The 51,190-nt window shown below is 36.1% G+C and overlaps 3 protein-coding genes across 5 annotated transcripts; 1 reads left to right on the top strand and 2 right to left on the bottom strand.

The window, feature by feature from the left end:
* Positions 1–310: 310 nt before the first annotated feature.
* On the top strand, positions 311–22,805 carry itgb4 (integrin, beta 4). 2 transcript variants are annotated; one of them, XM_059504052.1, is made up of 42 exons: positions 311–747; positions 2,617–2,701; positions 3,929–4,011; positions 4,488–4,586; positions 4,684–4,888; positions 5,542–5,638; positions 5,720–5,891; positions 6,016–6,279; positions 6,440–6,529; positions 6,627–6,749; positions 7,052–7,219; positions 7,306–7,382; positions 7,479–7,681; positions 7,850–7,953; positions 8,242–8,337; positions 8,454–8,583; positions 8,681–8,806; positions 8,985–9,091; positions 9,636–9,669; positions 9,767–9,961; positions 10,299–10,402; positions 10,525–10,583; positions 10,705–10,728; positions 11,118–11,266; positions 11,386–11,565; positions 11,745–11,893; positions 12,084–12,291; positions 12,376–12,696; positions 12,868–13,028; positions 13,909–14,089; positions 14,262–14,399; positions 14,483–14,665; positions 14,782–14,916; positions 16,978–17,136; positions 18,283–18,444; positions 18,702–18,815; positions 19,315–19,464; positions 19,568–19,756; positions 19,866–20,021; positions 20,181–20,342; positions 20,638–20,745; positions 21,746–22,805. In XM_059504052.1, the coding sequence occupies exons 2-42, from the start codon at positions 2,623–2,625 to the stop codon at positions 21,883–21,885; spliced, it is 5,784 nt and encodes a 1,927-aa protein (XP_059360035.1). In that variant the 5' UTR covers positions 311–747; positions 2,617–2,622; the 3' UTR covers positions 21,886–22,805. The 2 variants fall into 2 exon arrangements, with proteins under 2 accessions (XP_059360035.1, XP_059360036.1); XM_059504053.1 differs by lacking the exon at positions 18,702–18,815 and having other exon boundaries at positions 312–747.
* Positions 22,806–24,302: 1,497 nt separating this feature from the next.
* Positions 24,303–36,289, bottom strand: zgc:194990 (uncharacterized protein LOC568410 homolog). The gene is made up of 10 exons (XM_059504051.1): positions 36,125–36,289; positions 32,308–32,402; positions 31,298–31,396; positions 31,068–31,169; positions 29,710–29,874; positions 27,633–27,770; positions 27,472–27,523; positions 27,189–27,215; positions 27,021–27,047; positions 24,303–25,084 (listed from the first exon to the last, which is right to left on the bottom strand). The coding sequence occupies exons 2-10, from the start codon at positions 32,368–32,370 to the stop codon at positions 24,525–24,527; spliced, it is 1,233 nt and encodes a 410-aa protein (XP_059360034.1). The 5' UTR covers positions 32,371–32,402; positions 36,125–36,289; the 3' UTR covers positions 24,303–24,524.
* An 891-nt stretch (positions 36,290–37,180) lies between these two features.
* Positions 37,181–50,069, bottom strand: LOC132097988 (occludin-like). 2 transcript variants are annotated; one of them, XM_059504049.1, is made up of 8 exons: positions 49,711–50,069; positions 45,973–46,746; positions 44,813–44,974; positions 41,480–41,631; positions 39,963–40,181; positions 38,348–38,519; positions 38,221–38,262; positions 37,181–38,113 (listed from the first exon to the last, which is right to left on the bottom strand). In XM_059504049.1, exons 2-8 carry the CDS (start codon positions 46,720–46,722, stop codon positions 38,015–38,017), a joined length of 1,596 nt encoding a protein of 531 aa, XP_059360032.1. In that variant the 5' UTR covers positions 46,723–46,746; positions 49,711–50,069; the 3' UTR covers positions 37,181–38,014. The 2 variants fall into 2 exon arrangements, with proteins under 2 accessions (XP_059360032.1, XP_059360033.1); XM_059504050.1 differs by having other exon boundaries at positions 45,973–46,743.
* Between the last annotated feature and the right edge of the window lie 1,121 nt (positions 50,070–51,190).

The raw sequence follows: 51,190 nt of genomic DNA, 5'->3' as shown, positions 1-51,190 counted from the left end.
GTTCGTTTGAGTGTATGAAGTCTGTCGGATTGTTTTTCACGCATATCTCTGAGTTTAGTTGGTCACTTTCAAAACTATCCACATTGTATTAACGTGTGACGAGGCACGTGTTCGTGTGTGTACCTGCATATGCATGTGCAGAAATGAGTGTGGCAATGATTCTTTGTACCCTGCAGGCAATATTATCTGCCTGCCACTCCCTGTGCGAGAGCAGTCAGGGCAGGGTTTCTTCACTCTTTCCCTCTCTTTCTTTCTCTCGCTCTCTTTTCCTCTCCCCCTCGGGGGGGAGCTCTGACCTGTCATTCTCAAGTCCACACAGGTGAGGGTGCTGCTAAAGGAATGCGCAGAGAACGAATGAGCAAAGGACATTGGGAAAGGTGGAGCAACCTTGTTACCTCGCAAAGTCAGAGAAAGAAAGGAAGGGTGTTGCCTGCAACCCACCTGAACAGCTTGAGCAAGAGAGGAGGGACCAGACACACATTCACTCTTAAACACAAGTCGGATCTGGGGGGAATATTCAGTCGATTTTGCACAGCACCGAGAAGGGTAGGAAGGGAACTTTTTACTGCAAGCACAAGAAGTTTCCCTGTTGTTTGGATTTGTGAAGACGCAGGTGGAAAACAAGGTTCTTTCCCCTCTTCTGTTAAACATTGGACACAAGGGAGAGAATTAAGGATTTTCTTTTAGAGAACTTTGCTGTTTCTGGTTGGACTCCGGGATTTGGATTGGGTAACAACAAACTAAGAGGTTTGTGAGATCAACAATCTTTTTGTAAAGCCTCACAGTCATGCATGTGTTTTGTAAGGCTCTTTTTTATCTCTGTACTTCCCTCTCCATCTTTACTTGCTTGTCACGTTTTGTTTGTTGTGTTTTTCAGCTAATGTTTGTGGCTGGAGAAATGAATAGAACTCTTTGAATTAGTTTGTTTTAGGTCTTACAATTTTGCCCACTACTGTTCAGCTGTTTCTGGTTTTCATCTTCTCAAATGTTTCCAGTAAATCTTTATGAATATATGAGAGTGTTTGGCCTTTGGTTGTTTCCCCTTTTGCAAAAGACAGTCTGAAGCTTTAAAGCACCATTAATTTTCAGTTATTGAATGTTGTTTAATGCTGTTATGCATTTGTGTACATCAATTCATATTCGTGTCTGGATCATTTTGTATATATTGTGACTATCAGGTTTGTTGATTGTATTTTAATGTCATTATTATTCTCAGATGGATTTACACTTAGTCAAATTTTTATTTAGTTTTTCCGAGAAAATGAGATCTAAAAACGTTGTTCCTTAAAGTAAAAAAAAAAAAATGCAAATAGGTGCAATGTGAAGGAATGAAAACTTTTAAGTCTTATTAATATGCTTCATTTGCCACAAGAAAATGTCAAGTACACCAAATTTCTAATATGCTATATTTGTATTGGGTACTTCTGGGTTCTGTTGTTTTTCTCTGTGTATGACTAAACATGATTTATATGCTCAGGTTAGCACAGGCCAGATCAGGTTCACAATAGTATGCTAAGGTCTGTTCAGGTCTCAGGCACTGTGATATTTATATGAGATTTAGTTTTCTTGCATCCTGGAGTGAAATTCCAGTGATGTTGGTCAAAATATGAACTTGAGCTGTTATATGTGAATGTAAAGTTGATGGATGTGCCAAAATTTAGAACATCCAGTTTTGAGTGGGGAAGTATTGTTTTGTAGTAGTTTTTGTAATTTGCAAGGCTTTCAATTTAAAATGAAAATTTAGTACAGTTATTTAAAATGACTGAATAAAATGCAGGGCTTCGAAATTCGATTAAAAATGCTTAAAAAAGAAGAAGTGAGAAGTGACAGTGTCTGATGCATACAGTATGTGCATTGACACATGCAGGAATGTGTCTTGTTTCTAATCATCAAATATTTATATGGAATTAAAGTCAGAAAGTAATGTAATTAATTACAAAAAAAATAATTGGAAAGTTATGTAAAATTATGCAGAATACAATCTAAAATAATTTTTTGCATTTCAATTAGAAGAAAAAAAATACCAAAGTGTAATGCATTAATATATATAAAAAGTTGTTTTTTACCGTGTTCATCTGTAGAGGACATGAGAGGAATTCCTGAGGAATCATTGGTCTGTTTCTCTTCTTCACTGTCAGAGTTCAGATTTATGGGGGGTGAAATGGGCTTAACTTTCATTTGATGTTTTCAGGGCGAAAGGGAGAGAGTGAAAAGCGAGAGAAAGTGATATTGGACAGGTGGATCAGATTTCTGCATCTGTTTTTGAGATTTAAGCACTGATATAACAACTGAGGTGCATGCCATTCTGTTGTAGATTAGATATGGACAGAAGTCTCTAAAAGTCTCTAAAAGTGTAAAGGACACATACAGATAAATGGTGCAGACAATTTCGAGTAAATGTCCACTGCAGTCTGTCTGGTCATTTTGAGGTTTTTGCTGAATGTTTTATGGTGTTTACCAAGACATATCTTGCATTCCTTGAATTACTCAGTTTAGTTATGATCAGTTATGGTGTGTATCTCCGTATGTGTGCATGTGAATCTGTGTGACATCTGTTCACCATGTTTAACTTTATGGAAAATGTGTGATCTTGCTATTTTTGTATTTATATTTCAGACAGAAATGGGAGGATGGGCACTGCGTCTCGCTGTGGGGATCTACGTTCTCTTGCTCGCTGTAACAGCCAGCCATGCTAATGAGGGTGGGAACATCAACTCTTAAGCTCCCTTAACCTCAAATCTCAATTACAAACACTTTTATTTAAGAAGCAATGCCAAGCCAGTTAAAAACATCAGATTACTTTCTGCTAACTATAATTGGTAATGACAACCAAAATATGTGATGTCATTTGGGTTGATATTATTATCTAATACAGTGCAGTACATTTTTATATATATATATATATATATATATATATACAGTGTAGTCCAAATGCTTTGCATGTTATGATATGTGAATATATATATATATATATATATATATATATATATATATATATATATACATATATACACTATACACACACATATATATATATATATATATATATATATACACAATAGAAATACAGTTCAGAAATTATTCAGACCCCCTTTCACTTTTTCAATTTTGTTATATTGCGGTCTGATACTACAACTGTTTAAAGTAATTTTTTTATCTACACTCTGTACCTCATAAAGACGAAAACAGAATTTTAGAAATGTCTGTAAATTTATTAAAAAGAAAAAACTGAAAGAGCATATTTACATAAGTATTTACATAAGACTGTATGCAACAACATTTGAAATTTATCTCAGGTTCCTCCCATTTCTCTTGATCATTGCTGAGATGTTTGTATGATCATATGTGGAGAAAGGAGACACATCTACAGAAGGACAAACATCGCAAGAATGGCAGAAAATCCCCCAATCCAAGTGTGCAAAGCTTGTTGCGTCATACCCAAAAAGATTGAGGCTGTAATTGCTTTTTCTTTTTAATAAATTTACAGACATTTTTTTTTACATTTTCACTTTGTCATTATGAGGTACAGAGTGTAGATTAATGATGGAAAAAAATATTTAAACAATTGTAGTATTAGGGGTCTGAATGCACTATATTATAAACACACAAAATATATAAATGCACTGAATAATAAAACATCAGGCCAAGTGTTTCACTTTTCAAGCAAAAGAAGTTTATTAGGTTGTTTAAATGATAATAGATCATAAATAATAGATTTATTGTTAAAAATAATGATGGAAAAACTATTTGGTTGCTTCTATTTGAACTTTTTAAAGAATAGAACAGCTGGTTTGAAAGTCATTGCAAAAATGTTAAAAAGTCTCCGGTATTATTTGTTTGATGTTTAAATGTTTTGTTTAATGCAATGAAATTCAAAGGTTTCCCAAATGTATAATGCTAAGAAGACTATGGTTTTTGTGTTGCATAGTGAACCATTGTACTGCTGCCAGGGCAAAAACCTGCTCAGAATGTATCCGGATTGGCACAGGATGTGCTTACTGCCCAGATGAGGTGAAACTCCCTGATCCTTATGCTGAAGAATGAATTGATGTTGTATATGTGTTTAACATGTTTTCTTCATAACTAGTCTATATGACGTATCGATCCAGAGATCAGGTCTGTATAAGAGTATTAACTCATTTATGAATGAATGATGCATTTATATATCTCTTTATTGTGTATTGTACACCCAAAGTGCTTTAACATCATGGGGTGTAGATTTACCACCAGTGTAGATTTACAAATCTAAACCATTACAATCTGATTAGAAATGTCCAACATTTATTTAAACTACTTTAATTTCATTATTCAATTATGACACAGCGGTCTTATTAAACAATGATTTGAGCAGTTCTTCTCTTCTTTTTGTCTTTACTGTCACTTTTGAGCAATTTAATGTTTCACTGCTAAATAAAAGTATTAATGTAGCTCTCTGTATGATCACAGCTGTGTCATTGCTTTTATTTTCATCTGTTATTTCTCTTCAGCTCTACGAGTATGAGCGTTGTGACCTGAAGGAAAACTTAGAGGCCCGTAAATGTAGTAGTCGGATGGTAACAATTGAGAGCAGTAGCACAACTCAACAGGTTTGTTTTATCAGAATCTGCCCCTCAATTTAGTTACATGTCCATGTCGTGGAGTAATGTGTGTTTATGTATTCATGTGTCTTTATGTGTTTTTCAGTATGTGAAAATCGATAAATCCCTGAGTTACTCTCAGGTGGCCCCTCAGCTAATGAGGGTGACGCTTCTCCCCGGGGAGGTGAAGGAGGTGGATATGGAAGTGTTTGAGCCAGTCAGTGGCCCTCTGGACCTCTACATCCTCATGGACTTCTCCAACTCTATGTCTGATGATCTGGACAACCTGAAGAGGATGGGAGACCAACTGGGTGAGTGAGCAAGGGGGCTGGTGTAACATAGTGGTTAGATCTGGGCTGGTTACCCTTGTAATTCAGGCTGGGTGTCATATGATGATTTGCAGTGTAAAATTTTGCAATAAACTACAGTAATAAACATGGTGTTAGAGTTGGTACTTTTAAACTAAAAGTTTAAACTGGAATTCTGATTCAACAGTTTGTTATATAGCCAATATAAAATGATAATTGTATATATTATAACCAAAAGGCTAAACTTTTTTTTTTTTTACTATATCACCCTGCCTAGTTCAAACATTTTAAGGGGTGATGCAACCATCATAACTGATAAGTGTCTGCTAAATGAATAATGAAAAAATGAAGACCTTAATGATTATGTATTGCTACGCTGCAACAGAGTGCTGAGTTCTAGTTATTTTTACATTGGCTGTTGTGTCACTTCTCAGTGTTTTTCATCTTGAGCCATAAGTGCTGCATTATTTACGTAGATGGTGGGTCAAGTTAACTATAACTTTTAAATACTCTCTCTGAATCTATTGTGCATTGTCTTGCTGTTTTTGAATGAAATTTTTTAAATTAAAGCTAGGGTTGGGTGCCACACTCAGTACAAAATTGTTTGTTTTGTAACATTTTAATATTCATTCATTGTTTGGTTTCACCTCATGCAGCTCAGCTTGTTGCCAGACTCTCTAATGATTACACCATCGGATTTGGCAAATTTGTAGACAAAGTCACTGAGCCTCAGACAGACATGAGGCCATCCAAGTAAGAATAATACAGTGTTACAGCACCACGCAGTATGACTTTGTCTGCACACGCTCCTTATATATATGTTTCCTCTTACAGATTAGCAATGCCGTGGGCCAACAGTGACCCTCCGTTTTCATTCCGTAACGTCATCAGTCTCACCAGCAACATAAGCACCTTTAGAGACAAGCTCCAGGAAGAACGCATATCTGGCAACCTGGATGCCCCCGAGGGGGGTTTTGATGCCATCTTACAGACTGCTGTCTGCCAGGTCTTGATCTATTTTTAAGAAGTTAATTCGGTAGACAGAAGTGAAAAATGCTTGCCATTTTCAATACTGTAAACGGTAACTTAATTCTTACTGCTACAGTATAACTTGTTTCCCATTTTCACAGGAATATATTGGCTGGAGGAAAGACAGCACCCACTTGCTGGTCTTCTCCACTGAATCGGCATTCCATTATGAGGCAGATGGTGCCAATGTGCTTGCGGGCATCTTGGATCGTAATGATGAGCAATGCCATCTGACTTCAGATGGAAAATACACACATGATACTCGTCAAGACTACCCATCTATACCTACCCTAGTGCGACTTCTGGTGAAACATAACATCATTCCAATCTTCGCAGTTACTAACCACTCCTACGATTACTATCAGGTTTGTATGCTTTTAAATAGTATTTTAATTGTCTCATGACATTTGTGCATTTTACGTCCATTTAAACGTTCTCAGAGATTCTCCCAATATGAATAAACATTATATTGAAGAGTGGATATAAACTTCCTTGTGACACAATTATGGTTTCCTTTGTTTATAGAAACTTTCTGAATACTTCCCTATTGCTGAGTTGGGACAGTTGCAAGAAGATTCCATGAACATCTTGAACATTTTAGACAAAGCTTTTCAGGTAATTTTTTTTATTTTCATACCAAATACCTTGCTGAGATGATTATCATTTTTTTTTCAAAATGGACTCTTTTTTTTTACCATCATTTTTTGAACAGAATATTCGCTCCAAGATCAGTATACGTGCAGAAGACAGACCAAAAGCGGTGGAAGCCAAGATACTCTCTCAGTCTGGCACAATTTCTGAGTTGGACTATTTCAAAATCAGTCCAGGTGAAACTGTGAGTGCCTTTGACTTCTTTTTAACAGAAAACTTCAAATGTATTCTCTCACGCACTTTTTCTCGTTTTTTCCAGAAGGAAGGAATATAATGAAGGAAAAACTAAATAATCGAATATTAATTAAAAAGTAAAATGGTAATATAGGTTGGGCCAGTAATTCTGATTTTTTTCTTGCCCTGACATTTTCTCTGTACCTCAAGCTAATTCATTGATTTATGTATTTTATTTATTAAGCTGCAGTGCTTCTTAGTTTTTACAAACATATTTTTAAATAAGCTAATTCAAGTTTTCTCTCTTTAAAGGGTAAATTTAAAGTCCGTCTGGAGGCTCTTAATCGGGTGGGCGAGCAGCATGTGTGTGATGCCAACCAGGCTGACCGGGCAGGAATCTTAAGAGTCAAACCAACCACATTTAGCTCTGCCTTGAGAATCAATGCTGAAGTGCTCTGTCATACATGTGACTGCGAAAAAGTGAGGCCTGCAACCTCTTCATAACCCATCTCCTGTTATCCGTGTTCATTTAAAATCTTACACTTCTGTTTCTACTTTAACATCAGACCCCAGTTAAAAATGCACTGCGCTGTAACAGCCGTGGAGATCTTGTCTGTGGGAAATGCCAGTGTTATGATGGATGGTAGTATTCATTTTGATGTCTTTTGACATCTTTGGTTTGTGCCGATTATATTGCAGTCCATAACCCCGCTTCTTTTCTCTGCACTGCCTCTCATAGGGTAGGGCCTTTCTGTAACTGTTCATCAGGGGCCTTCACAGACTCTTCCATGTGCATCGAACCTGGGAAGACCGAGTCTTGCTCGGGCAGAGGAGACTGCATGTGTGGGACCTGTGTGTGCTATAACCCAAACCAGTTTGAAGGGCCCTTCTGCCAGTTTGACAAATCTCAGTGCCAGAGATTTGGTGGATTTCTCTGTAATGGTTAGTGAAAAGATTTTTTTTTCATTTTAATATATCACAAATTTAGTGTGAAAGATGAAAAAAAGCTAAGCAGTGCAGTAATGTTGTATTAGTTGCAGACATGCTTTGATGTGCCTTCATAGTTACGTTTCCAGAATTATGACCTTTTATCTTTGTTTGCAACAACAGAACGTGGAAGCTGCAGTATGGGCAGATGTGTTTGTGCACCGGGATGGACTGGGGATGCCTGTGAATGTTCCATCAGCAACGATTCATGTCTTGACAGCAAAGGGGTACTGTTCAAAGAAATATAAAGTCACTATGCATGCACACTATTGTTCACCAATATAGGCTCAGTTTGGCATTACAGGAATAAATTGCATTTAAAAAATACATTGAAATAGAAAACAGTTATTTTAAATTGTAGTAATATTCCACAATATTACAGTTTTACTATTTTTTTTTTCAGTTTTTATTAAATAAATGCAGCCTTGGAGAGAATAAGAGAATTCTTTAAAAAAAATTAAAACATAGGTAAAACCCAGTTCTCTGTATAATAAAAGTGTTCTTCTCTTTTGTAGGGCATCTGTAATGGTCGTGGTGAGTGTAAATGCGGTCGTTGTGAGTGTGAACACTCAGGACTTCCACTGAGCCACACTTGTGAAGCAAACTTTCAGGTACGACTGTGATGTGTGTGTGTGTGTGTGTGTGTGTGTTTTTGTGTCCATCAGTCTGTATTCCTTGTTAATTAGTTGTGTACTTGTACCAACTCCAACCATATTTCATAATGCAGCAACAACTGGGCATGTGTGAAGCCAAAAGGAGCTGCGTTCAGTGCCAGGCCTGGAACACCGGCGAGAAAAAAGGAAAGAATTGTGATACATGTTCCTTTAAAATCATCATGGTGGAAGAGCTCCAAGAAGGTATGGCATTAGTTTTATATTAAAAGACATCGCTATACTCGTGGATTTGTTTATGGATATATGAAACCATGAAGAATTGATTTACTTGTGTCAACAGATAAAAATGTAATAGAGACGTGCAGTTTTCGTGATGAAGATGACGACTGCACATACTACTACACTGTGAATTATCCATTAAACATCACAGACAAAGAACACCACGTCCTGGTAAAGAAAAAGAAAGGTGAGATGTACACAAATATTAAATTATTTATACAGCCTTTGGCTGGACCTATAAGTTCATTTAAAATAATTTGTCATATGCATCTGTATTATTTCATACGAAATATAGCTCTTGAACAAGAGTGTGGTGAGTAATGCACGTCAGGGTTAAACTAACCGATTGTTTTTCTGTTGATCAGACTGTCCACCTGCAGGTTTCCTGTGGTTGATTCCTCTCATTATGTTTCTGATGCTATTGCTTGGTTTGCTTTTGCTCTGCTGCTGGAAATACTGCGCCTGTTGCCAGGTAGATATACACTTTTATTCAACTTTACTTTACTTTAATTTACTTTAACTTTTACAGCATGTCAAAAAGTCCTGAAAAGTGTTGTCAAATTTAGTATACTATAGCTAAAAAAAAAGAAATGAAAAGAGAAGAAAAAAAAATGAGAGAGGGAAAAAACACCCAAAGACAATTTAATACACAAACACCTTCCCATAACCAAGCACAACATCAGGATTTTTCAGTGTCAAGTTATTTTCTGTTGTCAGTGATGCTGAAAATACTGCACAAAGAACACATCTGAACATGTTTAATGTGTATTATACAGCTAAGTGGAACAGAACTGTCAAGATTTGATTGGTGGTGATGATATATGATTTAAAAAAGTAGTATGTCTTGTTGCTTGTCTTATGTATATACACATCAAATATGTTCTAAATTCTGTTGTGTTGGACAGCGTTTTTTTCAAGTTACTTGCTACTTAAAACTTGTTGTGTGCGACTGGTTAAGATGTGGTTTAGTAATCTTAAATCTCAGCTGATTAATGTTTGCGCTCCGTCTCCAACAGGCATGTCTTGCTCTTCTCCCATGCTGTGGCAGAGGTAATTATCTTTCACTCTGTTACACTTTAGTTACATTATACAGAGATCAGAAGAAACAGATTTACTGTTTCGTTTTCAATGTGTTTGTGATTGGCAGGTCGTATGGTGGGATTCAAAGAAGATCACTACATGCTACGCCAGTCTTTGTTGACCTCTGATCATTTGGACACCCCGATGGTGCGCACCGGCCCGCCCAAAAGCACAGACATTGTGCGCTGGAAAGTGACAGACAATGTTCATCGAGGACCCAACCACCCACAGAACCAAATCAAACCCAACCCCAAAGAGACCAGTGAGTCTAGACTGAGATTAAACTAGTTTTCTAGTCATCTAGTGTGAACAGGGTTCAGTATTAAAGTACAAAATTCTTGTCATTCCAAACCTGTGACCTTTTTTCTATTGTTCAACAATAAAAAAAAAAGTTTTAAAAATAAATTCTGTACAAGTCAATGGGGGGTCCAAAACATCCACAGATGAAAACGTCATGCAGGTTTGGAATGACACAAGGAAAGTAAATGATGGCAGAATTAAAATTTTTAATTTGAATTATCCCTTCAAAAAAATTTTAATCACACAGGCACACAAGCTTGTATTCATATTCTTTTATTTCTCTGTATCTTTCTTTATAGTCCAGTACCCTGTCTCTCTTCGTCTGAACCGGCAATATTCAGAAACTCTATCCAACCCTGAGGCTCGAGACACAGACATGCTCAAGCGAGAAGTAGAGGACAACGTAAGTGCTTATAAATGTGTGATTTCCCCACCCTATCCCATCCAATAAAAAACAAGAAACAACTTTTCCCACATGAACCATCATGCCTGACTGCTAATTTCTCTTTATTTTATCATAAACAGCTCAATGACGTGTTCCTGCAGATCCCTGGCTCGCAGAGAGTGCAAAAGACTCGATTCAGGTGAGAAGTAGCTCTTAATGACTCATTAAAATTGGCTGGGCCGTGCCTTAAAGGGAATTTTTTTCTAAAGTATTGGATGAGTCTCAGATTCTGACATTTCTTTTATTTTCTTCTCCTTCAGGACACAAAGAAATTCTGGAAAGAGGTACATTAGCTACAACTGAGCCAGCATTAATCAAATGCTATGTCACTTAAGTCTGAGTTTATTAATTAGGATAAATCTCATTAAACGTTTTATCACTAAAATTATTTCTGAAGGATCATGTGACATTGAAGACTGGAACAATGGATGCTGAAAATTCAGCTTCACCATCACCAGAATAAATTACATTTTAAAATATATATTAAAAAACTGTTATTTTAAATTGTAATAGTATTTAGCAATATAGCTGTTTTACTGTGTTTTATCAAATAAATGCAGCATTGGGGTGAAATATGAACTGGATATTTCTTTGTTAGATTACTGATTTGTACAGGGACTGCAAAACTGAAAACTTGAAGAGAAACAATAATAATTCTTATTTGCATCCACAGACAGAACAACACGATTGTAGACACGGTTTTATCTGCTCCTCGTGCCAGTTACCCAGATATTGTGAAACTGACAGATAAACAGGTTCAGGCTGGAAACTTCCGGGAACTGAAGGTGGTTCCAGGCTACTACACTGTAGCCACAGACAGAGGTACAGACACCCTGCAAAACCCACGGTCTAAACTTAGGTTGCAGTCTTGTGCCTGTTGTAACATTTTGGGTTTATGTGAATTGAATGTTTATGCATCCATGTCCTTGTCTGTCTTGTAGAAGCGGCAGGGGCTGTGGAGTTTCAGGAGGGTTTGGAGTCAGTGGATGTCCGGGTTCCCCTCTTTATCAAAGATGAGGATGATGAAAAGAAAGAGCTGCTTGTTCAAGCTGTTGATGTTCCAGTAGGAATTGCGAAGATCGGCAAAGATCATGTCAACATCACCGTGATTAAGGAACATGGTAAGATCGAATTAATCTTGTTTACAGACAATGTTTTTTCTTACCCCACTAGCATATTTTTTTCAGCCAAATCAATAAGGATTATTCTTAAAATCAAGCATTTTCTGATATCATTTTTTTTTAAATGGGTTGCCACAAAAAGTGGCAAAATCTAAAAAAAAATATATATTCTCGTATAGCTAGGAGCATCTTCACCTTCATGCAGCCGTCATACACCTACAGTCGTCAGGATGGTATGGCCAACATCCCGATCAGTCGTGAGATCATAGAGGACGGACGGACTCAGGTCACATACTGCACCCGTGACCTCACCGCCAAAGACAAGAAGGTAAAATACACTTTCCAACTTGGGTCTTGATGTTTCGATTTTCTCTAAAAATGAGACTGTGCATGATAAGTGATATGCTTATGCATGTCATGCGTATTAATTAATATGAATATGCAGGGAAAAGACACCCTGAAGTCATTCTTATTTGTTGTTGTTTGAATGTGTGCTTATTTTTCTCTTGTGTTCGTAGGACTATATCTCAGTTGATGGAGACCTGAGTTATGCACCAGGCGAAACTCAGAAGATGGTTCCAGTGAAACTCTTGGAGCTTGGGGAGGGAGATGGACTGCTGGAGGACAAACAGGTCAAACAGTTTGTGATGGATCTGAGTAACCCACGGCAAGGTGCTAAACTGGGCCGCTACCCACGCACCACCATCACTATCGCAGATAAACCAGGTATATACCAGGCTCACAGATTTAAAAGTCTAATTTGTTGTTATTCCTTAACCTAAATTTGATTTGTTTCATATGTCTTCATAGAACCCAGTGTCGTGATGTTTAAGAAGAGTGCTCAGACTTACAATACATCTGACTCGCTTTACTCCATCCCTGTGGTACGCACTCGAAACCAGGAGGGTCCGACCACTGTGCACTGGCGCACAAACAAAGCCTCACGCTTTAACCTCTCCAGTCCCCTCAAATTTGCTCCTGGTGAGACGGAAAAGAACATTGTCATTGATCCTCGTTCATATCTATCTCCCATCATACCCGAGACCTTCCACCTGGAACTGTTTGACCCCAGCAACAATGCAATCATTGGAGAGAAGAAAACCTCAGTGGTGAACATCATCGATGGTAGAGGTGAGAAAACAGGGGGTTTAGAGTCAGGTTTGGGGTTCATGTTTGCAACCACCAATAAATGCAAAAATGTTTATTGTATTTTACTTTATTATATGTTTTTATCGTAAAAACAGAACCCTCCATTAATCTTCAGATGTTGAGTATTACTTAATATTTGCATTGTCATTTCAGGGGATGGGGAAATTAATATGCAGACAGTGGAACAAGTTAATGCACTAGGCGCATCCCCTGGAGGACGCCTCTACGCCCCAACCAACATCAAAGCTGTTCCTACCGGCCCTAAAAACATCCGTCTGAACTGGAACCCCAGTGTAAATGCCAATGGTTACAAGGTAGGTCACGTAAAATGATATCTAAAATAATACAAAAACTAATGCAATTTTGTAATGTTATTTAGTGTGTATAGTCTGTTATTACCTCTGAAAAGTTTAGTAAAAAAAAAAAACTAAAACAAAAACTACTCTTAACCTTCTTCACTATATATATATACATATCTGTTAACGCTGTGTAAATATTGAAACTTTTACAGATTTTCACATCTCTACCTAATCAGTAACAGGATTAGTGCTCAGAGACAGATGTTTGAATAATCGCTGTTGCTTAACTGGGATCTTCGTTTAAGAGTAGTTTTTGTATATGTGTGTGTGTTTGTGTGAATATGTATACGTTATGTATTTATATTTGAATTAAATGATAAAATGAATGATATTTAAACATTTTTGAAGTCGCTTAAGTTCATCAAGGCTAATTTATTTGATAAAAAATAGAGTAGAAATATGCTGATCTGCTGCTAAAGAATTTATCTTATTATTATCAATATTGAAAACGCTTGTGCTGCCTAAATAATTTTATGATACAGTTTTTTTTTCCAGGATCCTCTCATAAATCGAAAGGTCAAAAGAACAGCATTTATTATAAATAGAAATCTTTTGTAACATTATGTCTTTGCTCTTATCCTTGCTGAATTATACTTATTCATTCATTCAAAAAAATGACCCCAAACTTTTAAACAGAAGTGTTTGTAGTCTAGTAGGAGATAATACACTGTGTTTTGTGTCATATCAGGATAGATCTTGTGCTTTTTTTTTTAGTCACAGACCATTTCTGCTCGAGTTGCAATATTAAATGAAACTAACATTTCAGATATTTTCAGATAATATTTGAGAATGCTGTTAAATATTTCCCTTGAGCTGTGATTTGCTGTTTTTCTAGGTGAAGTACTGGATTTATGGAGACCCTGAGGCTGATGCTCAGGTGCAAGATGTGAAGACTCCTCAGGCTGAGCTGACTAACCTCTACCCATACTGTGACTATGAGATGCGTGTATGTGGCTACAATGCACTCGGAGAGGGCAATTACAGCGATGTCATCCAATGCCAGACTCTAGAGGATGGTAAGTCAATCTCTGGACTTTGTGTTTGTTCTAAATTTAAATTCTTTAAAATCTCTTTTTTTCAGATTTTTAGGAAGCATGCATGTCATCATTTTCTTATTTGGATTTTTCTAGTATACCCATAAAGTTAATGTCTTACAACATGGCCATCTTCATTGTTTTACCCCTCTAGTACCTGGTGAACCTGGTCGCCTGGCTTTCAATGTTATCAGCCCCACTGTCACTCAGGTCAGCTGGGCGGAGCCAGCAGAGACAAATGGTGTCATTACTTCATATGAGGTTATCTACACACCCATCGACGAGGACAAGAGTAGGAGTCTTAAAAAACTTTTCAGACCATCAGTATTGTAGTATTTAGTGCTTCTTTGATTGCACATTTCTTTCTCTGTTTAGAGCCTACAGGACCTACTAAGAAGGTGATGATTGATAACCCCAAAAAGCGCATGCTGCTCATCGAGAACCTGCAGCCTTCTCAGACCTACTGTTACAAAGTGCGTGCTCGGAATAAGGTGGGCTGGGGCCCGTACAGAGAGGCTACAATCAACCTGGCTTCACAACCTACCAGACCCATGTCAAGTAAGCATCCTGGGATGGAATTAAACTCAAGTTCAGACTGAGCAGTTGTTTAATAAAACATTGTGCTGACTGTGAATTGATTGTATTATTTGTTCTGGTTCATTTCGCTCCTACAGTTCCCATCATTCCTGACATTCCCATTGTGGATGCAGAGGCTGGCGATGAATATGATAGCTATCTGATGTACAGTAATGAAGTACTGCGATCCCCAACTGGGAGCCAGAGGCCTAGCGTCACAGATCTGACTGAAGGTGGGTATCTTTTGTGATGTGGTGCACTGTTGCAACACATTGAAGTCAATGTAAACCACTGTTCAAAGGTTTGGGGTCAGTAAGAAAGAAATTAATATTTTCATTAAGCAAGGATCCATTAAATTGGTCAAAAGCGACAGTAAAGGGTTCTATAATATTACTAAAGATTTCAATTTTAAAAAAAAAATACCATTCTTCTAAATGTATCACGTATCAGTTTCCACAATAATATTAAGCAGCACAACTGTTTTCAATCAACACTGATATTAAAAGAAATGTTTAAGTACCAACTCAGTATATTAGAATGATTTCTGAAGGATCATGTGACACTTATAACTGAAGTAATGGCTGCTGAAAATTCAGCTTTACCATCACAGGAAGTATATTAAAGTAAAAAATGATTTTAAACAATTTTTAACAATTTTACTGTCTCACTGTATTTTTTTATCAAATAAATGTAGCCTTGTTAAGCATAAAAGGCTTTTATACAAATACATAAAAATCTGGCTGCACCCAAACTTGAACAGTAGGGTGTTTTCTGCACATACTTGCTGAAATGACCAGGATAAATTTCAACCAGCATGGGTAAACTGGTTGGCTATGCAACTCTTGGGAAAGGGGACACCAGCACACTAGCATCCTTTGAATGGTCTTTTCATCAGGCATAGCAGGGAAGACTTATGTTTTTTTAAACATGTCAATGCTTGTCTGTATTGCATGCCTGAACATGTATATGGAATTGTTTCAAACATTCAAAAGCTTTTTCATACTACGTTGACCTGTAGAAACTACTGGTCAGTAGCAGTCAGACATGGGCATTGCCTGCCTTCATCTGCAGCGTAACATGATGATGTCCTTACATAATTCGTATGCAGCTCCTGTTGAAATCAAAAGGTTCTTTCTAGTCCCCTGAAGACCCCACAGCTACTTGCTTTCGCCATGGAATAATGTCGTTTTCTTTCCTTATGGCTTTGTAAAATTGGGTGACTGGGCTCTTTGTGGAAGTTGAACTTATTGTTTGTGCAGCGTTCAGGAATGTAACATATGGGTTCTTACGGCTCTCATTTGGCAAGAATGATCAGTTTCCTTGGCCTTGCTAAATGTTTCTAGCATCATGAATGGCCTCAGAAGACATCAGCTTCCCACCTTTACTTCTTTCCTTCTTTGCCTTACTGTAGTTATTAAAGCTACTTATTATTATTTCACCCAAATATAAAATTCTGTCAACACTTACCGAAGGAGATTTAGATCTTTTACATAAAATCACAGTGATTGGGGATGGACGCTTCCAAAATAACATAAAACATCAAAAAATCTTCCACAATTATGGTCTATGGTGGATATTACCTTGAAATTAACATTTCACAAAAATGTTTTTTTTTTTTTTTTTACATTTTGAAACTTTGTAGCCCCATTCACTTGGCTTTTTCACAGTTTTGCCTACCATCTCCAATTTGTATTCAAGAAAGTCATAGAGGTTTGAAAAAAAAAAAGGGTAATTAATAACAGAATTGTCTATTTTGGGTGAATTAAGTTGAGCATGGACAGCACACATGTGCCTTGCTTGCTTCCCCCACATGATTACTGAAGGCTCACACTGGAAGCATGTCCAGCTAGTTGGTTCGGACCTGGATCTCCGTAAGGTTTCCTGGAAACTGCCTGCTGACATCATCCCCCTCCGCCTGAGCCCGGCCACCGATGCCAGTGATAGTCATGCACAGACCCTGCCACAAGGTGAAGACCAGTCCCTGGCCGACATCATGCCATCTACACCCAACGTCAACCCAAAGCTGTGCTAGCAAAGTCGCTTGAGTGCTAATTGGCATTAAGAGTATCAGAGTGCTAATTGGCATCTTTGTGTAGACTGCTAATTCCATTGCTACTATGAAAATAGTGTTTCTTCGTCTGAATTGAGAGGCTTTCTGCAGGTCTGTTGAGGTGATTCCAAGCCTCTGGGGTGTTGTTCAAAGCCCTATTTTGAGCGCTAACTTCAACTGTGAATTCAGCACTAATGGTGCTGTGCTAACTCATGATATCGTCTTCTGTCTTATGTTCTTACAGATCAGTTTGTAAATGGAAAGTGGGACCAGAATTTCCTCTTCCCAGGAGGAAGCGGTTCCCTTTCCCGCAACGTCAGCTCCTCCTCATCCACATACAGCCATTCCACACCCCGTCTCGGTGTGACCAACAGCAGCAGCACAACGTACATTTCCGGCAAAGGTATTAGAGAAATAAAAAGCTGACTTAAAAATGTCAATTTTTTCATTATTTAGTCATCCTGATGTCATTACAAACCTGTATTAGTTTTTTTGTGGAACACAACACAAAATGCCTTACTATTTAATGTACCTCGAATGATCAATGTATATCAAGCTCTAAATATGCATCATAAAACTGTAATGCAAGTAGTCTACGGCACTATATATTGTAGTGCACTATATATTGTAGTGTTATATTCCAAGTATTTTTTTTAAAGAAATTAATAATTTTATTCAACAAGGTGAGCAAAATTTGATAAAATCTATAAAAAAATTCAAGAACTTTAATATATTACAAAATAATTTTTTTTTTAATGTAGTACAATTTCACAATATTACTGTTTTTATTGTATTACCAAATAAATGATGCCTGGGCATTTAGAGATGTATTAAAAAAATCATACCGATTCAGAATTTTTAAACGGTTGTGCAAGTTGTCATTCACAGATAATCAAAAGTAAAAAAAGCAAAAGTGTTGTTCACACAAAGCAATTGTATTACTTCAGAAGTTTTAGAGGATAGTGTCATTTGGACCACTTTTATGATTGTTTTAGGGCATTTTGTATTTTCTTTCTGGTTTACCCTTATTTTGTGGAAAAGTGCTGCAGGTATATTATTCAGAATTTTTTTTTGTGTGTTTCGTGAAAGTAAGACATGCATATTGTTTTGGAATGACATGATGAGAGTGAGTGAATGATGACAGAATTTTCATGTGAAGATTTATGAATCATTCTTTGATTTGATACATATTAGTGACGTATCGATTAATTTCATCCAAAATTAAATTTTACATAATATATGTGTGCGTACTGTGTATATATAATACACACACATGTATATATTTAAGAAATATATAAAATATATATTTATATATAATATAAATGATATATTAATATTAATATATATATGTATATGTTTATATGTGTGTATTTATATATACAGATAAATATACAGAGAACACATATATATTATGTAAGTGTCTATTTTGGATGCAATTAATAATGACTAATCGATTTGACAGCACTAGTACATATGGTTTAAAAACTAAATTGTTGAATATGTTGTCTCCATAGCTCATTAACCAATCGTTGTTTTTTGTCACAATCAGGAGGCTCAACGACACACAGATATGATCTTAGGGATGGCGGACTTCTCAAAGAGGAAGTGATCCTGAGGAAGCGTTCTGAGAACAGGCATTACACGGACGGTGATGGTGTGAGGGATTCTATTGTCATGGGAAACCTGTCTGGTGGATTTTTGGACAACTTAGGTAAATTAAGCCTGATAGATCTGCGTGCACAAAGCCAATGGAATTTGATATAATGTCTCGCAAGGTGCAGCTTTTGGCAAGAATCCTTGGCTCACTCTCGCTTCAATCCTGCTCTTCTTTTTCTTCCCCTTATGCTATTTGTCTTCTCTACACTTTTTTTTCTCCCTCTGTTTTCTCGTCATGCGACGGCTGCCTGCCAACCCTTTCCTGCCACACCCTGCCGTACCCCACCCTGCCGTGGCTTGGCTGTCTCTCAGGGGTCTCTAGCTTCAGCCAGAGTACAACTACCAGCTACAGCTTGAGCTCCAGAGCTCGTACTCAGTCTGAAGATATCAACGATGCACTGCAGAACCTGGATAATGTTCTTCAGGGTGAGTGAACCCGGAAACCACCAGCAGTGCATCAGTAAGAGGGTACTTTGAAAAAATGCAGTTCAGGGAACCAAATAAATCATTGAATCTTTTTTAGAACTGGTTCATTTACTTGTCTGTGAATGAACATGTTCATGAAAATGAATTTCTCAAAAATCCTGCACTGTAGGAGAGCACATTTTATTATTTTTATTTTATTTTATTTTATTAGTTCACCTGGTAAGAACAAAATATGACATTAAAAAAAAAATATGCTAAACAGTTGCTACTGGGAAAGTGTCTTTTTAAACTATTTTAGAAGCAGCTGAATTACTGTCATACTACTGAAAAATGTAGTTCAGTTTGAAGCATTTTTGCTTTTACTTACCTACAGACTGACACAACTCCGCCAAACCCCTGCTGTTTCCAGTGCTGAACCAATAAAACTGTTTTTGGCTGCAAAATTAAATGTCTGTTCTGTGGTTTGACATTTTACCGTCTGCACATCTCGTGCCCTCAGACTCACGCTTCAACCCGGGTGTTCCTGAGACTCCCAGCAGACTGGTGTTCTCTGCCCTGGGGCCCACGGCTCTGAAAGTGAGCTGGCAGGAGCCCCAATGTGAGACTGATTTACTGGGGTACTGCGTCCTTTACCAGCTACTCAGTGGAGGTGATCCATATCTCTTCTCAATTAAAGTTGTCATACCTATTCATTTAAAAAGTACGAAAGTATATTAAATTATATGCTAAAATTAATTTTGTTTCCCATATAGGTGAAGTAAAGCGTATTGAAGTGAACAATCCCGCTCAGAACTCTGTGGTGGTTCAGGATCTCCTGCCAAACCATTCCTACATCTTCAAAGTGAAGGCCCAGAGTCGAGAGGGCTGGGGTCCTGAGAGAGAGGGAGTCATCACCATTGAGTCTACTGTCGACCCCAAGAGTCCACTGAGCCCAATGCCAGGTGAGAGCACCTTCATTTTTAAATTGTTATTTTTATGGTACCTATAGGGGCCAAAGTAGTTAATACCAGCATTATCATTTACTAAATGTATGTGTGTGCTGTCTTTCAGGATCTCCATTCACACTCAGCACTCCCAGCGCTCCAGGACCTTTGATCTTCACAGCTTTGAGTCCAGACACGCTGCAGCTGAGCTGGGAAAAACCTCGCAAACCCAACGGGGACATCCTGGGCTACGTGGTTACCTGTGAACAGCTGCATGGTGGAGGTCAGACACCACCCTCTTTATTTTCTATTTGACTTTCTTTTTTTTTGACAAATGAACTTTGAATCCACATAAATATCCACAGCAGTCATTGCTGCAATAATCAAAAACAACCTCTGTTCTTTAGCTTCCTTGTTAAAGCTCTGTTTGGTGTCCTTGCAGGAGATCTTCGCTCCTTCCAGGTGAATGGCAATGCTGCGACTTCTTTGACTGTGTCTGACCTGAAAGAAAACATGCCATACAAATTCAAAGTTCAAGCCCAGACCACGCAGGGCTTTGGACCGGAGCGAGAAGGCATCATCACAATCGAATCTCAAGATGGAGGTATGTTGGACATTTCAACAGTGTGACTGAGAGTGATATGATAGCGTGTGCGCATTTTATGATATGTATCTCACTATGTACTGTATATGTTTAATGTTTCAGTAATATGAAATACTATGGTTCAATAAAATCGCAATGGATAAAATCAAGTCTGGCCCTTTACAACTTTCTGCAGAATATTTTAACTCCGAAATACATTGTATCATATCTTATGTCGTCTTTGAGGAAAATCACTGGTAATACATTTTGTTTGTTGAAGCTTAATAATCTCCTCTTCCTCTCTGGTCCTCCTCAGGCTCCATGTCACAGTACAGCAGCCATTCACTCACAAAGAGAGAGGTGTTCAACCTTCCAACAGAGATTACTTCACACACCACGTTCTCCGAACCCTTTGTGTCTTCAGGTAATAACCCACACTACATCTTCCAGGGTGCAAAATTCACAATTGAAGAGTTTTTTTCTTTTCAATTTATGAGTTACAATTTCAGTTGAGTTGGCCTCACATGCTTTAATCAAAATTATTTATTAAGATTTACTACTATTTTTATTAAATATAATTAAACTAGATATTTTGTAATATTTAATATAAACCTATAAAACATAATTTAGGTAATTATGCTTATTTTGTGATATGTAAAATACACACCTTTTTATCAAATAAGAAATCTATAAAATTAAGTCCAATATTATCTAAAAAACATAATCTTTTATTTGAATTAACACAGGTTTTAATTTCACAATGCCACAGTGTTCACCAAATTGTTTTCAGAAAGCAAAAATAAAAAATGTGAAATTATTGATTAAACATTGATTTCTATTTATGTTTAATCATGAAATAGAGTGAAATAGACCTAACATCAATAATATTGGTCACTTTATTTAAAGGTCCAATTCTTGCTATCAACAAACCATTAAACATGACTTTGACTTAATAAACTCATTATTTGCTGCTTATTAATAGTTAGGACAATAGTAGTTAAGTTTAGGTATTGGGTCAGATTAGGGATGTAAAATATGGTCATGCAGAATATGTGTTTTATAATACTAATAAACAACCGATATGTTAATTTTAGGTATGCTAATAAGCAACTAGTTATTAGTAAGAATCGGTCCCTATACTAAAGTGTTACCCTAATATTATTATAAAATATAAGTACTATTATATCATATTTAATATATTAAACTAAATACACATTTATATTGGTGGTATATCAGTCATCTAACATTTCTGGAAATACCATACAGTATGTTGTGTGTATGATAATGTTATAAAAATTTATTATAAACTTTAAGCAGTTGATCAAAATGAATTGCAATAAAATCATTTTTTTTATTCTAGACTTTAAATTCTTTATTGTAATGTTTTGCTCATTGTATCGGTGTCTGATGTGTATTTCTTCTAGACGGGATGATGATGATGTCGAGCAGGCAGATCACAGAGTCGGGCGGCACCATCACGCGACAGGTGGAGATGGTGCAGAGAGGAGTGATGTCCAGCAGCACCGTCACTAAGAAGGTGGAGAGACAGTACTACGAGGCCTAATTGAACTTCCTTCCACAAGTGCCTTCGGCTGAAATCACATGGCAGAGCAGCAGTACCAAAACACGCTAAAGTCAAACTAGAAACATTCACAGACCAATGTGCACAACATATGGTGTTTATGTGAGCATGAGAACAGCTGAGTGCTTGGATTCCTCGGATTATTGATCATAAAGACCACATTTTCAAGCCTTGATGTTTTGTTGAATGTAAAGACTTAAAACATTTGAGTGTTATCGCTTCCAAACAGGTATTTGTTAAAAATATTGGCATCAGTCCATGTTTCATGTAGTGTTTGCGAGAAATGTTATTGATGTATGTGGCGTGAGATATTTGAGCTAGATTGCGTTCGTTTTGACGAGGTTTGAATTTGGCAGGTTTCATATCATGTTGTTTATATCATTGATGTTGCTTTCAAGATGTATCAAGTTATTTGAGCATGTATGTTTTCTATATGTATTTTCACATTGAGTATGCCATGTCTCTTCAATTAACTCAAGTCATTTTCTCCTAAATCAGTTTTTTTCACTTGCAACACATGAGCGCATACATATGGACTCGATTCTTAGGACTGTAAATATGTTACTGAGGTTTGTTTTTTTACTGCCTGGTTGCAAGATGTGTTGTTGTAACTTCAGGCCCGTGGCTGTATTTCGGATGATATTAAATCTGCCAGGTTTGTTCACTGCTGGGAATTTGTAAAAGATTACCTATCTCACACCTATGTACCCCTGAATTACATTTTAACTGCCTTTAATCATTTGTATGGTACTTTTGACATGGGAAAACATCTCTCTTTTTTTTTTTTTAGTTTTATATTAAAATTGCATTTCATCATCATATTCAAGCTGTAGTTTGTAGTATGCAAAACATCTCACTGCATATTAGTTCTCCGCAACAATAAATCATCCTACCACAGTCGACTCCTTGTGTGTCAACGATGTTTTTAGCACACTGAACCTACTGAGATATTGGAGGAGTTTGTACTGACACTGCCCTCTATATGGTTTCTTATGTAACTGACAAACAAAAAAATCATGGAGCTGAATATGACTATATTCAACACTTGCTAAAACTAGATTTGAAGTAAAATTGTGAATTCAGTTTAGCAAAATAATATTTTGGTTTTAGACCTTGGATTTGGCTAATTGTAATCATATTTTAGGCCATGCACTTAAAAACTACGTAAATGAACCTTATATGGGTAAATAGATGTAAGAAATAAAACAATCACAATTCAGTATAGAAATATTACAATGACAATCACTGTCAAGTTACATTTTGAATGTTGAACGTTCTATGAAATTTGAGAGTAGATTTTACAAGTTTAATTTCTTAAAATAAAAAATAAACATTGTACAGTTTCCATTCAGACTTTGTTTTGCATACAAGCAGTTCGAGCTAAACTAATTGCAAGAGTAAATGTAGCACTCATGCATCAGTACGTTTTAGCAAAAAAGCCCTTAGTATATTTTTTTAAAGAATAGTAGCTGCACAAGAAAGAAATTTTAAAATCAATTATATCCCAGATTAATAAGCATAGACAAATATTTCATTTGTAGGTGGTGTTCCTGAAAAAGTAAAAACATTGCATGCGGACCAGTCTCACAGCAACAATAGGTGTGTTCAGCTTCAACTCTGCATTATTTTAGTATCATTGATGTTGTTGTTTTTTTATATTCTGAATTAGATTTCATTATGTTTTTGATTTTGAAGTTTTAGTATTTTAAAAAATTTTAGATTTTTTTTTGTTTTAATTACTTTAGTATTTCAGTAATCGGATCAGTTTTACTGAGAAACACAAAAATATATACAAGTCTATGCAGTGCTGCATGAAGTTCAACCAGTAGTGCGCTGTAGGGATGATGTATTTATGTAGGCCAAAACCCTGGGAAATGATTTTTAGCATTATAATACTTTCAGTCCAGAGATCAGTGGGTTTTCTGAAAAGGTTTTTGGTTAAATAACTGAAATAAGGTCTGCGGTTAGCACAAGCTCAAGATATTTTCATGTTTAATTCCACAACATAAAATACATCAGTAATAAATAATTCACATGATTTTTTTTTTAATATTTGACTTGTCTTGAAAAAGGCAATTGATAACAAGTGGCTAAATGGGACATCGAGGTTAAATGTCACACCAAACAGGTAAACTCTTCTCACTGGGTTTTATAATCATGGTCTTACAAACTATTCTAAACTATTCATTTAGCTTTTTACTTCTGGTGATTGTACTTAGGCTTGTGTTTATGTGAATATAAACTTTTTTTAGTCACAGATCTTATTTTCTGTAATAATCCAAAAGCTTTGAGGAACCATCAGTACAAAAGCCAGTTGAAAAATCTTATTGGGTTCTAAACTTCCAGATTGGCCTAGAGAAATAAATCATCACTGCAGCTCTCTATGATACGGTCTCTTGAGCAGGACTATCTGTTTGTTCAGACAGACTGTTTAAAAATATTTTAACACTTTCTTTGTAATGCTATTGGTGCAGATTTCACAGCTTTAGCTACTCAAAAAAAAAAATGAGGAAACTTCTCTCTCCGATTCTATTTTTTGTAAGCTTTGATCAGTTATTGTTATTTTATGCGTGTGTAATTTCAATTTGCAATCTGTGTGTATAAGGATTGTGCGTTCATTATTAGCAGAACAGACATTGTCCCTTACAAAGACATTGCTCCCTTAGGTCTACAGGCCTGATCACCATCTCGCGGACCATCTCCACCGTCCCAAACACTGGGTAAAGCTTCTCTGTGAACCTCTCGCTGTATGTGTAGATGTGTGCACGCTTCTGGGTGTCATAGAAGGACAGCTGCCCCGCCTCATAGTCCAGATAGACCCCCACCCTCCGTGGGATGAGTGACTGGGGCAGGGGTGTGGGCGGTGTGGTCAGGGCCTTGAGCTCGGAGCCCCTCTCCAGCCTGAGGGTCAAGTATCCGCTCTGGGTATTCAGTGGTCTGTAACCTTTGCAGAGAGCTGATTCTTTGGCCACCCCGAGACGCCAATCACGGTCGCCCACTTCTACCTCCCAGTACCGGCGTCCCGACAAGAAGCCTTCAGAGCCAAGACAGCACCACCAGCTGTCAAAGCGTCGCAGGCTGTGAGGAACATCACGCCGCTCCAGACCACACTGCATGCGCTTGCGGTCCTTAGACAGAACCAGAGCAGGGTTGGCCGTCTCTGGGTCAAGAGTCACCTCCACTGAAAAACAGAGCAGCACTTATAGTTAGATTTATGTCTGTTTTTCTCACTGTAATTTTGAAAATAATCTAGATTAATCTAGATTAAAATGGCTCATTCAAATTCTGCCGAAGGCATTCAGAATATGTGTGTTACCCAAATAAAATTGACAAACAGTAAGTCTTTGAGAAGGGGTTTATCAAGCTAGGTGGTGCATTAGAAAAGGGGCTCATCTCCCGTTTCCAAAATGCAACACAAAGTGCTTGAAAAAGCTGTAAACTGATTCCACATTGCACAAGCTGCAAACAACCTTACGCCTGTTTCACACATACTCCGTCTGCAGTGCGTATGAGTTTGCATATTTTTTTACGCACCCATGTTAACGGATTCCAGTTGCGTTCCAGGAGCGTTGCGTCTGCACTCTGCAGCAGTGCAGCGATCGTTTACGTACCAAGTAGCGGACTGCAATTGCGTCCTGTGTGAAAGCACATCGAGTCCGTGCTGCACCACATACGTAATGCACACGGACTGCATACGCTTTGCAGATGGAGAAGACGGGGCCCTGGTGAAGGTTGTACCAGTGGGCCCTGTTTGAAATGGTTTAATTTGTATGTTCGTTTATTTTTATTTATTTGTGCTATTTACACAAAGTTTTTTTCAAGTTTGTAGGTGTCAAGGTACAGAAACCAAATAATTAAATGTAAAATAGCACTGGATAGTCTTCATTGCAAAAATAAATATACAATCAAATCTACATGTATTCAGACACCTTCAACATTTATCACATTACAGTTTTGCTATATATATCAAATTATATGTGGTGTCTGTAGTTTTAACAGTCAAACCAAAAACTATTCAAAGTAATTCAGTCAAGAGCAGTGAGGGATTTTCATTTTCATTTTCTTGGATTAACATTATAGCAGCCAGTAGCTAAATTAGGCGCGGTCACTTTAAGAGATGATAAACGCATCCAATATAATACACATCCCATTTTTTTCCTCAACTGTTTACTTTCACTTAAGAAATAACTGACAGTTTTTTCGAACATAATTTCCAAGGTGGATATTTTGACATATTTTGTATGTATTTGTCGGCACAAGAGCAAAAATAAGCAAATTCGATTTCCAAGTGTTTTGAGACGCCTTTCTCTGCGTGAGCCCTGAACACCAGCACACCGCGGTGCTGAATTGGGCTCTTTCACATCTTTTTGTTTGTTCAAACTGCGATTTGTGTTTGTTCGTTCAGGTGCAGGAGGGACTTCGAGGAGAACTGCGCAGAAGGGAGCTGGGTTCAGTGTCGCTGTCCGTGATACGCGGCTCTCTCTCTCCGCACCGAACACAGCGCGCGAGGAACCAGCTACTCAGTTCAGCTTTTCCACGTCTTGTGTTTGGCTGCTTTAATGTTTAAATCGACAAGCGGTAAGGCTTAAAATCACGTGAACAAGATAAGCTTTCGTGACGATGCGCAGCAGTGACCCGTAAACTGTCCTGAGCATCTTTTTAGGCTGGCCTCGGCCAGTCGGTTATATAAAATATCAAGGTGAAAGTCATCATAGCTTGTTTAGTATAGACCCAGCTCTCAACCCAACTTTGAGAATAGATTAACGGCGATATTTTTTTTTATCGCCCGATAAGAGTCTCGCGTTAACGCAGCATGTTAACGCCGACAACGGCCCACCATTTATATATACATATATATAGTTTGTTAACATAATATTGTTAACATAATATATATGCGTGTCTATTTTGTGTATATTTATGTATATAAATACACATACATCTATGTATACATTTAAGAAAAATGTTAAGTGTATATATTAAATATATTTGATAAATTATATGAATAAATATATACATTTAAATACATTTAAACTCAAAAATATGCGCTGTATGGGTTTAGTTTGGGATTTGTGGTCCAAGGTCTCACACACATATGGATATCTAATTTTGAAACATACCTGTAGCATCACATATCCAGTTCCACACTGAAACGAAAAGCAACATTTCTGTGTTACTAAACAAATATTAGAAATAACAGAATCTATTGCATTGACAGCCTTGATGTCTATAGCTGCTGAATGTCAATGCATTTAATTATTTGATTGATGAATCTATTAATCTCTCACCTATGTGTGGAATGTAGCCAGTGCAATCTAAAGAAGATCAGAGAGAGAAAGAAAGATCATCAGAAAGCCCGTATTCATGTCTAAACTAATAAAATAGCGGTCTGTGATTTTTGGAATATACAGTATTGTACTCCAGAAAATACCAGACTATCTGATTTATAAGCTTTGTTTTTGAAATTCCACTTGGCGCCACTAGTGGAGCAGAAATCACTTACAGGATCTGTAGGTACAGTAACTATCCTTCAAAATCAATTCTGGGGCATTAATGTCATTGCCTTCTTACCGATCGTCTGGGACTTTTGTTTTTGTACCAGCCACAGTCTTGGAATGAGCTCCTACAAAAACACAGTTGTGCTTAATGTCAGTGCTGCTGGTTTTTAGATAAATTAAGAAAGAAATGTGTAAAGTCTTTGAATGTTGTAAATGTTTTCAGAGGCATCACACCTTGTCCAGATGTTCTCCAAGCACGACCCCTATGAGCAGCTCCACAGCAGACTGCAGATGCGACAGGTGACCCCGCTTCCACCGCAGCTCCACGTCATCCAGCATCATCAACACTGCCTCACCCGGCCAGATACCATGCTGAGAGAGAAAGAGAGAGTTTGTTGCATAATGCATACACTCTTAAAAATAAAGATTGCAAAAGAGTGATGCTACAGAAGAACCATTTTTGGTTCTTTTGAAAGGAACCTTTCAGTGAACTTTGTCAAAAAAGGCTTTCTTAGAGAGAAGAACATTTAGTAAGCTGATGAACATTTCCCCACTTTTCTTCTATGCAATGGAAAGGTTCCATGGATGTCAAAGTTTCTTCATAAAACCATAGATGCAAATTAAGAAAGTTTTTAACGGTGTACGATTTTAAAAAGTTGGTAGTCAGGGTTTCTGCAGGTTTTATGCCTTTTTAAAGACAAAAAAATGTAATGAAGTAATACATTGAAAGGAACACAACACATCAATGTGTTGACTAAATGTAAATGTCTAGGGAGCACACTCTATATTAGCAACACTAATATAAATCATTGTTTGAAATTACAACTTTCAACAGATCTCAACTTCTTTTACATTCATTTTATTAAAAAGTACATTTAAGTAAATGTATCTTTATTTAAAGATACTTGAATTGCAAAAACAATATTTAATGTTTATATTTTTTGCAGTGTTATATGCAACATTTCATGCCATGCCTTTAAGACTTTCAGCACCTACATTTCATCCAAAAAATTATATTTGTCATAATTTACTCGCTGTTGTTCCAAACCTTAATGAAAGTGAAAGTGAAAGTGACGGGACATTCAGCCAAGTATGGTGACCCATACTCAGAATTTGTGCTCTGCATTTAACCCATCCAAAGTGTGCACACACAGAGCAGTGAACACACACACACACACACACACACTGTGAACACACACCCGGAGCAGTGGGCAGCCATTTATGTTGCAGCGCCCGGGGAGCAGTTGGGGGTTCAGTGCCTTGCTCAAGGGCACCTAAGTCGTGGTATTGAAGGTGGAGATAGAACTGTACATGCACTCCCCCCACCTACAATTCCTACCGGCCCGAGATTCGAACTCACAACCTTTAGATTGCAAGTCTGACTCTCTAACCATTAGGCCACGACTTCCCCTTCCCTTTAATGAGTTTTTCTTTTGCTGAATACAAAAGATGATATTTTGAAGATTGTTTGTAACGGTTTCTACTAGCCATTGACTTCAATAGCATTTTTTCCCTCCATGCTATGAAATACAATGACTACCAGCAACTGTTTGGTTAACACATTCTTCAAAATATCTTCTTTTGTGTTCAACAGAAGAAAGAAACTCGAGGCTTGAGGGCGAGTAAATGACAGAATTGAACTGTCCCTTTAAGAACTTTTAAAGACCTGCAGAAACCCTGGTGGTATATTTTCTACACCATGCAGTATGAAGTAAGCTACTGTAGAAGCGTTTGGCAAATATGGCATTATTTTAAATGAAAAACTATATGGTAAGACAAATAGATAGGGCTTAGCGGGCTGAGCATGTCTCTCTCAGGTCAGTCAGTGAGGTCATCTGTAATCAACCCAGTCTGACAAGAGGATCATAGCAAGGTTAATATCTTAATTCTTAATCAGAGAGCAACCCGAGACAAGACCAACAGAGAGAGTAAGATGCTTCATTTACAGCATGGTTTGATATAACATTACACACTATCAAACCAATTACTCTGACAACATGAGAAAATGTTGTAACCCTTAATATATTTATGGAAAAAACTTTTTTGCTTTATAGAGGACCATATAAACACTACCAGACAAAAGTTTGTACACGCTTGATTAAATTACCTTACACACCTTTTGATCTAAAGGCTTATGCTTAAATGACTGCTTTGTAAACAAATCTACTGTAAATGTCTGCCTATGAATTTGTTTTGCAAAATAAATTACATTTAACACCACATTTTCTATGAATGTTTTCAATACGGTTTTTAAAGCATCCCAGAATGCATCTCATGAAATTTAGCAGATGCATCTTCTGAATCTTCTCACCGGGTGTCTGTTGCGCTGTCCTCTGGTCCAGTCCAAAATGATCCTTTTGTACGGGCCCAAGTCATATTCTCCTCCCTGCTCCAGCATGCTGAGCAACTGACTCTTCCAGTCCCGCTTTTCTGGATGCAGATCAGCATAAACTTGCATGGGCGTCTCAGTATTTTCCTGCATAATGAAAAAAAAAAAAAAAAAATAATAATAAAAAAAATAAAATTCATGATATTTTATGGTGCTTTCAAATATTGAAAATTTGAGATCTCCAGTCATTTGGCTTTGGAATGAATATAAACAACACCTGTATCATCTCTATGACAAAGTCTTTAATAGCCACATATAGAGAACTTCTGATCTAAATCACTCAATGCAATTACATTTTGCAAGTACAGTATTTTTGATTCGATATCAGTAACTCTGAAAATAATTGCCTCAATAACTTGAGCCCCTTGAGCTGACATTTATGACGCAGTAACCTTTTTAATAAACAGCCTGTGTCTAACTCAAATCAATTACTTTGATTTCTCAAGATGCAATGTGCTGACAACAAGCTTTTTTAAAAGTACACTAAATCCAAGAGGCGGATGCCCTGGAGCGAACTACAGCTCAAGGACACAAAAGTACTGTGGACTATACTATAACTTGAAAACAAGCCACGATTAGAGCTTGATCCTTTGAAAACGGACACCGAATTTTAAACCCTTAAGCCACTGGAGCTGTCAGTCAGCTTGATAGAAACATACAAGCTGGTTACTATGGGGACTGGTGGCAGGATTTTTTCTAAATTTAACACACGGCTGAAACCAAACAACATCAGCCTGTAATTAAAGCCATGCAAATCCTGAGAAACAGCAGCTGTCTGAAAAACAGAGTGTATCTTGTAGGATGCAGCTTAATGAATACAGGAAACACAGCTGACTATATTTACTGAGGAACAGGGTTGTGGATCATTCAGAACTTAACAGAATGCTTTTTATAATTATATCCCGTACTAGGAAAGTAGCGTCACCCTTGATTTTTCAAGGTTCAATTCTCATTATTAACAAAAAGTTAACTGACTTTTGCCTCAAATTCTTAATTTGCCACTTATTAACGGTTAGTAAGGTAGTTGTTAAGTTTAAGTAGTGTTAAGTGGTTAAGTTCAATTCTGAAAAGTGTTCCTGTAGCTCAAGTGGTAGAGCATCGTGTTAGCAAGCGCAAGGTTAGGGGTTCGAATCCCAGGGAACATGTTAGGAGAAAATTGTTAGCTTGAATGCAATGCAAGTCGCTTTGGATAAAAGCGTCTGCTAAATGCATTAATTTATTTAATTTTAGATTTATTGAAAATGAATCTGCCTGTGATTAATTTCAGCTCAGGTTCTAACCTTCATCTCCAGGATGTTGGCGGTCTCCACAATGAACTCTCGACAGGCATGAGGAGGCCACACATCCTCTCCGGTCCAGATGTGAGCCAGAATATCTGACCTCTGAAAGACATCAGCATAAGAGCTTCCAATAGAGATACACAGAGTTTGAAAATGTGTGTGGAAACGTATTCAATAGCGGACTCTAAAGAACTGGATGCAAGAACAATGCAACCATATATTAGTCTTACCTGACAGATCCTGTTGAGTTCTCGCACGAGCTCCATTATAAACAGCTGACTCTCTGTTAACGGCTCTTTCTTCGCATGTTTCACTCTCTTCCGCGTCTCCTGCACAGACAGTTAGAATCTATGGAATAACTTCAGCTCCACCAGGGAATATAACAGCTACTTATAAATGCATTTTTTTTTCTTAAAGTCATGAACATCTCCACCACATCTCAATTGGATTACAATTGCTGACTAATTTTAGTGCTAACATTTTATTTATACTAAATACACCATTAAATAATATTTTCAGTTAAACTTGTGGAAAAGTGTAAAATAAATGGTGTAAATAAATTATTAAATAATATTTGACACTTTTGCACAAGTTTAACAGCTACAGCTTGACTGAAAATGATATACAATTAAAATAAAAGAATACAAATATTCAAATATATGTGGCTTATTTTCTTCATCTTGCATTTAATTTTGTAGCAGGTCAAATTGTTGCGATGAAAATGCCACTACTAAACTAGTTTTAATAAAAGTTAATTCATCTGACACGAAAGCAACTGTAGTTGTGCCTCACATTTTATGTAGTCTATCCTAAATACACACAATTATTGTATAACGTATTTTCCTATTAAATCATATTTCATAATTTCTTAAGGTTTTGATAAGTGTGCCTTGACTGTAAATACATATTCAATATAAAAGTAACAAAAATATATTCCGTTCACAAGTGATTTTTACCTTAATTTTCCTTATTTTCTTCATACGCCACATGTCTCACATTTCATTGTGTCTCACTGATAAACAAGTACACTACTTTATTAGCGAGCAATATTGCTGGTTGTGTTGTAAATGGTGGTGTTAACAACAACTAAGTTAGTTTTGAAAAAATAAACTCATCAGAAATAAAAGAGTGTTTAGTTTAAGTTCATAGCTAGCAATTTACATAGCCTATCCCAAATACGCAATTTCTCAATTACTGAAAAAAGTCCTCTGATGCAACAAAAAGAGAATGAATACTGTACCTTCAGACGAAACTTGAACTTCTTGGCAGGCTCAATGAGGAACTGAAGGCAATCCTTCATCATATTGGACAGCCTGATGTGACCCTATTAGAAATCTGAAAGAGACGGAATGCAGAAAACAGCAAAAGAGGGAAAGAGAGAGATTGGAGTGGTTTAAGATCAGTGTAACAGAGAAAGATGGGAGGGGTTTGGAAAAAGCCTTACTTTCAGAGCTCAGCAAACTCAACACATGCTCAATCTGCAACAACGCATTATTTTTTGATCACTCTGCGGCTCTGCTCCGATCAGCTCGTTACGACAGTGGGTCCAGGTCCAGAGAGACCCGAGGAAGCAGTGAGAGCACTTTTAATAGGTGCTCGGGGACAGAGGGGGATGTAATTGTGCTAAATCAGCACGTCTTCTCAGTGTTTCTCCAGCAGCACACCCACACAACCTGCCAGAGCACCTCGACACTCAGTCGATTCCTTATTCCAGCCCCAAAGTTGAAAATCAGCTTATAATATAGGCATACAACATGGCCCAAATGTCCGAGACCACTAGTGAAATGACTTCCATTTCACATTTTCTAATATAATACAACATCTTCAATTACAAAATTATAATCATGACAATTTGAGAGAGAGAAAAATAAAGATTTTCCATGATGTTACTTTTGTAACAGTTTTTTGTAACAAGTCAGGTAATTCTGACATTAAATGGAGTAAACCCCAAACTTTATAATTTGGTAAATCTTAATTCTTATTAGGAAAAGAAAAACTGCACAATATGGAAACATTTCATTGTTATTTATGAAATCAGCATCAAATTAGGAAATATTAAGCCTTTTATTTTTATTGACTTCTTTTTAAGATGCAGATCTTTGAATGATTAGCTTAAACACACTATCAGATTGTCAAGCCAACAAAATAAATGAATTCATCTTGTGCACATACATTATTACAAGGTATAGCTGATCGAAGAAATATTCACAACATTTCTATGTTTTAAAATGTTTTCCGGTTTCTTTCCAGATTTAAATTAGCTCAAATTTCCCGATGTAGTCTTAGATTTCTGAATAGCAGGAATTTTTCACTTTAACTGTACCTTCCTGTTTTTAGACAATAAGAATGAAGAATAAAAGAGGTTTCTGATAAATACGTGTCCATATGCATTATGCACTGATAAAAATGTATCGACACCATATGGCACAAATTCGTTCATACAACACTATAAAATTAGGTATAGTTCTTGATTCTATGATATTTTGGTGCACAATGTTCTCTCGTTTTCGGTTTGGGACAGTAGTACACCAAAGATACTACTTCAGCTTCCTTGCATTTATTTATGATTAACTATACTTGTTGACTGAATTAAAATTGCCAGAATCTGATAAGGTTTTATTAATGATCCCATACAATCTGAAACTAAATTATGTGGCCAAAGTCAATGCAATTATGTTCTTCTGGTGTGCAATATGATTTACTTAAGCTCTAATTAATTCAGTCTCATTCATTTATGACCCAATAAAACTGCTGACTAAAGCCCTATTCGGACGGGATTAGTTTAACATAGGGACGTGGGGTAAAGCAATTTTTATCAAAGCTTCTCGGTGATTTTAGTCCCGTCTGAATGCTCCATGTCAGTAATCATTACGGACAATGTCAGTAAAGATTACGGCGACTTTTACCTTCTGTAAAAAGGTCCGGAGAAATTACCTCAGGTAATACTAGTCCCGTGCGAATAGACCATCTGAAAATATACACGGTAGTATTTCTTCATTTCCTGTAATTTTGCGCGTTTTTTTAAATATGGAAGCGCTTGAAGAAGCATTCACTTGCTTTCTAGGCGGTGGAACAAATCAATGGCAAACCTCAAGTTTATCCTGCATACGACGACACAGACCATTAAAGAAAAGGTCACAAGCAGTTCTCAGAAGCACGGAACTTCTGTTTGTATTAAGTTAATTTCCAATTACCAACAGAATCCAATCATCAGAATGTAATGAATTGCATTAATAAATCGTTTAACTGGACCCAAATCTTTGTTTATATATCTTTATTAATATTATATATATATATATATCTTTATTAATATATATATATATATATATATATATATATATATATATATATATATATATATATTATATAATGTATAAGGTACGTGTGTGTGTGTTTATATATATATTAGTCAAACTTAAAAAATCAGACACCACCATCAGGGGCGTCGCTAGGCACGTGCAAGTTTAAATTTTAACAATTTACTGTAATTGTTGGTGTATTCATTTACATTGAATGTGTATGCATTGCAGCGTAGTATTAACATTAGAAAAACTTTTGCTGAGAACACAAAACTGACGGAGAAATCAATGTCGCACGCGACCGTGTGTTGCCATGTCCGCGGCCTTCAGGCGGAGTTAATAATTGTGCTATTTTAAAACGACTTTCTGTGACTTGATTTTTTCAGTGGATTAAAGATGGAAGGATTTCGCTCATTATTTGTTGGTATTTGGGCTGTGGGTGGCCATTGGGATGGTTTTGGGATAGTTTTTAATGACCATTGGGCTGGTTTGGTTACGCGGATCTGGCAACCAAAGCAGCGCACACAAGTGTAGGTGCGTGTTTGAGACGAGGGAGGTGACTGCGCTGCGTAGTCGTGTTACCCCTCCCACTTCTGACTGTTTTACTGAGACTTTCTAATCCAGTCCGAATAGGACATCAATATTACAGACGTCCTGTGGTAAAGTTACATTACTCCATCTACCCCCGTAAAACTAATCCCGTCCGAATAGGGCTTTAGATGAATGAACATGACTAATGAAGGAGATAAAAGTTTGTACATTTACATGGTTACATTTTTGATCAGCTATACCTTTAAGTATGTGCACAAAATAAAATCATTAATTTTGTTAGCTGGACAAACTGGTGGTGTGTTTAAGCTTATTATTCTAAAACCCAAACTTTTAGACTAGAGTTACATCCACTGAACATGGCTCAGACCTTCAGTCTGTGTTGACCTAATAAGCTTTCTTTTTTACATAACAGAATGAAGCACCTTAAGCAACCTAGAAATGAAAAGCAACACCCTAGCAACGCCTCAGACACATTAGCAGCCACTCCATCAATCTGTATAACAGCATAAGCAATATAACTCTCTGACTGCCTAAACCAAAGGTAGCTACTTGTCAGGTTCTTCTGGTGTGCACTTGCAGTGTTGGCAGATTGTTGGCATTGTCACACAACGTGTCAGGTCTGAACAGGGACAGATTAAAGAGGTCCTGACAGATTCAAATACACAAACCACGTGAACGAGCACAAGGTGCAGATCTCCCAAACCCACACTGATCCTTTAAGCGAATTAAACCAGTACAGCCCTGTGTGTATTTTTGAGCATGAGTGAGTAGGTGGTGTTGGTGTTTAAAAAAAAAAAAAAAAAAAAAAAAAAACCTGCTCAAGACAGACTCCATTAAAATACAAATATCACGTATTTGCATTTTATTAATAAAAATAAAATATCACAATAATAATAATAATAATAGTTATTCAATATAAATTACAATTAATATAATAATCTCATGTTAATATGACAATTGAATTTTGATTTTCAGAGCATTTAGAAAACTCAATAATAGGCTATACATATTCGTCCACTAGGTCGATGTAAGTTATAGCAGATGACAAAAAAAAAAAACCCCCAAGGCGTCATGATACACGTCAAACTCAGAGAAGCGCAATGCAGTCATGATATTATGCAGGTGCGCGCATATTCAAAAGTCATTAAACACAGCAGCAGCACCGTTGCTGATGACAGAATAAAAAGTTTACCGAGATAAAAGTACCTTTTTATTTATCCTTTTGAAATATCCTCGGAAAGTTTTCCTACATCACAGCCTCATCTGATGTTTGTGCATCTCGTTGCTCGTTCTCTGAACGGCCTCTCCTCAGCAGTCAAGACACAACAGGAGTGTGATGAATCTCGTGGTGACCAATCAGCGTTCACACGTCTTGGTACTTTAGTTAATAGCCTTTTGTCGCGGAGTGATTAACGATCGTGTATTTCCGTAACATTCCCGAACGACTCCTCAGATATTTCCGTTACATTTCCGAAATGAGACGAGTGCCTTTTCCTCAGCTTGTTACAAGACATCCAGCAGAGGACGCTGTTTTCTAACATTTCTTACATTGTTTGCTCTAATTCTTCGACGCAGTTCTTAAAATTCTGCTGTCTCAAGCCGAAATATGCATTTATATGATATTTTATAATTTGTTACCTTTATTTTTTTTCAGTTTTGTACTAGTTTTTTCAACTGCTTACAAATAAAATCTTTACTTGTCACACAATTTCTGAAACCTGACACAAAATAATAGATCCACACACCAAATCTGCAAAACCATACTAATTCTTGGCCTTTGAATCAGTTTTCAATTTCATAAAACACTTTTTGCATAACACACCACTCTCTATGTAACACAAAAATCTAACAGGAATTGATATTATGTCAAAGGTGTTTGCAAATGTTTGCTTATGAGATGTGTTTGTGATGTTTTGAATGCAGTGCTTCATTTTGCAAGAGATTTGCGTGCAATTCTTAGATTTGTGTGCAAAGTTGTAAGCAATTGAAAAACTGTAATAAAAGAAAGCTTTAGACTCTAAATAGCTTAGTTGCACTTTCACAAACCGATTTAAAACCTAAAATACAAAACTTTATTCAAAAAAGAAGGGACAACAAATATGTACAGATGAAAAGAAAATGCTGTTATGCATGTGAGAAACAAAAAAACATTATCTCATTAAAAGCCAAAAATAAACGCCATGTCACTTTTAAATGATTTCGTACAAAAACGAGTAAAAAATAAGTGAACAAAACTTTTTTTTTTTTTAAAAGGTGTTTGATCTTGCATAGGTATTCGATTGGTTAGAGATAAAAGCAGCTATACTGTTTTAAATAGCAGGAAGAGCACAATATTTCTAAATGAATCAAATGCAATGAGATTTAAACATCTAGAACTAACTGAACTGAATCTTTGCATCGGCACCATTTTGTTTTGTTTACAAAACTCATCGTTAAAATCACAACGGAATATGAAATTCCAGTTTCTCTTAGTGATTTAAATTTCCATTTCTTCGTTTACTGAGGCAGTCAGTTGTTAAAAAAAAAGAATATTCTGTAATGGTGTGCTAGTTTAAATACCCAAATTGTTTCTTTTGTCTTTTCGGACTTAAAAACAAGCAGTGCCCCACAAATACAACTTAACAGAAATAGACAATAAAACACACGACACAAGGAAACTGATTGCATAGATGTGACAGAGCAGGTGCAAATTACTCCGGTGGAGAGGATTGTCCAAAGTACATTTCCTCCAACAAACACATGTAATCAGCTGACCTTGCACTCCCAACTGCACCCAACAAAAAAAATAAACAACAAAATTGCAATGCTTTATGGCATTTTACAGGCTATATGAAGTCACTCACTTCATAAAGCATATGTTTCCAGTGAAAGAACAACTTCCAGGTAATGGAAAGACTTTGGAAGGACCTGTTTTGAAATCTGTAGTCTTAGTCTCCAACCATTTTTAGGGCTCAGGTTAATCATAAGCACTAGATGAAGCCATTGTTACAGCAGTTTCGGGCAACTTCGGTCACACAGTCATTCGAAGGCTTCATCAGTTAGTTGCAAAAGTGTTTAACAAGGAGAGCAGGTGTGGTAGTTTAAAGGAGCTCATTATTACTGACGGCGGTCGTAGATCTTAACCATTCGTTTAATATGGAAAAGCTTGTGGCGAAGTTTGCGACAAAGGTGCTTCTTGTTTTGATAATCTGGCATCTAAGCAGAGAGAATAAAAGAAAGAAATCCTCATATTAACATAAAAAAGCAGAGCATCTATAACTATGAACGTGAGTCAGATGTTTAGTCTTTTAACCATGACTCACCCGTTTTAGGTCTTTGAGATGATTATATTCCTCTGCTACAGCCTGTAACATGAGATAAAAAAGAAAGTCATATGGATTTGAACAACAGGGAGGTGAATAGTCATCTGAAATGTTTTCAGTCGCTCACCTGGTACTTGGACGAGCCCTCTTCAAGTGTGTCCAGCTCTCTGCTGAGCTTGTTTATCTGATCGTTGATGTCGTCCATTTCTGCACACAGTTCCTTATAGGTCCTGAGGTCCGAGTCAAACTCTTTCTTGTACTCGTGTCGCTGGGTGTCAGACGTGATCTCTGGATACAGACTAATTGGAAAGGAAACAGAAATTAGTTGGATGGTAGCTTGTATAATGAGCTTTAAAGTAGGCAAGATAATTAAGGTAAATAGTAATTCGGTAGTGTTAAAATAAACTTTTATCCAAAGAGATAGATAAACAGACCCTCTCTGGAGCGACCTATAAGCATCTGGATTTAAAGCAACAGTGGTGATATTTAATAGATTAAATGCTGTGGAGTATAAACTGACAACTCTTCAGTTGCCACACAGCAGAAAAAAACTAACAAAAACACCCACCATAAACCGAGTAAAGGTACATTTACCATTACAAGGTGACAATCTTTCAGGAAAATACAGTCATTTGAATAGGAAAATGCACAGTGAGGGCATACATTTTCAAATTGCGCTCATTTGAAATTCCACCAATCACAAAATTTAGCTAATGTTAAACACCAAGATGTGCCAATTTTTTTTTACCAATGTGAAATACTGTACTACCATTTCAATAATGTGAAATAGTATCGTTCGCCAAACTAATGTGAATGTAACCATTCATCAAAATTTAATGTAAAATACAACCATTTTCAGAGATCACACAATATGAAATGAAACCATTTGCCAAGAAATATACTAATGTAAAATACAACCATTAAAAGAAATTCTGTTGATGTGAAATACCATCATTCACAGAAATCTAGCTAATGTGAAATACTACTATTTGCCAAAATTCACTAATTCAATACTTCATTTGCCATTTGTTTTTGCTAATATGAATTCCCACTATTTTTAGATTTTGCTAATGTGACTCTGCCTTAACTCCTTACGAAAGTCAACTTCTTACTAAATAAACTTTCAAACCTGTATTTTTCATCTGAGTCAGCAAAATAGTGAGAACATTTTTAAAATGATTCATAATGTAGTGAATACAAGTATTTTAGTCAAGTCAAGTCAAATCACTATTATTTATATAGCACTTTTTACAATGTAGACTGTCAAAGCAGCTTTACAGTATTAAGCAGGAAAATAGTGTGTCGAAATAATGTGCCAGACAAAACAAGCAGTTTAATTCTAGGTTGAAACAAAGTCAACATTATAAGTATTTTAACATTACAAGTAACTAAGTAACTAACATTTTCAAAGATTAATAAATGCTGAAAGAACATATAGTTGATTGTTACTGTTAAGTGTTACATTTAAATGTCGTGTCCTCTGTAAGTTTATTGTTTGCAAAAAGATTTTCTTCTCACGGTTCAACAATGAGTGAAACCGAACCACATCTGTTTTTTTATCACAGCCAACCAAACAACACATGTAAACATGCAAACCTTTGACCCATTAACCCAAATTTAGTCTATTATGTTAGCATGTGGAGATACGTGCCAGAGATGATTATCTTCTACAGACTTCCTTGCTGTAGCCAAGGGAATGCGTTACTAACTCTGGACCTGCATGAGCCACAAACAATTCTTACCGTGTCCATAGATCCTCGTCAAAATCATTGGCAGTCTCTCCTCCCGTTGTGTACTCGGTTTCGTACTGAGACTCGTCCAGCTCAGGGTTCCTCCTGCGTCTCTTGCCCCTGGAGGCAGACGGTTTGCGGATGGTGTCCGTCTGGTCGGAAGGGCTGGAGCTCACTTCTCCAGACCGGGATGTAGAATGTGATGGCCGGCTGAAAGAGCGCTCAGGGTAACTGTGGGTGGAAAAACTGTTACCACTTTATCCAAAAAGAGAAATGAGCAAACATTCATTTAAACACATTTGAGCAAGCAAATATTCTTCAAGATACTATATGACAGCCTGAAAAAGAACATGTTTTTCTGGCATGGAATTAAAATATAAAAAAAGGTAATTGCAACTTTTCTAACAGTTCAGATTTTTTTTTTCACAAAAGCAAGTTTAAATATCACAATTGTTTCTGACAATTGTGAGTTTATATTTAGCAATTGTGCATTTACATCTTGCACCTTTAACATTTTCTTGCAATTCTGTCTTTTAGACACCTGAACTGACTTTACATTTCACTGCATTAATGTTTTCTTCACAGCTCTTCATTGTGATGTTTTTCGTCATTTCCAATAAACATGTTAGGCCAAATGACAGAATACTCTTTTTTTTTTATTTCTTTAATGAAAAAAATGAAAAGCCAATCATCTTTTACATAAAGGCATTGCCTGTTTGCTTACTCTTAAAAGGCACTTGTCTATATGATGTCAGTAGAAAAATGATATTAATTAATTAATTTATACTGAATCATTGAAGCTTGTAGAGCCACACAAAAAAAGGCAGACAGAGGCAGACAAGAGGGATAGACCTGATTTAAAAACAAATTATAATGAAAGAACATCTGATTAAAAAATACTAAAAGTTTGATTGCATGCCAAGTCATATTTTTTGTAATCTGACCTGACTTCATAAAACTAATGGCCCAGACCGTTAGGCAGATTAATGATCCAGACAATAGCACTGATGATGATTTAACATCAGCTAAAAAAGGTCGCAAAAAAGCCACGGACCACTTTGAACAAGGAGTAACTGTACATTGCCATCCAAATGTTAGATTAAAAAAAATTAATACTTTTATTTTAAAATGACAATAAAGACCTTTGTTTACTGAGCATCAAATCAGCATATTAGAATGATTTCTGAAGCACACTGAAGACTGCAGTAATGATGCTGAAAATTCAGCTTTGCATCACAGGAATAAATGAAATTTTTAAATATACTAAAATACAGTTACCGTATTTTAAAATGTAATAATATTTTACAATATTACTGTTTTTACTGTATTTTTGATCAAATAAATGCACTGTTGATGAGCATAAGAGACCCTAAATTTTTGACAGGAGTGTATGGAAAACTGGAATGCAATTCCAAATGACTTGTTAGCTCCAGCATTTCGTTAGCGGGGGCATGCAATATTGCCTGTTCACATAGAGCTAAGCTTTAAAGTCTCCAGCTATCCCAGGGTCGGATCACTCACTCACTCACCCAATAAAATTGTTGGTCTCAGAACTAAAGACACTGCCAGTCTTCAGGGGGATGGAGCCGACACTGGGGGCTGAAACCAGAACAGGAGCCATCTTCTCTGAAAACACCATGGATGCCTCCTGCACGCTCTGTCCATCCTGTACGTGGTTGACCTGAAAAAAGGAACAAACTGTTTAGTACAATGTCTAGAAACTTTGATTCATATCTGAACGGAGAGTATGACGTGCATGATATCACGAAGCAACATATCTCAGATAATGAAAATCACAAACAATTAAGCGGGTGAGAAGAACTAAAAGCAGATAACAGATTTTTTTTATGTGAATCTTAAATGGTTCTCTTTTGTTTAAAGAACAGTTGCATCTTTATTTAGGATAACATTTTAAAAGGGTCTTAAATTATTTATATAATTCTGTTTGTGATGTGAATTGTAATTTATTGCCGTGATGGCAAAGCATAATTTTCAGTCTCCAGTGTCCCTTGATGCTTCAGAAACCATTCTTATATGCTAACTTGGTGCTCAAAAAAAACTTTATTAATATTATTATCAATACTGAAAAGAAATTTATGATGCATTCTTAGGATCCTTTGATGAATAGAAGCTTCAAAAGTACATTCATTTTAAATAGAATGTCCGGTAAGATTAGAAATGCCTATATTCTTAAATGCACCCTTGCTTAAAAAATCTTTCTCACCCCAAACTTATGAACAGCAGTGCAAATTTGCAAAACAAAACGTTAACATTCTGTTAGGAAAAGTGACATAAATTAAATAATGTATCAGTTTTACTTGTTAAAAGCCTGTGAGAATGTTATGTATGTTAAAATAATGCACAAAAAGTACATTATTAACAACACTCTGTCTTGATCGCAGACTTTTGAAACTGCAGTCTGGGCAGGACATTATAACACTGAAACCATTTTAGATCCATTATTTAGACTTTGTTTTCCTTCTGCTACTGTACAGGAAAGACTGTAGGGAATAAGAAGCAAAAGTGCTCTTGCTCTTCCTGTTGAGGTTTGATTTCAATATGAGCGAGTGTTTCGTGACATTTCTGGCACAACATATGATTTATAAAAATTTATAATACCACAAGATGATGAATGATTAAACGGATATAAGGAAATAAATTCCGAGCAGGACACTGCTAAAACAACGAAATCAGGTGTGCGTGTCAGTGGAATTGTTTGTTTGAATGTGTGTGTGTGTGTGTGTGTGTGTGTGTGTGTGTTAGGTGGGAGGACTCAGCAGGAAAGAGGGTGGAGGAGCGTTTCCCTGCAGCTGGGGAGAAGGGAAAAGCCACTGTGCAGAAAAGCTCAAATCATCCAAGAATTCCAACAATGCTTTCCCTGCATGAGCTACTGCCATCGCTGATCCGTGATCACGCTACATAAGCAGGGAAAGAATGCTTGAGAACACAGAAAAGAGGGCCGTTTCATGTTCATGACCTCCTTTTGCACCAGAAAAAAAGTGAAGGAGAGATAGAAAGGCAAGGAAGGAAAGGTATTCAAAGGGAGTGTGTGGAACGCTGTCAGAACTCATGGATTTACTGAAAGCACCAGGGCAGAGAAAGGCAGACCAGTCTCATTATGGTAGTAATTATGTTGCCAATGGACTTAATCCAAAATCAAACCGCACCCCACGGAGCCCTCACCACCAGCTACAGGTTCATTAATAAGTAGACCTGGATGAAAGATTTACTAGAGTCTGCTCAAGTTTAGCTAAAGACTCTCCACCTTGTCACAGACATTGCTTCTAAAATTCATAGAATTAAAAATAGAAACAACTGTAACATACATTAAGAGTACAGAGCGATAGAATTATGAATGATTTTGGAAAAATGTGAGGTTTGAGTTCACATGGAGTTCTCTGACTTTTGATATGGAACTGGTGTTTCAGTAAATCTGAGCAGTGAGCACCGTTTGATCTCTTCTGAAAAAATAGAGGTCTACATTTGCTCTCATTTAATCTCATTTAATCTTTCTATATCCATCTAGGAAAAACAATTAAGATATTAAAGGGATCTCATCTGTTATTTTTCTTTGCTGATAGGAGTCTCACTGTCATTTCACTTTATATAAATGGATGATAATTAAATTAAAGTTCTTTTGACCTGTTTCTTGAAAAACCTTTATTGTTTTAATTGCTTCTCTTTTTCAAATAAGAAAGAGTCACAGTGAGTAATGCAATGTTATTGAGCAATGCGTGCACACACACACAACATGACTCATATTTTCGTACATAGCACAAATGTACAGTATTACTACTGAAACACATAATCAGCATTAGCTTATAAAAGCCCACATGGCTGATGAACAGTTTGATCAGTTCCAGAAAGTACAGTTTTGTCACATTTTCAGTACATAATTCATCTAAATTCAGATTTTTTTGTGTACATATAAGTACAAGTAAATATATTTCCTTAAACTATTTTCTCTTTGCAATAAAGTATTGGCTGTATGGGATTTTTATACAGTATTTATAATAATAATCAGTGATACTTTTAATTTTAGTCTAATTACATTCATATTATACTAACAATATATTTAAAAGAAAACATATTTAACAAAAAAAAAAACACATTTCAAGACTGTAAACGACTCAATTATTGAAATAAATTGATCTTAAGATACACTTATAATAATCAGTAATATACTAACCAGTGGCCACACTTAACATTCGTTTCGACCATTGAAAAATGCTTCTAATAATTATGTTTATACCTGAACACTTAATTTATTCTTTGAACTGTAAAGAAATGCTAATTCAAGCATGCTTTCTAACTGTCTTGGTAGTACAAAAGTTTAGCCGTTCCTAGTCATCCACCATGGAGTTAAAAGCCACTCGACTTTCTCAGTTCGGTTAATGATCAATCACAGTGAAACTAGGCTGGCTGTTAACAAACAGATCATATCAGCAACACATTCAACCTTGTGACTGAATTATCACCAGTGTCACACAGGCCACTGAAACTATTAAAGGATATATGACTTCAAAACACACCTTCAAACCGCTCCCAGTCTACCAAAACAAAAGGTCTAAATTGACTTTCACAAACTATTTAGAAGAATTAAACTGCATGCCCCATATACGTTTGCTGGGATGCAGGAGTCTATGGACAATTAAACGTATGGGCATTTCCACTGCAAAGTACTTAGATGCTATTTGCTTTAGAGACTAGCAATAAGCCTGACCCTGGCCTTTTATTTTCATCCCCTTAGGCAAGACACTTCATGCCATTTTGATCTGGGTGTGCAACTTAATTAGTGACCATGTGTTTCTTCCTCCATGCAGCACGTCTCAACGTACTGTAGGTGTAATAAGGAAACTTACCCAATCCTCCACATCTCTGCCCTCAGTTCCTCCCATAAGTGGTCGATCCCAGTAGATGTTTGGTTTCCCAAAGTGCCAGATTTTACTTCTGGTCCTATAGGAGAAGAAGGCCGCCACAGCCAGTGCGACCACAACCATGAACCCACAAACCATTGCAATTGCCTGCAAACGACAAAACTGTAGTGTTAAGTCCAATATGTACATACAGTTTTTTATCATACTGAACTAAAATGTAATACTCTATAATAAACATCTTTATAATCATCTCACTCTCAGGATCAGTTCTATCTTGAATCAGAAGTTCTGGGTTATTAATAACATAATGTGTATGGATTACTAAAGACAATTATTTGGATTATTCCTTGAATTATTTTGTTTCTTAGCTTACAAAAAAAAACAGTTTTTACAGTAATGCTCTCACAATAGAAGTCTAAATAAACTTTATATATATACTTTATTATTATATATTATTATTTATTATTATATATGTTATATATTATTACATCCAAAATAGTTTTTGTTTACACAATATATGTGTATGTGTTGTGTATATTTATTATGTATATATAAATAATCACACATATACAGCATATATTTTGTAAATATTTACATGTATTTAAATGTATGTATTTATATTCATATCATATACAGTATAAATATATTTTATATATAAACGTTAACATATATATTATGTAAACAAAAACATTTGTCGAATAAAGTGATCATGTTTATTCATTAAACTTGGATTGAAATAGGACTTTTTTCTTATTTTTTTTTAAGTTTTTGAAAATCGTTATTAAATCTTTTTGAATGAAAAGTTTTTTACATCGGGTTTCAATGGAGGGACGAAAATCTCAGGTTTGGTTAAAAATATAATTTGTGTTTTGAGTGAGTGGGTGAAAACTTTTCATTTTTGGGTGAACTATTCCTTTAACATCACTAAATCAACCTAAACACAACAGATTACAGCAAAAAAATAAATCTAAGGGTTAGATCAGGCTTCTACTGTAAGTGTAAATGCACTTCCTCTACTGATTTACACACTGGAGGAGTTAAAATTATGGTCTATGGCAATCCTTTGATTGTAGACTATAAAGAAGACATAAATTAAATGTAGTCTCTAAAGACATTTGGAAACATCCTGTAACTTTAAATGGTACCTCTTGAGGGTCCACGTAGCAGTAGTGGTACAAGTACTGGTTATAGATTGGAAAGCCGGCCCCCATTCCTGTTACACTGCTGCCATAGAGATTCTGACACATCATAAGCATGGGGTTGTAGTATGAGCTGGTGGAGCTCTGGGCCATAGGGTTCACTCCTACAATGTACACAATGTTTATAATGCCCTGAATCACAGCCATTATAGAACAGATAACAAGGACCACCAGGTAGAACTTCCTGCTGCGGAACATGTTTGTTTTGGAGAAGGTAGCTGCAAAGAATCCCAAAGCAATGATGAAGTTTATGGCGGCAATGGCGATCATACTGGTCTTTGCTGAGTAAGGGGTCGGGTAAGAATTGTAGTAGCCACCATATCCATATCCACTTCCATAGCTTCCGTATCCATACCCGCTGCCGTATCCGTATCCACTTCCGTATCCAGGATAGCTGGAATATCCAGATCCGTAACCTAGTCCGTACTGCATGTCCCAAACCAAAGTCGAGGCCACACAGGCGAAGATTCCCAGACAGAGGATTATAATGGTTCCCATCATAATCTTCACAATACCAGGAGGGGAGAACCATTTGTAGAAGTGCTGTGGCACCTCCTCGCCCACATAGTAGGATCCTGGAGGAGGAGGGTAGGGATCGAATTCACTCTGAGGGTCTTGGAAGCTCCCCGGTGGTCCAAAGCCATTGGAAGGTGGGGTGTACATTGGGGGACTGTCGTAGGAATGCTTCTCAAACATCTCTCAAAGATGACCAGTGACCTGCTAAAAGAAGCAAAAGAATTTATAAACATGAATATTTTTTTTACTCAGGTGTTACAGGCAGATAGAAAATGTAGCAGGTTCATTATTTATTGTTTATGACCAATTTGTGAAATAATTTCTTTAGAAGACTGTTTAAAAGACAATAAATAAATGAATAAATAAATAAAATAACACCATAAATGTAGCCCAACTCAACCCATGCACTATACTCCAGTCTGAGGTGTAGAATAGCTTTACATAAGGAACAGGTCTAAATTTAAGTAATTATTAATTGAAAAAAAAAAATCCATGGCAAAATAATATCATCATCATTTAAAAATATGTATATTTTAATAATTAATTTTATAAAGTATAACATTAAGAAACTGAAATCATGTTATATTAAGTTTTTAAATTGATGTAAATTTTACATAAATCATATGAATTTAAACACTGTTTTGAATTTAAACCATGTTTTTTAAATAAATCTCTTATACATACATTACATATATATATATATACTGTATACATATATATATATATATATATATATATATATATACACACACAAACACACACATCCACACACACACACACACACACACACACACACAAATATTATCAATGATGACAAAGAGTTGTCCTGCATAATATTTGTGGAAACCATTATAATTTTTTTTTTCTTTCTGCATTTTTCGATAAATAGAAAGCATTTATTTGAAATAGGAATCCTCTGTTGTATTATAAATATCTTTACTGTCACTTTTGATACATTTAACGTGTCTTTGCCGAACAAAAGTATTTTTGTTTTCAAAAGTAAATAGTAGTGTATATAAATAGCTGCTATGAAATATTATACATACATAATCATAAACAGAAACAAACACAAAATAGACACTCCTTGTCTACCCTGGAAAACATAACAAACAGCATACAGGGAGGGAACAAGACAAGTGTGAGTAAATAATGACAGTTTTCATTCATTGGTGAACTGTCCCTTTAAATGTCTAAGGTCAGCACATTAGCAGTGACATCAATAGACAGGCCAAAATGATGTTACCCAAAACCACAAGCCGTGTAACCACCGTGCTGAAATAACTGTGCTGTTTATCAGTGTGAGGTAACAACACAGAGTAGAGAGGAGACATCGGCACCAGGGTTCAGAGTTTGTCCACACAAAGCCACTGTTTACAGGCCCGACCGTGGGAGTTCAACTCAATCTCAACCATTGTCCAGCACTCACTTTGAAATGCATAGATTCAAATTCTGGCCGAACATACCGTTTGTTTAATTTCAGATCATATGCTGTAGGGGTGAGGTCACAAACAGGGCAAAACCAGACAGAATAGGCATCAAGAAGTACTCAACAAAAACTATGCTATACAATACTGTATGTCTAACATTATAGGCGGTAATACGTTGAATGGTAGATGTACTTTTATGTTGCCATGAATACACATTTCTAATAACATACAGCACAATCATTGATTGATTTTTTTTTATAAAAAATTATAATAATAATACAAAAACATTATTAAAAAAATATAATAAGGAGATAGGTTTAAATGTAATTTAAAAAAATTAAATAAAAGTTATGGTTAATCCTTTCATTATCAGATGTAAAGTTTTGAAGTTGATTTTGAAGTTTAAAATTGTTTTAAATATAAAATATATTTAAAATGTAAAAAAATACTCTAAATCATTCTGATTTTTTCTTTGTACTTAAAATTTTAATGTCATGATTTTACTGTTTTCTAATAATATAAAATGTAAATATAATATAAAATATTTAGTTTTACATATTTTTTTAATAAAATTGATTCAAATTTATAATGTTTAATGTTTTCGTTTTCATTTTAAATGTCATGGTTGTTAATATCTTTAATAAAATACAATATTTAAAACAATTTAAAATATAATACAATAAAAAAATCTCAGTGTCTAGCGTGCGAGACCACAACAACAGAAGACTGCATACTACACTTTCAATCCCTGGCAAAGGCCTAGATAAAGCCATTTGTCTAGTTACTATGTGTTCACCTACTATCCGGCCTCCCCCAACTTCTCTCCTTTGTTATAGTAAAAGTCAAGGCTGCACTCGGTCTGTGCATGGTCACCATGGTAATACAGGCCTGAGGTCAAAAAAAAAAAAAGGAGGTTTGGATAGAAAAACACAAGAGCTTCACTGTCTGGCCGCTCTGGAGGGGGGGTACTGCCTACGTAGGGCAGATACAGTTGTAGTGATCAGGTGTCCTCAAGAGAATCCTTTCTTATTTATCAACACACAACAGTTTTGATTTCATTTATGATTAATTAACTAATCTTTTGAATGACCAACAACAGGTGAAGAGGTTAAGACAAACAGATGATATATAGAAGATTCAATCAGTTTTTAGGCTAAAACCCTTTATTGATTGGTTTTACAAAATAGCTACAGCAGTACCATCATGGTATCTAAATACAATTGTACTTTATGTACAGGTATGTATGGTATGTGCTGAGTATTTCAAAGCAAAGTACCATAGTACATGATCAAACACTTTTGGCATGATACCTTGGTATAAGTAAAACATTATTTCATTTGTATTTGTCTAAAAAAGCATGGTATTGTCATAATATTATGCCCAAAGTAGTACAACAGTATTTTTGAAAGAGATAATGATGTATGAAGTATAGTCAAATCAAACGTGGGTTAACTTTAAGCAAAGATTACAAAACCTGTTATTGTTTACTTTACATTTCATAGTAAAACTGTTGCATGTTTCTGTACCACACTAAATTTGTTTTAAGCACTCTTTTGTGTGTGTTTTAAGCGAGACAACAATGATTTTTAATAAAAGGCCTAAAAGTGTGTCTACAAAGAACTATCATAAATACTAAATATTTATAAATAATTATATTTAAAAAAAAATTTAAAATTATATTTTTGTCTAAAATACAAACCTACAATTCTAATCTAATATAAACACACTAAACTTTATTTACCTTTCTGAATCTGTCTTCACCTGAAGAAATGAAGATTTCTTCTATTCTAATATTATTATTTTCCCAGATGATTCTTCTTCGTCTTCAAATGTACTTCTCAGATTTAGGTTAAAAAAGCTCAAAAATGAAGTCGGTGCGAGTAAAAGTGTTGGTTGAGACAGTGGTCTCTCTAAAGCTCTCTGGTCCACCTGCGCCTAAATGCAGTGAAGCACATCTGTATCGTCTGAGTGTTAGGATCCACCAGTGCTACTGACCCCCTCCAAAAGATGTGGGTGGAAATACGTGAACGGCTGAAAATAAACTTCCTTGAGAACAAGAAGCTTACTCGATCTAATCTAGAGACGTGACTCGAGCGCAGTTAGTCAAACCAGGTTTAATCCCATTGGACAAAAGCCACAGAGGGCGGGTTATTCCGGTCACGAAGTATTTTAGCTTGTGTCCATCTTATCATAATGGATAAATTATTAAATTCACTTTATATATATTTGTATATCAAAATTATATTAGTTAGATTTATAATATCACAACATCACAATTAAGTGAACAAAGGACGTATTTTAGTTCATTTCCCTGTCTTGGTTCCAGCAGGTGTTTATCACAAAGCCTACGTCAAAACAGTCATTTGGGGAAGAAAAAACAAACAAACAAACAAACACACAGACATTTAATTTATTAAGAAATATTCCAGGTATTTATTTGTTTGTGATTCCTTGAAAACATCACCCTACAAGAAGTGACATCATCTGTGGTGGGAAAACAAGTGCACATCTCTAAGAACAATAAGAACAACAAGTTTCTTAAAGCTTATGATGCTATTTTTCTTAGGCTACTGATTGAGTTGTTATATATATTTTCTTTTTTTTCCCTTTTCCTTTATGTTATTATATTTCAATGCAGTGCTGTTTCTTGTTGTATTTTCTAAACAAAACATCAATCAAGGTATAAGTTAGGGATGTATTTAACACTAAAACTAGAACATTATTTATCTGTTGATAACATTATAAAAATCGGTATGATATTACCAACAGATTAAAAGTTATAGTAATATAAATATGAAATATCAAATAGTAATATAACTGGCATGCAGCATTAACTATATCCTTAGCTCTTTATTTCTACACTGTTCGACTAATTTAATCTAATTTATTATAATTCGATTAATTTATTTCAGTGTGTAAATAATCATGTTCTTGGTGTTTTAGTGTGGTCAGAATGCGTTTGGTGTTTAGAAGTATGCAGGTTTCAAAATACTTAATGGCAATTTATATAGGCTATTACATTTTTAAAGGGCACATTTGCATACGGCTGTTAAATAGCGCCGTCTTGCGTACATTCAAAGAATGGCATGGGAATAAAACAAGGTGAAAAGTAAACATGGCGCAAGTTTTCTTATGCAACTTATTAAAAGTGCAGCTTAAATAAAATATTCACCATGGCCATCCGTGGACAAAAGGAGATGCCCATGCTTTACGCCCTAATT

The sequence above is a fragment of the Carassius carassius genome, chromosome 21, assembly GCF_963082965.1.
Source record: "Carassius carassius chromosome 21, fCarCar2.1, whole genome shotgun sequence".
In the NCBI taxonomy this organism is placed as follows: Eukaryota; Metazoa; Chordata; class Actinopteri; order Cypriniformes; family Cyprinidae; genus Carassius; species Carassius carassius.
The sequence above is the reverse complement of the archived record's forward strand: the minus strand, read 5'-3'. Positions and strand labels throughout refer to the sequence as shown.

Coding starts and splice junctions, on each gene's coding strand:
- itgb4 (XM_059504052.1), top strand. CDS start 2,623: ATGGGAGGATGGGCACTGCGTCTCGCTGTGGGGATCTACGTTCTCTTG. Junction 4,889..5,541: donor GAGGATGGGAGACCAACTGG/GTGAGTGAGCAA, acceptor CACCTCATGCAG/CTCAGCTTGTTGCCAGACTC. Junction 11,267..11,385: donor CACTGTAGCCACAGACAGAG/GTACAGACACCC, acceptor TCTGTCTTGTAG/AAGCGGCAGGGGCTGTGGAG.
- LOC132097988 (XM_059504049.1), bottom strand. CDS start 46,722: ATGTTTGAGAAGCATTCCTACGACAGTCCCCCAATGTACACCCCACCT. Junction 44,975..45,972: donor GCTACGTGGACCCTCAAGAG/GTACCATTTAAA, acceptor TGTCGTTTGCAG/GCAATTGCAATGGTTTGTGG. Junction 38,263..38,347: donor AGGGCTCGTCCAAGTACCAG/GTGAGCGACTGA, acceptor CTCATGTTACAG/GCTGTAGCAGAGGAATATAA.
- zgc:194990 (XM_059504051.1), bottom strand. CDS start 32,370: ATGATGAAGGATTGCCTTCAGTTCCTCATTGAGCCTGCCAAGAAGTTC. Junction 31,397..32,307: donor AGTTCAAGTTTCGTCTGAAG/GTACAGTATTCA, acceptor CTGTCTGTGCAG/GAGACGCGGAAGAGAGTGAA. Junction 27,524..27,632: donor TTGGAGAACATCTGGACAAG/GTGTGATGCCTC, acceptor GTGTTTTTGTAG/GAGCTCATTCCAAGACTGTG.